The following is a 72,089-nucleotide window of genomic DNA, read 5'->3' on the forward strand; positions in this document are numbered from 1 at the left end:
AAAGGACCTTCAAGTACAATACTATTTCTTTCACAGGGTTTAATTTATCTATTTTAGTGTGTCCTTGACATCTAACTCTAACAAGCCTCTGCAAGAATAAGACCTGACTGTTGACCCTGAAGCCCTGTGAGCTGTTGGCAGACTCTGGAAAAGCAGCAGCGTGCTGGAGGGAAGAGTGGAGATCCTGCAGTCTGTGGAGGATATGGGAGAACTTCCACCTTCCAACCCCAAGTGCCTCAGTCCTTGGCCTGCATGTGGCCAGGTGCCCCCCTACAGCTCCTGGGGCTGCTCTCTCCATGGTGACTTCCCCAGCAGGCCTGGGCAGCTCAGGAACCTGGCATAAGGTAACAGCTGCTTTTACAGAGGACATATTAAATGTCAGAACACCTGGATAATGAGATAGTGAGATCCTTTCAGTGAGGAGGAGGCAAGTCTAGCAGCTGTGGAGCTGAAAAGACAGATCAGCATCATGGCAGGGATCTGTGAGGGGTTTTGTTCCAACAGCCCCAGCCCTTTGGACATGGTACATGGTATGTGGTACTTGTGAGCTCTGCAGTGCCATACTCTTGCAATTAATAAACTGCTTTTCAGAAAGTGTTGATTCTGAGACTCATGATAAGACCAACTTATGAAGAGAATGGGTTGCTACAGCCTGTAGCTTGCTTAGATACATATCCCTTGTCTTGTGCCCCAGCATCTGGGCCCCAGCTGACAGAAAAGTCCCCTGTGCATTTTCTCCAAGAGCCAGAGAGTGCTCAATAATTTCCTTGAAGATCAGGTTTTATTTTCCCAACTTCTGATTCAGCTGCTTTTTGATGTTGATTCTGTCCCAGTTCTGGTTTTCTGCATCCTGTAAGCCTAAAAAGTGATTCCAGCCACATCAGAGTTAACTGAAAGAAATAAGGAATAAGGATATCTAAGGAGAAGGGGATTATGATTGCTTTACTTGATATTTACACAACTTCCCTCATCATATTGACTCACAGAAGCTAGTACAAATAAGGTAAAGGCTCCCTAGGTAAAGCCTAACCTGGTTCAATGTCAGTACCTCCATGTACTTTTTTCACCCACAAAAGTTCTTGGTCATGCCAAGAAGACTGAGATGAGGGAAGGATGGAGCTGAAGAAAGGACTTTTTAAGAAATAAAAGGAGGACAAGGGCAAAGAGAGAGGTTATATTATATGTGATTCAAGGGTGTGCAATAAACTGATGAGGGAAAGGAAAAGGGAAAGAACAAATGGAAAGCAAAGGAGACTGAGGTCTGAGAGGGATTCTGTGGGCAAATTGAAGTGCTGGGGTGGGAATAAATGGACATTCAGTGAAAGACAGGTCAAATGAGAAGTGAGGATGGTGGGAATTAGTCTGGGAAAGTGCTAGGAAGAGGGGGCTAGAAAATGAGAGAAATGAGAAGGACCTAAACGAGGAAACAGAACGGAATGGAATGGATGGTTTCTATTAAACCACCAAATCTCATTACACTTGAGAAAAAAAGTGTTAAATGCGCTGTTCCTGAAGAAGTTTGAGATGCCTATGAAGATAGACTCATATTACATGGAATTTAATATTTCAGCTGGAAACAAAGCACTCGGTGGATTTGGAGTTGTGCACGCTGTGCTACACAGCCTTCTCATGGATGCCGAGTTGCAGAAAGGTGTTTCTGCTGAAAGGGGTGAATCCTGCCTGTGCCGTGCAGAGCAGCAGCCCGGGAGGAGCTGGATGGGTGGCTCGGGATATCCAGGAGCACAGCACCTGCCTTGCCCCTCTCTCGAGCCCCTGTGGGTCTGGTTGAGCCGCGCCGGCTCCGGGCGCTCCGGCGGCAGGAGGGGGATGCTGCCCGCGCTCACCTGGCAGGCGCCCGTTGCCATCTAGCGGCTATTGCAGGACTCTCTGTGCCTGCAAAACAGCTTTTTTGCAACCGAATTGCAACCCAGCAATTGCTTTTCTAGAGAAGACTTGCACAATTTGTCCCCACGAGCTCCAGAGAAGCTTGCTCAGAAGCACAGGAGTGATGCTTGGAGTGGAGACTGGGCGTCCCTTTCTGTAGCACCCAGAGCTCGGCCTTGCTTTGCAGTAAGACAGGTTATTCACCTCTTCTAGGTGGGCATTTTACGGAAGGAGGAGGCTGGGAAAAGCTCAAAAGCAGCTGAATGAGACCTCAGCCCTGCTGGGCTGGCTCCCTTGCTGACAAACGGGAGCTCAGCAGTGCCAGGATATTCACCTCACTTTTGATGATTCTGGCCAGATTATTGGAATAGGCTGGAAGGTTTTGTCAGTATATTTTACTATTTTCACCCTTGCTAGATCCCAACTGGACCAAGACAAAATACTCTAGATGCTGGGCCAGCACAGAGCAATGTTGAACTGGCTCCAGACCATTCCTCTCCCCTGGTCCCTGAGAATTGAAGACATGGTGCAGATGGACAGTTTAACACTGATGTCCTTGAGTGAAAACCAAAGTAATTTGACTCCTTTTCCTTTTAGAGCTGCCAGTCACTTTCCTTTTTTTTTTTTTTTTCCCTGAAGAAAAGAGATGATAAAAGCTGAGAAAATTGGAGAAAGGTGGGAAAAGAGGGAGAAGAGTGAAGGAATGAGATCTGTGAACCATGCCCTCTATTCACTGCTGTCTTTGAACAATCCTGTTATTTCAAGAGATCAGGTGGAAAAGTTCTTAAGAAAAGAATTAGGAGAACTTGGAAGAGTGGAGTACCTCCCTTGCCCATCATACAACTTCCTTGAAAGGGAGACCACTATGAAGGAAAGGAAGAATTTTCCTTCTCTGTCTCAGAGAGTGCCTCAATACAGCACATCCCCACATCCTTTGCTGTGGTAGCATCTACTTGGCTTTGTGTTCACTTGTGATGGATTATTCAGTTTTGTGTTATTGCCACTGCGTGAATAATCATCACAGCAAATAATAACCAATTTTACTCTGAGTAGTTATGCCTTACACACTGAGCCTATTGCTGTTTTCAGAAGAAAAACTTCCCCAATTGTGGAAACACAACAAAACTGTGTGAACATTCATCATGAGGTGATAGTGGTAACTGGACACTCTTCTGTTCATGCAAGAAAAATGAAGCTCACAATATGTCTGTGGCAGCAAAGCTTTGTGTGTGTGTTACACAGCACAGCTGCCTTTCTTCTTTCTTGGATGCACTTGAAGAGAATCCTTGAGTCTGCTAGCTCCAGGCTAAGGCAAACCAAGGTATTCCTGCAAAGCATGACTGCAGGGCAGAAATCTGAAGCTGTTGTATGAAACCCCCCCACCATAGATACTATATAATGAAAAAAACTCCCAACCTTTTATTTATTTTTTTAATGCAGAACTCTGTCCTTTTTATATATTTATTTCAAAACAGATGAAACCTTTGCTCTATGCTTCTGCCTAAATTGAGATTCTCATGCTGTTCTGCTTTTTTTTTTCACTAGAAAAGTGGGAAGGAAAATATATGAGCCACTAAAAGCTGAGAACAAATACAGCTTTGATTTTTGAAAACAGAAAAGTAACAAAACTAGATCAAGCAAAAAGCAGGTTTTAAGGGGGCGGGACCTCACTGTAAAGAAATATGGTCATACAGGGAATAAAAGGCAAAAATTACACCAAAGAATTTCAGGCTAGAAAAAAATTCTTTAAATCTAAAATTCTTAAATCATCAGCAGGGGTTGGGTGACATGGGGGTGGTGTGTGTTCTGCCATCACTGGGTATCTGTGGGGTCTGGTTAGACATCACATACTTGGAACAAGCTGGAACAACCTGCCCAGTGCACCAGCCAGCGTTTTCCTCCCCCATGAGAGGGGCTGTCCTGTGCCTGACTGCCAGAGGTGTTGGTGCCAAACCTTCCTAAAGAAATGCACCAACTTGTCAGAGCCTCCAGCCCCTCTCGGGGGCTCTGGTTCCACCCAGCACTGTCGGCAGCAGGGTTGGAAAGGGCACAACCTCCAGGGCTCCCTGGGCTCTGTGGCCCTTCATGCTCATATCTGGGGGCTCCTCTTCTCCACTTTCATGCCAGTCTCTGTCCCCAGGCCCTCCTCTGATCCAGAAAAGTAGGTGGCATCTTGCTGGCAATGGATGACTACCATTTTACTTTGATTAGGGCTTCCCCAAGAGGATATTTCCTGTCATTGAGGGCCACATAGAGTTCTAAGTTCAAAATTAGTTGAAAGAACTTTTATCATAAGTTTTATTTTTCTTTTTAAAGTGGCCTTATATTGCCTATTTACTTAGCATGAAAAATCCTGAATAAATAGAGTTAAATAAGCACTATATTACTGAGCAATTCTTAGCTCTTGTTTATATAAAAAGAGCAGAGTGAACCTATCATTGTCTGAAAGGAAAGCCACATTCCAAATCTCTGCTTGCTTTGGGCACTAAAGCGGGAATGACTATTTAATTTTAACATTTTCAAGTTTATATACTGGAACTGATGCTGGAGTATCATGAATGTGATCACAGAGCATTTTTCTTTCATGTATTCCTCTTTATTAATTCATTTTAATGTATGTTGACTCATATAAATCATCTCACAGCATGTGTGACATGTTACAATGAAATCTAGAAAGGAAAAAGACATCATTGGAGGGCTGAGTTCTCCAGTTGACAGTAGGACTGATAACTTTGATACTGCTCTGTTATTGATTCTCAGTTACATCCTCAGTACACGTACAGAGGTACAGCCAGTGCCTGTGCTGTCCAGCTGTGTGATCAGCAAAGGACCTGTGTTTAAAAATGTGGCTCAATTTTGGTCTGTTCATGTGGTTTGTGAGGGTCCAAATTATTCTGAAATATGTTATAGAGATTTTTCTACTGTAGCTAGTTAAGCTGGATAAGGGCTGCACTTTGTGTATGGCTCAGCTGGAGCCACATGTAAGCATTGTCCTTCCACAAGGAAAAGCCCCAGGTGCAGCTCACCAGGACTGCAGCAGGTACTTATCTCCAGACTGAACTGACAGAAAGGTTTATGTTTCCCCAGTGGAAAGCATGGATATTTTCAGTGTATTTGGTGCCACCAGGGGCCAGGGCTCTGTGACAGCTTTCCTACATTTCAGGGGACCTGAGCTTGCTGATATGTGATATTGATGGTGGGGGTAGAGATACATACCTTTCAATTGTCTGTATAATTTGTTGTCAACCCTAAACAAATACACAAAATAAAAAAAAATCTCATCCTTGGTGATGCATAATCTATCCTTCTTGTAAGAAGCCTCTTTGTTTTGTCACTAGAAAGGATGAAGCCCACAAATTACCTTGCTGTTCATTTATACACCTGTTCTGTTGACAGAGTGGTACCATAAATGCCATAAATGGGATGTAAGGGCACTCAGATCCACGGTACAATGGGAAGGGGATTTCACAGCCCCTCTGTGGCACACGGACATCTTTGTGCAGGCAGCAGTATCTGCCCAGTTTCATCAGCAGCTGGTTTAATAAAACAATCATATTAAAAACTAATCTGCAGTTTTGTTTTGTTTTGTAGAGGTAATTTCAAATCCAGCAGTCTGTACAACTCAGCACTGGCATGGAGAAAGGCACTGGCAAAGGGGCAGAAAAGGGAAGGTGAAAAGTGTCTTGCAGTCACAGCCTGACCATGCAACCCCACCCCTCTGACAGTCAGTGCCAAAAATCTATTCGTGCCCTACTAAGTTACGGCCATTTCAAATCATATTTTCATTCCCCAGTTGTTTGGCAAGAGTGTTATGTTCCTAGCTTTAAATACAGCTATCCAGGGACTCCCAGCAAGACATTTATTTTTATTATGTTTTTCTTTTGGACTTTATTCACAAAGCCTGCAAGGATAACTAAAGAGCTGAGATTTGAAAGAGGAAGCGGGTTTAAATGAGAAATACCCTTTCAAGGAATTTTGGTGAAACATCTTGAAACAGAGATTAGAATGGAGATAGAATTTCCTTGGTGTTTAAACTTTCATGTAGAGAAAAACCCACCCTGTTTGAAACAGGCCCCAGATTTTTGAGGAGCTGATGGAAGTAATGGAGTGTGATGTACATAGCTGGGACAAGGAATATACTGGAAGAAGTGAGCACAGTATCTTTAAGAAGTTGCCAAGACCTGAAGAAGGCTGACATGGGCAATTTCCTCCAAACTGAAGCTACAAGCAAATGAAATAGATGGAAGATTGTTGAAATTGAAGGTATGAGTCTTCTGAGCTCTATACAAAATGAAAGAGCAGGCAATGATGAGGATACCCGAGTTATCAAGAGTTGGTGTATGCTGTATGAATGTGCAGTCACCTTTGTCAGGATGGTCCCATTAAACCTTAAAACTGACAATTTTACTGGGAAGAGAATAAAAGTGTACCAGTTACTTTCACTCCTTACAATATGAACGGGGACAGCTTCAAGGAAATCAAATGCTGCTTTGGCAGGGTCTGTAAAGGCACTCAGTGCATCCCAGATTCAGAGCAGCATCTCTCTCTCCTCAGAGCAGTGACACTCGGTGTTGCAGAGGCACCATCACCTCTTTCAAAAGCAAGGGAGTACCAAAAGTCTGTGGTGGCAAATGATCTTTTCTTAATGCAGAACCTGATACAGGTATCAGGCCACTTTTAGGTGTAGACACCCAAACTGATGTTGGACTCCACAGTGGACATCTACTGATTGTCACTATGACCAGGAGCACCTGCCGCTCTTGGTGGCCAAGGGTTACGGGACAATTTTTTTTTACTGAGTTTCTGGAGAGATTAAAGCAGCTCAGGACCTTATGCAGCCTCTGAGGGATTGGGGCCAGAGATTGTTCTGTGTAGGATAGTCTTGGAACATTGGTTGGGAGAGAAGAAACAGTAGATGTGTATTTGGGATGGATGTCACAGGTTAACCCCGCCTCCCTCAAGAGAGAAGTAGATGTGTTACTAGAGAAGCTGTTGGAATATAAAACTAAGGCACTCAGAGATCTGCCAACATCAGCAAAAACCTTGCCCCAATTTCTGAGCGCACCTACTGACTTTGGATCAGGCTCTAGAGGGAAATTTCACCAGTTGCAAGACTTAAAAGCTTGCCAGACCCCACCTAAAAATGAAAACTGCAAACTTGTAACTGGTGACCCTCTAGCAGATTTGAAAAACAAAAGCTAAAAATTCATTAGTGTGATTTAAAATCTATATAGTACATAAAACCACAGTATTTCAAGTTGAAGAGAGTTAAGAGGTGTAAATAGCCTTTAAGTAGAATGCATCAGAAATATGAAGAGATCCTGAGAACAAGCCAACAGCCAGCTGGTAACACAGGCAGCTGTGGTATGGCAAGCAGGACTCACGGTCCTGTTCTGTAAAACTCTGGGAGCAGTTAAACTCAGTCTTCCACCAGAACATCTCTGCACACTCAGTATTTTAATATTCAGAGAAATGAAGTTGCCCCAAGAGAAGGAACTGGAAGAACAAACAGCCACTAAAACATAAAAACCAGCCAAGTGGTTTAGAAATTGACTGGGATTGAAGCCGAGCCATGTTATTGCACCAAACGGCCCTGAGCAAATCTCCCCACAAAACACTTTCAGGACATTCTGTTTCATCACAGTGCAGGACAATATTTTTCTCCTGACCTCTCTAAATTTGCATGGGCTAGGAAAGTGTCACTGCTTTATACATATGCCAAGATTCAAGCTGGAGTAGAAACCTCACTTCTGAATAAGACTGATGTGTGTGACTGTGATGGCAAAAGATAGTCTTCCTCCCTTCCTCCCTCTCCCACTTTGCAACTGCCTTTGATAAGCAGTATGATTTGTCCCAAGATGAAAACCAGGTGAGAATTGCAGGAGGAACTGTCACATAACAAGATAAACTCTTAAAGTAGCTCCAGAGGGGCTTGTATTATAATAGTGGATTCTGTGAAGCCAGAGTGTAAACACTTCTAGCTCTTCCTGCTCATCTACAAACTCTTTAGACCTGCTTGTCGTACATTGGCAATATTTAGATCCTGTATCAGCAATAAATCCAGTCATAATCATCCACATAACCAGTGTCAGACTCCTTGTGCCTGACTCTTCTCTCTACTACCTGGCCTTAACGTGACTCCTGCTGCATACACCCAAGGAAAAGAGATTCTTCTTCCCCTCCCTGTCTCGTGCTCACAAGCGCTCTGGGACAGAAGGTATGAAAGAATTGGAAGTTGAGAACATTCAATCATAGAATCACAAAGGTTGGAAAAGGTCTCCAAGATCACTGAGCCCAACCCTTGATCAAATGCTGCCACATGAACTCAACCACAGCACGGTGCCATGTCCAGTCACTCCTGAACAGTTCCAGGGACAGTGACTCCAGCACCTCCCTGGGCAGCTTCTTCCAAGGCTTAACTACCCTTTCAGATGCAGAGCAACCCTTTCAGTGAAGAAACCCTTCCTTATGGCCAACCTGAACCTCTCAAGTTTTTCTTAACTACAGCAGACCAGTACTGTTCCTGTAAAGGGCAATAGTAATTTAGATGACACTTTGAAACTACTAAGCAAAAAAATATTGGGAAAAAAGTTCCCAATAGGGATTGACAGTGATATAGCCTAGCATAAATGTCTATTTTGTTGACAAGAAAGAAGGTGGCAAGTGAAATATGCATAAGCTGAAAGTCTGTGGAATTGGCAGTTTTTACTCTCTCTTTAAGTAAAAGAGGTTGTCCTGCAGAAAAATAATTCCTTTAATGCTTTCATATTACAGAATAACTTAATGATCAAAGATACGTTCCATACATGAGATTTTCCCAGATGTTATTCCTAAATGCTATCCATCACTAGGGGAAAGGACAGTAGGCCACCTCTTAGGAGCTTAGCTTTGAGAGACTGACACTGATCTTCAGAACTGTTTATCTACTGAGATATCAGACAAGAGCCAGTCAAAAGGATCTGACACAAGTCAGAGCTTTGTCAATCATTCTAATCCCCCAGAAGAGCTCTGCCTGTGAAAGAGGCAAATATGAACTGTCCTGGAGCAGCAGGACAGGTACTACCAGCAGAGAGAATAAATGATGATAATGCACAGTGCAGTGGCAAGGCTTCCTTAGGAACCCCCTGAGCAACCTCATTACTGAATTCAGGTGTAAGGAAAGAAATGGAACAGGTTCAGGGAAGGACTCCGAATTCCGCCTAAAGACTGCAAAGCACCCATGGAAAAACAAGCAGTTCAGACTGTTTAGCCTTACAGAACAAAGGCTGAGACAAAATATACAACTTTGGTCCATGCATAATGCAGGGGGCAAAGGAAAAAAAATGGAAAAAAGGAAAGATTCAACTTATGCTACAACTCTGCATAAACATCAGTATTACTAACATACAGAAATATATCATCAGTATGCTAGCAAGGCATGTATTAATACGGCAGCAGAGTTAAGGTAGAAAGTAAAAGGAATTAATTTTCAGAGCTAAGATATTTCCTTCTTTCAGACTAATTTACTTAAAAAAGTATTATGTGAACACTTTTACAGTGTCCTAAGACAGACAGACTTTCCCTGCTGTTTATATATCTAAAATATAAGTACCTGTGAACATTTTTTAAAGACACTATCCAGGTAAAGTTTATAGACATGACTCCAACCAGACACATTTTTAAAGACAAGTTCCCCAGTAAAACAGTTAAAGGAAAATAAAATATGGCAACTCATATTTTTGGCAAACATTTTATATTTTTTATACAAAAATCTCAGTAAGAAACCTAGCAGAATATCTGACCGAAACATCTGCCTTACAATAAGTTCAAAAAAAAAAAACCTCACAAAAAAAAAGAGAAATAAAGGAAAAAAAAAGTAAAATTCCAACCCCCAAAATATTTTTTAATTATAAACCAGAATATCAACAAAACACTTAAAATAATCTCAGATTGTTTGGCAATTCATCACATCATAACAAGAGACACATTTGATCATAAGAAAAGTTTAACTTTATATACAACTTCACTTGAACATTTGCTCTTACCAGAGTTAATATACATTAAAAAAAGATTCTGGCAATAATACCAGCTTCTATTTTTAATACCTGTGTATAAAATGTAACATAAAATGCTGAAGCTCTATAGTCAGGAGAAGTGACATTTGATTTCAATGGGTCCCTCTTTGTTGAAAAAGATAAATACTGAAAGAACACGTGTTTAGTTGCAAAATAAAACTTCCATTTTAGGGTGGTATTGGTGTGAATAAATCTAACCTAGTACTATTTATTTCTTGAAGTTGGTAGTAAATTTCCACGTGAAAATATAATCTAGTAAGATTACATTTTAAATACTGTACTTTGCCACAAATGTGAACAGAAAGGAGCCAAGTCCCTTTCACTATGCTAAACTACTTTAATGCATGCGAGAAAAATATTTTACCAACTGTCTGAGCATATTTTAGAGAACTTCAGATTTTAGACAGCCCTGGGGGAGCAGAAGGGAAGTTTCCTACTGACATCTGCATAGAATGTAAAATATATAATTAAAAAACCCTAAGATATATACTAAAGTTTACAGACCAATGCTTTCCATATAATAAATAAAATGTCCATCATTGATCAGATTCATACACAGAGTAAAATACAACCTATTTTTACAAGTTTATGTACAAAGTATTAGTAGGCACATGGGTGCCTTATGGGCTGGAAGCATCTGCATTAGCATGTCACATTGGGAAACTCCAACTTTCCAAGTCAGTGATAAAATATATAACTACTTTGTTTTTCATTCAGATACAAAGTAAACTTATTTTTCATCTGAAATAAATGTACATAATATTCTGTATAAACAATAGTTTATAAAGCTGTTTAAAATGTAACTTAAAAGTACTGCATTGTTTAACTTAGAGCTCTGAAACAAGCACGTGCAAATCCCTTTGCTTTAAAAAAAATAGAAGCACAGATGTTTGTTTTCCTTTTGACTCTTCCAAGAACAGTACTGGCTGGTAAAGATTATCGTTTTGCTTTCTTCAGTGGCGTCTCCTCTGCTTTCTGCTGGCCTTTCCTCCGTACCACTGTTGGGCTGTCCTCCCTTTTACGCTTGGCAGACTGCACCTTTAACCTGAAAAGCACATTAATAATTATTTTCACAATGAAGAGTGGTTAGGCACAATTCTATTCAGAGGGCTGAACTAAACTGTCTATCTCTGATATATTATATAAACCCACTTCTTAAGATATGGGGTACTAATTCTATATGTTGGAGAGTGCTCCACATGTACAATTCGGGGCTAGGATTCTACTTCTTCCTTCTCTTTCTTTGGAAAGATTTGTGCATTTAGAACAGAACATAACTGACTTCATTACCCTGTCCCCTGTCTCACAAAGAATAGCAGCAACAGTGTCTCAAGCCCAGCATACACAGGAGGGAGTAAAGGGCAGACATCACCTACCCTTACCCTATGCATTCACACACCCATCCACATGCTCACCATACTTCAGCTGCAACTGTAAATGGGCTTAAACTCTTGGCCATTCATAACCACACAAAATAACGGAGCTGAGGTGTTCTGTGACAGTCAGCAGTGCACAATGCACATGCTCTCCAGGCTCAGCCTGAAGACACTGACACATTTCAGAGAGGATGACAGCTACACTTGTTTGGCATACAACACATTTTGCAGGTAAACCACAAGATGCAGAGCAACTGTGCATCACGTTTGTTACTTATTCCCTTGGGATTCTGCACTATGATCTCAGCTTTACAAATTAAAAAGTACAACAGGAAAGGAGGGAAAGGGAAGTATATTCAAAATTTGGTATAAGGGCTCTCAGAGTTTCTCTTCTTTTTATCAGCTGATCTTAGATCTTTAACGCATTAGAATCATGTCATCATATTTAGCTTGAACCTGAACTACCGATGCTCTTACCCCCCCACCCAGGAAAGAATCACAGCTGAAGTTAAAATACTACATAAACAGCATTTTCAGATTCTCCCAAGAGGTTTCCAAGGATGTAAGAAAAAAATCTAGTCTTCCAAATGTCAAATAAAGGAAGAAAAAGAAAAAATGTAAACAGAAGAAAATCCTTTAAAAGCTTTTATAATTCACATGAGAACAGAACAAAACTAGTCTGCTGTTCAGATTTTGAAGCAGTATGTTACATATAAGGAAAGGATGACTGTAGTGGCTTCCAGAACAAATCCTCAAAGTAGATTCAACTTTAATACTTACTGTGTCAATGGAGGAGATTTATTAATTTTTGTATCACTTGGAGACCTTTTTTTAGCTGCTAGTTTCTGTCGTTTTCTAGGAGAAGCTGAACTTGGACTGCTGCCTTTAGAAGTTGCACGTGTGGTTGGCTTGCTGGGCTTTTTTCTGTAATACAAAAGAATGATGAATTTATATATAACAAAATATTTTTACCAAGTCAATTTCTTCTTGCATTCCAAGTGCAGATAATCAAGACTGCACAGTATTTGCAACAAGTAAATCAAAGTTGCCAAAAAAAAAAAAACCAGTGAAAAAACCATATTTGTCTGCTTCAGGACCCACTGCAAAGCCAAGCCGGGTATTTTTGTATCAAATGTAGAATCAAATGACTGCGTTACTGACAATAATTAGTATTTATAAAGAAAACCAAAACCAAACTAATCCGTTCCAAATCTTGCAATAATTTTTGTACATAAGTGTCTATATTTAAAAGAACATCCTATAGTCTGAATTCACTCATGTATGCTTTGGTATTCACAAGTTCAGAAACCTGAAAAGCTGGTTATTGGTGATTAATTTCATAGTTTAGGAAACAGGTGACTTAAGTCAGAGAAATCCAGCAATACTGAATATGAAGAAGCATCCTCTTCCACAGACTTATTCCCAGATGCTATTTATAAAATGCAGACTGTATGCAGCACCTTAAGGTAGAAATGCTTTATAGCAACCAGAGCCAGAAAGGTAGCATTGGAAATCTGAGACAACCCCAAACTTACAAAAAAGTAGATGTTTCCACAAGCAAGCAGAATAAAGCCACAAATACCTAAGCCTTTATTACAACTTTAGAGTTAACAATTATGTGAGACTAAAGGAAGTCCCTGTGGCTTTACCAAAACTATTGTTTACTAAGTAGTAGTGGTAAACCTTCACAGTTTTTATGTAAATGAAGAGTCATGCAACTACTTTCAGATTGAGTTCTGAAATTATCAGTTCAAGAGCACTGTGGAACTGTGCTTCAAGTACTGCCCAAAGGCTAACGTATAATATATACAATATAACATAATATCCTTAAGAGGGAAGTAGATATGGTCAATTGAAAGTAATCCCACCACCAACATTAAAAAAATGCCTGCACTTCAATTCTCTTCTGAAAGACAGAAGACAGACAACATAGATCAAAACTTCCCAAAGCTGCTACGTTTCATTGTTTCCACAATAAGATCAAGAGGATGAGCTCTGCTAGAATTCAGTACGCCTGCAAAAAGGCAGACCAGTGCTAAGGCAGATGAAGAATGGCTTCCTGAAAACAGAACTCTTGCTACCCACACTTGTCTTTCACAGCAAGATTGCTTTCCAAGCTTGCAGATCACCGTACTCGAAATAAAATCCTCCAGTACTGCAGATTCATGTACTTAAAGAAATAGACAAGGGTAATTATATTGTCACCTTGTTCTAACACCAAATACCAAATGGTGAATTGTACAATCAACTCCAATGGCCCATTTTACCCATCAGAACCCAATGTCCTTAAATTCTGAGGTATCACTAGGACGAAGAGTGGTAATAGGATCAATTCTTACCTTGTTACATATTCAAGTATGCCTTTTGGGACCCTAACAATTTCCCTTAACCTCACCTTTTGTCTCTTCATTCCTTGAAGAGTGGTACTAGAATTAGAATCAATATTATTTGGGAAGCTCTTATCAATTTAAAACAAACAGAAAAAGGCAAAAAGAGGAAGTCACAAGCTCTTCCCTGCAACAAACCCCACAACAACGAAAAACAAGGCAGAAAAAAGCTTGTTATTGGAGTTACCTTTGAGCCTCTAATCTTGTGGCTGATCTAGTTGTGGCCCCAGAATGTGCGTCATCATCTTCCTCACCATCCTCTTCCTCGCCTTCCTCTTGCTCTTTTAGCTCATCTTCAGAAGATGTCAATTTCCGACGTTTCTTCTCTGGCTCCAGTGTTTCTGTCCATTTAAAATTTTACACATATGCTATAATTTTGCAAAAGGCCTCCAAAAGGATATGAACACTTAATTTAGAAAAGGTATTCTAGTCACAAGTCCCATTGTCAGTAAGTAATTTTCCATTTCCTTCATATTTCAACATTTTTAATTCACACTTGTTTGACTTAATCTTGCTAACACATTCACCACAGTTTACTTACACAGCTCATAGCCAGAATTCATAGAAAATTCATGAGGCTTTATAGAAGCATCTGGGATGTAGCAATTCTGACATGAGATTACAGCAATTTACACATATTTACATAATATTTACACTAGCTGTAATTCAATGATTTTTCCTCAAGAAAGGAAAATTGAATAAAGCTTATTTTGTTGCTATTAGTAAACAGAAAGGCACAGCAGTATTTTCTTATTCTGTTAGGAGCAGCACAGCCTCTCATGCTTTTACCCGTTTCCTCTGATGGAACCAGAGAACGCCTGGGCTTTCTTCCCCTTTTACGCACAACCATTTCTGCTTTCTCAGCTTCATCTTCCTGAAAAAACAAAATGGAACCATGTAAGTCAAGAACTATTTACTTTACAAAGAAGACAGACATTTTTCATTACATACCGCTTGTAAATTTACAAATCACACTTACATTTGTTGTTTCTCTTTTATTAGATATGTCTGTACCTAAAAAGAAAGGAAAGAACAAAACTTGATCCTGAAGTTCAAATCTTTTACCAATCAATTCAAAAGGGAGTTCTTTCATACTCTGTCAACTTTGTGTAAACATCACAGTTGCACACATTTCAAGTCTCTTTCTAATTTAGAAAACAGCTTTCTTGTACTTTGTTACACACACAGACTGGGACAAAGATTAAATTTTTAAGTACTAAGGCTTTATATGACTGACCATATTTATTGCCTTGTGGCATATGCTGTTTGGTTTTAATGGAAAAGCAGAAGATACTTACCCCCTTTAACTACTGTCAACCAATCACAGAAAAATTTGGACTAGGTGACCTCTACAGGCCCCTTCTAAGCCAATCTCCTGTTCAAAGCATGGCTAAATTAATTGATCTAATCTTGCACAAGATCTTGTTCAGTCCAGTTTTGAAAGTCTCCAAGAACATGGTTCCTTCAGGTGATCTGTTCTAGTACTTAACTGTGCTCATACCAAGATGACTAAGATGAAGCTCAAAAAGACACTATTTAAAAATTTTCTAGTATGTGAATTACATCACTTCCTGTGCTTAAACACTTCTTACTTCCAACTCAGTAATTTTTACAGGCTAGCCTATACATGCTAAAACAGATTTTTAACTCTACATCCCATGTTTCAACTTGGCTTCTCTCCAGGTTACTACTTCTACCCTAACTCTGTGATGAGAGATTATTTTACAAAGCTTTTGAACTCTGTCAAATGGAATTATCTCCAACACCGCAAGGATAAAAATCCTTAGCAACAGAAAAGAGAAACCTAAATAAAAGCAAGCTTTTATATATTTTTCCCCCTGCCATAAAATTGCTGTCTAATTTCTGAAAGCTAAATAACAGAGGACACAAACTCTAAACCCCTCACCAATTAGACTGAGAAAATGAAAGAATAACATTGCAAAGGATCTAAAATAGATCTTAAAGAGCAGAAACATATTCTAAAACTCACAAGCTTTTTGGCACTCATTTGTAAAGTCACGGGGAAAAACTTTTATACAAATGCAAATGAAGTAAAACAGAAATATAGTTAAGTGTTCAAAAAATAAGTGAAATAAAACATTGGACTGTCCACTGTACTAAGCTCTACACACAACATAAGCACATACATAATACAATCAGCATGTAATTAGTTCAATTGTGTTCAAAAGAGATACTTCATAATTCTGGTTCACTTTGGTAAATCTGTAGCAAAAGGGTTTTTGACTGAGGAATAATCCCATCTAGGTCCATAACATGCCTTTAACAGATAACCCTCTGTAAGACAGCAAAATGAAGCATTTTGCCTAAAGATAAGTATAAAAATAGTAAGACATAGTTTCTAAAAATTGTACTAATTTTAGAGCAGCAACTGTTGATTAGTGCTAAGTAATTAGTTACAAGTTCAGTGTTAATGTTATGGGAGGATGATACCTTCAGAAAACATGTGTCTCTTAATTGCATGTGCTGTAGAGACCAAAAATAAAACTCTGCATCCCACTCCACATGTGGGTATGTCCCTACTGCAAATCTTTATGCAGGACAACAGAAAGTACCAGAGTAAGTGAACTGCACAGAGGGATTCAACTTGGCTTCCTTTTCATCACCAGGGGTTCTCAATCCCTTAATGCCCATGAATGCTAATACAGGATGAAAAATTTAACAGTACATTCCCCCTTATATACTCTAAACATTGCTGTGATATCAACAGCCTTTTACCCAGAAAACAGAAATGTTACATAACACACTCAAACTTTAAGTACACAGTCAGGTGTCTGCTTTTGAATAAAAAGCAAAGCAGAATGCCTTTTATTTCACTCTCACATTCTTGCCTGTTCTCTTGGCAGTTCACAGAAGTCAAGTACCACACAATGAGCTAACCCTCCAGAGACAATTCTGAAGCATATGGATTAAAGCTGACATTGTAACAAATGTGGAGAAAATAGGAAACAGCCCATATGTTCAGTGCAGCCAGATTAGTGTAACTGTAGAAACCTAAGCTTTTGGAAACTCCAGAAGATTTGTTTTGAAGATTTGGTTTCTCAGATTTTCTGCATGTTTGTTTACATTTGTTTACAAACCATTTTAACCTACTTTTCAGTTCACCTGCTTCCTAAAATGTCTTTTTAAAGTTTTTTTTATGAATGGCCATAATTAAAAAGACATGTTTAAACAAGCAGTGCAGTTCGGACTCTATACACAAGAAAAATTAGAAAAGAGAAATAGAAAGGTATTTCACTTAATTGTATTTTAGTTTGAAGGACTTAACATACATTTTTGAGTCTAGCTAAGCAACCATGTTCCAAAGATCTTATAGCAGTTGTGAAAAGGGAAAGAAATATCCCCTCAAGATACCCCTAAGATCTTTAGATACATATCCAAAGATACAATTAACTGAATAAAATTTGAAAGATAATGTAGTAAGTGTGATGGATAGTCACTGTATGAAAGAAAACATGCAGAAATGGAAAACAATCACTAAGAGCCAGTCTGATGGAGCACCTACCTTCCTCTGAAGCTCTGCCATGTACTTAGGCTATTCACTCATTTGGTATATTCTGCAATGTATTATTCAGCACTAAGCAGTGCTGCTGCATCTTTGAACTAAGTTCTTATCAAGCTGCTCTTTTTTGGAACTAATAACTTGGTAGCAGTTAGTGACAAGTCTTCACTTCATCTTTTTCTTCAGCAGCTTTCATTCATGAATAACACTGACTGCCAGAGATGATGTCAGGAGGAAGAAGGACCCACGATTTTTGTGAAAACCCTCTTCCATTTCTTCCATCTTTCATTTTATATGTTGAGGCAGGTATAATTTGCTTACCTGTTTGAGGTGTTTTCCCTCTACTTGCAAAGGCAGGAGACTGCAGCTGAAATTAAAAAAAAGTGGGTTTTTTAATTAAAAAAAAAAATCAGAAAAATTCAGCATTGCATTACATTATCATAGAAAGTTGCTCACATTCAATGTAGAATGAATCTGTAAATCTAGAAAACATGAACACTAATGAGAACACAAAGTTTGTACTGTAGTTTAAGAGTAGGATGCATTTTTCCATTTTGAGAAATAACTGAAACAAATCAGCCCATAAACAAATCACAGCACTTTCAGTAACCTGACACTAAAGTCATTGCAATAAAAGACACAAAAGATAAAAGCAGTTTCAGTCAAACACATTTCCAAGTATTTAATTATCAACAAAGAAGTTAGTATAGTCACTTTAGAACTACAAGTCACCAGAAATTGTTTATTTACTCACTATGCAGAAAAAGCTATATATAATTACTGTCCAAAAACTTCAGTGCTTTCACCACTGAATGACCACACCAGGATGCCTATGGCTCCTCTAAAGCAGCAATGTGTTCCCAAAGCAGCCCTGGGGAAATTGTCATGCCCTCCTGTCTCAGGTGGAGGGCAGGTATCACTCCTCCCTGAGCCAGCCTGCAGCTCACACCAACCCCTCACTCGTCACTAGGAAGTACAGGACCTTTAAACATTTGAACCAGAACAAGATGATTCTGTTCCAGTACTGAGGGTGCCAAGGTACACCTATTTCTGAGGGTGATTTAAAAATTAATTTTAATCTTTAATTGGACAAAAAAACATCCCCAAAAAACAACAAAACAAAAACCAACCCACAACACCAAAACAGAAAAACCAAATACCAAAGTCCACACCAGTTCAAATTACGTTCCACTAAATTAACATTGAAAAAAAAAAAATTCAATCAGGAAAGACTAGGAATTCTGAAACAGAATTCCAGACAACCTGTAAGAAGGGACAAGACTCAAAGGGCTGCCTGAAACATGAGGACAGATCAAGCAGAGACAGTAATCCCTTTTATCCATAAACTAGGTAAATCCCCAAGATTTCCAACAGCCATGCCAGCTGGAAATCTTGGGAAACCAGGCAAGCAGGAAGAAAACCTATGTTTCAACACAACTTCATTTTTAGAATCCACCCTTTGCTATGCAACAATGTTGACTCTGAAATAGAGGCATTTCCTAGACAGAAGCCTTTAACCAGAATAAATCCAACTGGCTGTACTCCACAAACATGCCTGACCCATCACTGCCCTGTGCTGTAATCCAACTGGATTGCAGAAAAAATACCAACAGACCACCTTCTAAGTTGTGAATATCTTTCACAGGGCTTAGGAAATAAAACTACCACTGAGCTTTAGAAGACAGACATGTTTCATGAGCTCCTAGGTTACTCACCAGTATGTCTCTATCTCTCGCATGAGGTGTAATACAACTGCTTTACATAATATTTTATTTTACAGCTATGAAAAGATTCTATGTGCTATTATTATGATATATTCAGTAGAGGGAAAAAATCCTCATTTTTGAAATAAAGTTACCCTTGCTCTTCAGGCCAAAATTACTCTCAGCACAAACTAAAAGTCACATATGCACACCACCAAAAATTCACTCTGCACACAGGTATATATTGCTAGCTAGAATAACACTTGTATTAAGTGAACTAAGTGTGAAGCTGATAAGTAATTTGCTACATTCTGAATTAACACTATATTTTGCTTAAAAAGTTCAGCTATATTAAGAGATACTATTAATAAATTTTGTTTGCTTAGACTGAACTCAAATATCAAGTTTTCCATAAGACGTTTCTGAAATGCTGTTAACTGTTAAACAGATACACGGCTCTTGAAATACTGCGTTTAAATGCACCCAAACAAAATAAAGGCACTTACATTCCCAGTGCTCATATCAGCTTTTGACTCCCCACCTGAGGGAAGAAATATGAGTTCAGAACTTGAATGTCACTATTATCCTTGTTTTCCCACACAGGTATTATGAACTACTTACCACCAGGCTGTACTGCTTCAAGAGGGTATTTACGAGGCCTTCCCCTTTTGCGTTTCACTACTACAGGCTGATTTTCCTATTAAAAATAAAGGACAAAAATATTTTACTTACTGTAACTGACTTTTGGCATTTGAGCAATACAATACAAAGACTGCTAACTGAATTCATAATGTGACAGTGGCACAAGTAATACTTTTCAGTTAAAAAACAGTTGAGGCAAGTTTAATAGCAAGAGACACTGCCTGTTACGAAATCAACTAGTATAGGTGAAAAGAAACAAGACAACTCCCAGTTATACAAAATTCTCAGTAGTTTGACTCAGGCACAAAGCATGTCTGAGAATGCAGAGCCTTCTGCTACCCCAGCCCCAAAATCTCTACCACTTGGTGTTACAAATGCTGCTGGCTTACCCCATACAATCCCATGAGACCCTTTTCCTAGTGCCATATAGCACAGACTAAATCCTGTATGTTGAGCAAGTGCTTCAAACAGTTAATATTCTAATTACCCCAATGCACAGCTTACTGACATTCTTTATACAAACCTTGAGCAAAAAAAGGGCCCCTTCATTTGAAGTTTTAAGCTTTGAAAGAGTACTTTTAAGTAACAAAGTCAGATGCTCTGATTGCAAAATCCCCAATAAGACGTTCTCTTATATACAAGGAAAGCTTAAATGCTTCATTCAGCATTTTCTGAAGTTTAGTAGTATCTCCCCCAGAATGGTTCTTAGAGACTCAAGCCTTGAGTGAATAAATATAAAAACATATTCTTTAAACTTTCTTCTACTTCTGAATTTGAGGCAAAAATCCCCAAATGATGAAATCCAACACTCTTCTGAGATCAGTGTCTACTTCTAGAGGCCAGCATCAATTTTAATCTCAAGGGATTAGACATTTGTTTATAACCCATACTGTAGAATATCTCAAGTATGTGCCTAGGAGATAACACAAAGACTTTAAAAACTGTTGACAGTATTTTTTAAAGGTAAGTTGTATTTGTTAATGGCTAAACGGTCCGCATCAATCACAAAGTTTTCAGAAAACATTATTTCTATACAACATCCATGTAATTGCTTACTAGACATTTTGTAAGCACTATTAAGCCTAGGAAGGGAGTTAGTCCTACTTCCATGAGACATTGATGTCTTACTGTCTTTGAGTTTGTACTTTGTGACAGAGCTATGTTAAGTCCTTGGTACTTTTTGAAGACAATTTTAATATGGCTGTCAGTAAAATACAAAGTAGTTATGCAGCACAAAGACAGAGTACTGTGAACCTGCACTATCTCAGTGAGTTAACATGAATAAGACCACTCACCTCTGGAGAATTTTCATTTGATTCTGGACTGCGCTTTTTCTTTTCAGACATTTCCGGTTCAAAGTTGAATTCATCTTCACACATAAGAAAAAAAAGAAAGAAATTGTATACCTTTGTTTTATTAGGCAAAAGAACTAATAAAAGCCACAGCCTTCACACTGAAAATGTTATTTCATTCTTTAGCCCAAAATTCCCTAAAAACATCCATCAGAAATCAACACTGCTTGCCTTGCAGCAACAGTATATTGGTCTGCCAAAATGCTTCCCACTAACGCCAGATGAGTTAGGGAGGTCTTCTGTTTTAAGGTAAGAACAAAAGCTCACACTTGTGACACACTATAAAATGGCAGGACAAATACAAGCCCCTATTCCATTTTCTCACATGTTCCATGAAACAGGAAGCTGAGGATACAAGCACACTGCAGAACAGATTCACACTTGTCAACTTGCTCGCATGAGAAAGAAAACTATTAATAGGTCAAACTAACATCAGGGAACATTCTCAGACTGCTCCCACAAAAACAGACTGAAGTAACAAAGCCACAATAATTATGTGGACACACCATCTTTTATTATTTATTTTAGTGCAACTTGCACTCTCTTCTGGTTGTTTACAGAAACAAACAATACTGATTTGATTGTTATGTCATGGATTTTTACATAGGACAGCTCTTGCTTGTAGTGAGAGGTAGGAGATGTTCTTATCACATAATGCTTTATTTTCCCCACCTACCTGTTTATTTCCCATTAGCTTTCCTGCCCAAGATACATACTGAAGCAATAATGGAGCCAGTGGGTGGTAACAGCAAAAACATCAAAACTTTTCTCACCATTAAAGAAACTCATGCATTATTTGCTAGCAGTAATAGAGCAGAAATCAACTAGAGAATATATGCAAGTATATTTGCTGTGATCAAGTTCCCACCTTCTCTCAAAAATCATTCACATAAAAAGAAATGAACATTCAATATGGGTTCAGAAAATCTGCCATAATGGGTGGTTTAATTACCTTTTTCTTCTGCAGTACTTCTAGGAGGTGTTTGTGTTACATCAATTTCTTTGGACGCTTCTGCTGCATCACCTGAAATAACTTCCTACATTATTTTGAAACAAGAGAGGAAAGATGCTTTACTACACATGAAAAATCATGGCCAGTTACACTAAAAAACACCCCACCCTGATAAATGAGTAATTTTACTCATCAAGGTTTTGTACTGTCTCTTAAAAACTTTGATGCTGAGAAGCTTCATCACAAATCAGTGGGTGAGACAGTCCCAAATATACTGCATATACTCCTAAAAAGAACACCTATATTGTCCTAATTCCTGTTTTGATTTAGCAGGAATCAGTACAAAGTCAGAACTCAGATAAAGTGCAATATACCCTCTTGAAGAGCTCAGATCACTACACCCATGCAGAAACTGAACTGACTGGAGAGCTGGCATCCAACAATGCTCCACAAGATCCCAAGCTCCCAACTGCTCTGCAACTCAGTCCTCTCAGTCTTTCACACCTCAAAGAGTCAAAACAGACCCCTGCCTTTTTTTTTTAAATTGTCTCCCCCACTGAAAAGTATCATCTGCTAGTCAGTTCTTTTGTGCTCAAGACAATGCAAAAGAGGCTTAATTATGGAAACACCTCCTAAAATAAACTGCTGAAGAAATTATGATTAAGATTTTAATCTTATTTACAATTGCAGAACATAAGAGTTCTTGAAAATACCTTGATGTTACCAGGTTTCATTTTGGAACAGTGACTTTGTTCATCATCTTTTAGCACATCCTGAGTAATCTGCTGGTTGCCTACAAAAGCAAGTGACAAATGAAGTGTTAAAAAAGTGTCTTCTGTATTTGTCATATTTTCGTGTCACTTTTATACCAGCTCACTATTACTGAGATTCAAAAGTCTGAAAAGCAGCCTCTTACTACCAAAAATATGAACATAAAGTTATTCTAACCACTCTTTGAAAAGGGAAGACAACACAATAACAGAAGAGAATTACATGTTTCTTGTATGTTACAGGTGTGGTTTGTTTTGTTTGCTTGTTTGTTTTTAAAGATAAGCTCCGAACTGAAATTTGGTAAGTAACACATCAAGAAATAGAACACCAACCTCAACTTCAACTCACCCACTGACAGGGAAAGCAGTTAATGCTACGTAGGACACTAATGAATACATGTCTTTAAATCACTCACTTTATCAGATCACAATTCTTAGAAAAGAAAAAAAAGCTCTTATGAAAAAATGCTATTATTAATGATACTAACTTTTTTCTAAATAGTTCTGATGCTGAAAAGACATAAGAAGTTGAATCCAGAGCTTGAAGAAATATTACATTGTCAGTCTTCTAATTACTATATCAACAAAATGGCCAACTTATTTTGATGCTAACTGCATGTAAATTTAATTTAGAAATGTTTATGCCATTCAATGGACTATATTCCTTCTCACTTTTTGCTTCCAGACAAATAAAAGGCTACACTAAAATTTATTTCTTTCCACCTAAGAAAAGGAGCATCCATCCCCACAAAGTTTAGCTTTTCCTGATGATTGGCTACGTTATCTTTTATTTTAAAAGGATAAAATTAGTAATTATTTTACAGACTAAAAAAATTTTTCTTCACCTATGATTGAAAAAATGACTACAATGCTCTTCTGTGCAGTAATTAAATTTGTTGCAATATTTTAATCAAATATATTAACCGAAATATTAGAAATTGTTTTGGGAATATAAATTGCTTTGGAGTTTGGAATTTTCCCTATTCTATTATTTTCTCAAAAACACCATTTTATGGCCTAAACACAGCAGACCATGGTTTTGCCACAGAAAAGCTTTGTACAACTTCCTGTACTTCTGTATCACTTACATTTCTTTTCATCCATTGTTTCTGGAGATTTACATTGAATTCCTCTAGATCTATGTTCTTCACTTATCTGGGTAGCTGAGTTTTCCACCTACACACAAAACACAAAGAAAGATAACTTCTTTTCCATGAAGTTTATAAACACAGAAAGGAGAAACTTTTCCCTACTTATTACTTCCAAGCACAGCATACATCAAAATGGAAAGCAGCCATTACAATGGAATTTATTCCTAGAATAAACTCAAGTAACATTCCTACCATAGAACAGCACAATCAAAAAACTTCAAACCTGTTAATTATTTTCAAAAATTTTGACTGATATTTTTATTGAAAAATCCTAGCATTAAGCACCCTACTACATGTTTTAAAAGTACTTCATCACAGTAAATCACAAAGAATACTTCTAGATTTAAAGAACATTCTCCTACACACAGGAACAATAGAACTATCTCATTAGCACCTGAAATGCGGCCAACCAGCATTTCAATATAGTAACAAATATATTTACTATGCAAGTTTAATTAACCACAAACACAATTTCAGCCTGCTACCTGTACTAAATGCCTTATTTTTACTCCAAAAGATACACTTTACATTTGCAAGTTTACATTTGCAAGGCAAGAGTTATGCCTCTTATAAAATCTTGAGAAAGACAGCAGACTGCATTAAAATACATTTCTAATTGTGATCAAAACCTCCAAGAATAATCCCTCTTTTTTTTCTCTAGTCTCATGGAGATCAGTCAAGCTTCTCTTTTCTGCCAGTTAACAGTCTTGAAATAGTCATAGACTATAGAATAACAATGCAAGATTTATTTAGTGGCAGATTTAAAAGAATAATTAGACATCAACCCACACAGCTGCAGAGTTTCAAGAAACATAGTCTCTGCATACACAAAAATAGTATTTTTCTTTAGAGAATATTTAATGTAAATAGAAGTAAATTCAAGTATGAGAAAAACAGCACAGATTTATAGAATAAATTTAAAATACAAGTACTCACATGAGAAGTTTCTCTTTCTAAAGGAATATTCCTCTGCAGCATATCTATTAAAAATAATTTTAACGCAATTAGAAAAACTAATAAAATGCAAAGTATCACAGCAGCCTCTACTTCACCTCCCTGAAAGGATTCCAGAAAACCTGAAACTACATAAAACTTATTTTCAATCTCAGAAGTAAGAGACATCCAATCTTCTCTTGACCAATATACCCACAAAACAAAACAAGAATATTAATTCCTCAGAACAGCATAACTGAGAATCACTTTATGGTTGAAATTTAGGCAATGAAGGGGCTGTCATCTTTCAAATTTATGGTGACTTTGAAAATTCAAATATAGTTCTACCGTCTGAATCAGAATTTTATCCATGACAATCTCAGATTCTGGATCATGGGATGAAGTAGAACATGATTAGGCTACGTTATAATTCCAGAGAACTAAAGTTTGCTTGATTGTACTACTAAAACCTGTAGCTGATAGAATGCACATAAGGAAATTGTCCAGTTGCTAAACTCCACTATACTCTGATGAAGTAAAGCCTCAGCCTTCCACATCACAAAAATAGGGAAAATAATTATGAGACTTGATTAGTGGTCTGGAGTTTTGAGAGAATTCCATAACTTTCAATACACAAAGAGAATTATAAAGAAGCTGCTCTATTAAATGTTCTTAAAATCTGATTCATAAAAGCACCAAATTAATACCTTGATTAAAAAAAAGCTGCGGAAACATTCCAAGCAACTTTCTCTTAAAAACATAAACCTAAAATCAAATAAAACCACATTTTTAAAATACAGAGTTTTATGTATTTTGTAGCTTGTTTCTTATATCTCCATGTTTTAGCAACGATTCTTCCACAGCTATACTGCTGAGCTGCACATCTTTCAATTTTTAAAGCAGTGTCAAATTAAGAGCTAGTTCCTACCCACTCAAACAGCAATGATTTGTTTACATTCCAAAGAATCTTGGACTACTAAACTACCGTGTCTGCTGTTCATACTCATGACAGGACACACATTTGTCTTTTAAACAACTTCCTTTTACGTATGTTGAGCTGTATGTATATATGCATGCATATATACATAAGAGAGATTATTGTGGGGGAGAAAAAAACCTCTCTACCAAGATCTACAAAGCATTAGTCTTCAGTATGTCACATCCAACATGATTTACACAACAAATGGACTTTTGTTAAACATTTTACAAGAAACAAGATTATCTCAGCTAGTTCAATCTGCACATTTAAAATTTTAAGTACTGTCTGTCTGGGTGACTGAGTGATGGGAAGTGGCAGAGTTTTAAAGGCACTTCAAAGACGCCTCACAGTACAGAAAAACCTGTTCAAATTTTAGATCTGCCATTCTGAAGTCTACATTCTTCTAACCAATTCTGAGGGTTTACATTTGCTTTTTATGTGAGCAGAGCATGTCTCTTATCACTCAGCTGCATATACACCACCCTATAACCAGGTATATGCATCTGACCTACCCTGAGAATAAAAAAAGAATTCCAAAGTTTTATACCAATGCTCATATCTCACCTTACTGCTGTTTTTGTTTTCCATGTCTAAAAACTTAGAAGTAAGCTTAACAGTGTGTCCCTTCATAGCATGTAGGCCTTCAGCTGCAACTTTATGTTAGAGGAACTGCATCTTTAACCTCCCTGGACAATATGAGCAGCAGTAACACTGGTACCTCTTGGGATTCATTTTAGTTCTGCTGGCTATTCAATAACTGAGGATTAGCTCTCATCTGGTAGTGCTGTAAACATCTTTGTAACACATCTGGAGCACAAAATCCATCAAGATGGGCACAAAGCAGGCGTTTGTTTCTGCTTTAACATGAAAGCCAAACAACTGCAATGCATAATTTGGGTTTGGGAAGAATGGATTCTTTTCCAGTTCTGGTCCTACTGAAGATTAGTTTAAGTACATGGGAAAGGAATCACTGAGCACAGATCCAAGTTGACTAATTGAGGTTTCTAACTAGATGATTACCTACTTTTAACTGCTCTTCAAATTTGAGTGAATGGCCAGTTTTAATCTTTTGGAGAATAAGAAGAAAAAAAACCAAATTTTTTTTGTAAAGTCTCTGTAACTTGTCCTATAGTACTTACCATTTTCATATTCTCACAAGGTCTGTCACGGCACCCTAAAACCAGAATGTTCTAAACCTATAAGGAAGAAAGCTATTCCTGGGGGAAATTTCTCTATCTTTCCTGGACAAATGTTTTTCTTTATTTATTGATTTTAAGTAGAATATTAGCAGTTGACTTTTTTTAAAATCTCAAATTGTAAAATACTTTCCTACTTTCAGCATATCATATTGGAAGAAAAGTCTGACCCTCCTTTCCCACAAACCAAATTCAAGGCCCCCTGAACTCCTAGACAGAGTTAAAGATTTATGAAGGCTTTCTTCAATTCCTTTAACTGCCATATACAACAAATTTGCAACCCTCCCATCCCAACTATTAGTCCCTTCAGCATGAAACTAAGTTGCTATCAAGCATAAAAATCACCTTTTTGCAATTCTTTAGTCTGAAGATCCACACATCCTTCTTCACTTCTTGCACTTTCAGGCTGTTGTGACTAAACACAAAATCAAAATAAACAAATACTGCAGATATTCAGAACAAGTTTGTCTCACTCTGCTCCTGCGTGTCACAATGAACATTGTCTTACCATGAATTATGAAAGCCTTCAAAAGCTTTCTTTTTAAGACATCAGTACATATATTAAGAAGGAACAGTAAGAGCCAAGTTCAACAGTACAGTATTTAGATTTGACCTTAGAGTTAACATTAGTATCAGAGATTAGCTTAAAAAAAGCAGATTTCAGGAATTCAAAGCGAAACACCTACTCCAAGTTCCAAATAAAAGCAATAGCCTAGAAATGTTCATCTGTACATGGAAAAAAGGGATCTGCTATGTATAACAAAGTAGAATGATCTCCCTTCAACTTGTGCTTCGGGCAGATTTTTTTATTATGGCTATACTGACTCCAGAACCATGTTATGCTGGTAAACAGAGCAGCTGTTTGCAGGTGGAATTATCAGTAACTCCCACCAGACTGAAGCTGACTTCCACCCCTTCATAGATGCTTGAACCTCTGAACCATGTTCTCCCTCAAAAACTTATTCTCCAAGCTTGGCAAGATACATGAAAGCAGTCCTGCATCGGAATGAAGAATCAAACCATGTGGAATCCTGCCTACTAGGGAACACAGCCCAGACACACAGACCCAGCTCTGGTCTTACACAAGCTATAGGTGACCATGAGCCCAAACACCCTGGATTATCCAGGGTGCCCCACCCTTCTGTGACAGCAGATAAGGGGCTGTGTTATCAGAACACAGCAGCAGCAAGTGCTGCTCACACACACTTCACAGAAGTGAAGACTGGCCAGGAAGTGCGGCAACACAATGAACAGCAGTGCAGGTTGGTTTACTGGCTTAAAAGAACAAACCAACATTTGCCAGCTCTAAGACCTGGGGGGTGTGGATGACTATATTGCAGGCACTATCAAGAAACATGCACATAGTACAACCAATTTTTAAAAAAACAAGCTTCAATATCTCAATCACAAAAGGAGTATGGGTGAAGGAGGGAATTATTCCTAACACAGAATAACATGGACAGCTCACAATTTAAAAGCCAGCTGCTTAGAAAACTACAGCTGAATAATCTGAAAAATTACTCTAAATTCTCCAGTTTAAATTTTTAAATCTCCATTTTTGCTGCACAAAAACCAAAAGATACAGGAAGAAACCCCAGCAAGATGTATGAATAAGCAAGAAACAGTGCAGTAAAAATTTTCAAAATAACATAAATACCTTGTCAGTTCTCAAAGTACTTTCTAGTTCTTCTGTCAACTTTGGTAAGGCTGCATTATTGCCTAATGAAATACAAATACGTTAAAATTATCAGAATACATTATGCATTTATTTCATGCTACAGTAGAATGATATTTCTGAGTATTACCTCATGAATATGGCACATAAATTTAAACCCTTCCAGTGGACAACAGAAACAATAGCCAGTCTGTTTACAGCAAACCAGCTCAATAAAACCCAAACCTGGCATCTGCAAGAACACAAGTACTGCTATGTTCTCCTTAAATACAAAAGGCTTGGAAAATACGGGGAATCAGGATTTACCACAGCTTACTTATGAATTCTGACTTTGGCATTTTTCTTGCTTATTTATGAATTCTAATTTGGTTTTTACTTCTTGCTTTTCCTTGAAAAAGAAACAATCAACAGATTTTTTTCCCCTTCCCATTTCATTCCCCAGGGGAACAACTGTATGCTTCTAACATCTTAAAAACAGGCCATGGCAACAGCATAATCACATGAGTTTTACAACATTTTTGGAAACCTATTTCAGAACCCTCTTTAGACAGCTTTTCCTAAACAAAAAGAAATATTTACAACATGATAATTCACCAATGATGCATGCAAAGTGATTAAATTATGGTTGCAGTGCACAGAGTAAGTACCATTACCATTTATAAAAGCCTCATCAATGGACAACAAGGACTGAGGCAAGCACCGAAACAGAAATACTTTACTGTGTAATATTTTACACTTTCATGGCTCATTTGCCTCTTGTATAAACAGCAAATGACATTTTTCAAGCTTACTAAACCAGCATCTTTCCTAGAAAAATTCCTAAAATCCCAAAATCTGCAGAGACAGCTCTCTTAACCCAAAACTCAATAAAACTGGAGAATAAAGCCAGCCATTAATAAACTGGACCTAAATCCACATTATATATTTTTTTAAAATTATAGCAAAGAGAGACATGGGAAGGAAAATATTTAAAAAAATAGTACTTGACCAGCATCATTCCACTTCCTGTGGCATAATCAGATTTTTCTACAGTTTATTTATAACAAAGTCACAACCCTGACTTCATTACAGCACCTACACAATTCATTAATGTTCAAAAAGAATTGGTGCTTCAGCTACTTCAGAGGGTTAAAAAGATGAAAGGTCAACAATAGTAGGATGTTCATTACACTGTATTTTAGAAACCAGCAACCATGCAGATTCACTTCAAATGTTAGTGTAGAAAAATAGATCTGGATATAGAGTATAACATCCTTAATGCCATATACTATCATTTTCTATTTAAAATAAACATCTATTGCTCACTTAAAATACTTATTTAGGATAACTGGCTGATTCCTTTGCAACACAAAGCAGAATCATTTCAAGTGTATTCATAAGACAAAATTAAGTGTAATATAGTGAATCTGAACATGACCACTAAATAATAACCCAGAGAAAATCTGCAGTTATGATTAAGGATGTCCAATCTCAACCTTCAAAATTATTATGAAGTTACCTTTCTAAAATGATGAACATATGTCAAAATGAAATGCATCCTCTTTCCTAAAAAACTTCTTGAATTTTGTAACACATTAATAACAAAACCCATGTGTACCTCCACAATAATTACCCCTTGCAAATAACTTTATATATTGGCTGACAACTTTAAGTCAATGTATTTTAGTAAGTTCTTGCACTCTAATATTTGTTATCCAACACAGCTCAGGTAATTGTACTCAGTTGGTCTTGTTTGCCCAGAATCACATACTTATTTATTTGTCACCAATTCTTAAGTGTATTAACAGCCATTTTTGCAACTAATGAAGAAGTGAGGTATATTTAAACAGTACAAGTTATTCCTAACTATAACGGTAAAATGCATCTGTTTATGACAACTTATGAACTGAAGAATTTAAAAAAAAAAATCCTCACCTGAATTAAAGGCTGCATTACTTTTCTGAAAAGTAACTTCAACGCCAGTATCACCTGTTTTGACCAAGCTGGTTTTGTCATCACTGTCATATAGCTTTTCTACATGCAACGAAGTGAGGTCCCTTTTCTTCCCTAGTTCTGCTTCTATTGTTACTTCACCATGGTTGGTGTTTACAGTCACTTCATTTGCAGAAACTAAGGAAAGAGCCTGTGTCTTAGGCAGGGAAGTCCTTATTTCAGGTAAGTCACTTTCTAGAAGTACGTTCGAATTTAATTTATAGTTTATATTCTTTACAGCTTCACTCTCTTTCGCTGCTTCGGAAATCGTACTAGAGAGTTCCGATGGAACGTCCTCATGCAAAACATCTTCTGCTTGCTCATCATCCTCACCTGCCTCTGGGGAAGGACTCTCAGCAGTCTCTGTACTAATCTCCACGCAAACAGCCTCATCTACACTCATGAGGTTCACTGCATTTTCATCTGTTTCTGTGATTTCACTGTCTATTGTGGCCTGTGATGCTGCTGATTCTGTCCTCACCCCACTCTCACGTGTCTCGTTCTCTCTCCCAATAACAAGCAAGGAATTCCCACTTTTTTCTGGGCCTGTAGTTGAAAGGATGCATTCAATCTGGTTAGCAGTATTAAAAATTTCTTCACTTTTGTCTTTCACTTCTGTGCTCTCAGCAGGAAGTTGACTTTCTTCTATGACTGTGAAGGTGAAGAGACTATCACATTCTTCCATTGTGCTTAGAGTGATCATTGCCCCCTCCTCCTTATCTTCTACATTTGAAGCAGTGTGTTGATCTTCACTGTCAGTTGCAACTCTTAGCACAGGAGCCCCACATTCTCCCACAAAAATCACAGAACCTTTGTTTTTCCCATCTGCATTGAAAGCAGTTAGTCCAAACTGTTCATCTACAGTTGCAGTGGTCTCCACCACCCTACATTCCTCTGATGCATTTGGAGAGAGAATGGCACCTTCATCTCCTGCTACAATGAGCTCACTTTCAGCTTGTGGTGCTGCACTGATCAAGACTATCTCACATTCTTCTGTCATGCTTGTAGTGATCATAGCAGCTTCGTATCTTCCTTCTGTTTCTGAAGCAGTGAGTTTGTTTTCATCTTGCACAGCTACACTAGACATAGGAGCTTCAAAACACTCTGCTGAACTTGTAGAGATCATTAGTGTTTCATTCTTTGACTCTGTGTCTGGGATATGTTGAATCACCTCTTCTGTGACTTCACTTGACATTAGGATTACTTGTTCTTCCACAACACTTGTGGAGATCATAGCACACTCATCCTTTTCTTCCTTCCCACTAGCAGTTGGGTGACTTCCATCATCACCATTATCCTCTCCTCCTGTGCTGGATTCACTAGGCATGGGAACCTCGTATACCTCCATATCTACAGAAACCACAGTATTCTCATTTATTTCTTCTGTTTTCACAGAGGGGAGCTGACCATCATCTTCAATAGCTGCACTTGACATAGGAGCCTCAAATTCTTCCACAATACTGGTGGAAATCATGGCGCACTCATCTTTCTCCTGCTTACAGCTGGAAGTATTCACACACTCTTTAAACTCTGTAGCTGTGCTGGGCATAGGCACTGTGTCTTCAGAGTCTATTAAGATCACAGAGTTTTCCCCACCTTCATTTACTCTTGCAACAGCAAGTGGACCTTCTTCAGCATCTGTGGCTGAATGTAAAGGAGCATCTTCCACTGTGCTGGTAGAGATGACATCACCTTTTACCTTTACTTCTCTGTCAGCAGGAGTAAGAGAAGTCTCCTCCTTTGGAACTCCACTACTTATAGAGGCATCAAGTCCTCTGCTGTCAAAGAAAGTCATGGCAGTCTCCTGTTTATCTTCAGCACCAAACTGTGTCTTATCTTGCATGGCCATAGCACTAGTCATGGGACCCTCACATTCCCCAGCATCTGAGGGAAGCAAGGTACCTTCACGCTTTCCTGTCTGTGCAGCTAAGGCACCCTCATCTGCAGCACTTGCACTGGTCACACTGCTTTCAACAACGCCTTTATCATTTCTGCAGTCTGTGCCACAATTAGCTTCTTTCTCTGCACTCGTCATGCTGTCGACAGTAAGCTTATTTATATCTGTGCCAGCCACACCTGACTCAGCTTCCATTTGTTCAGCAACTATGCAGATAATGGAACTTTCACTTTCTTCGGCACCTATACAAATTAGTGCACTTTCACTTTCCACTCCTGTGCAAGTAGAAGCATGCTCATTTTCTTCATTTCCTCTTCCTGTACTGCTCACTATGTCCTCACCTTCTTCATCCTCTTCTTTTGAGCCTGTACTAGTCACAAAACCTTCATCATCACACAGACCTACACTGACTGTAGTGATACTGGCTTCTTCCTTTGCCCTTGTACTGTCCATTAGACTTTCACATTTTTCAGTTTCTAAACAAACTACAAATCCCTCGTTGCTGTCTTCTAGCCCTGTGCAGACTGCTGAAATTTCAGCATCATCTTCTGGGGTTATGCCTGTGCTGGTCACCGCACTTTCACCATTTACAGTATCCTCAGATTTGTCACCACTAGTTCCAGCTGTGGCAGTGTTGTCTGTGACCACTGCAACACAAGCACCAGTTACAGTGTTTTCTCCTTGGGTATCTGTACCAGTCACAGAGCAGATGATGAAGTTATGACCTCTTTCTTCTGCACCTGTGCAAGTCACAGTACCTTCATGTTCTTTTACTTGGCCAGCTGTAACATTGCTCCGAAATTCACCTGAATTATCACCACTGGTTGACCCTTCACCTGTTTCTGTCCCTGCACTAGTTACAGCTCCATCGCTCTCCATTTCACCTAAGCAGGACACAGAACTTTCAAATTTGCCTGTATCTACACAAGTTGAGGTCTTTGGCTTTTCTTCGGAGCCTGCACTAGTCACAGCATCATCTTTTTCTTCTGTCCCAGCACTATTTACACTGTCTTCAATTTCTACTCCACTTGGGTTCACTAAATCCTTACTACCTTCTTCTGCATCAACCATGGTACAGTCACCATTTTCTTCTCCTTCTGTACTTGTTAGGAAGCTTTCACTTTCTGCTAATCCTTCAGTGACAACACTGCCACCACCTTCTTCTGCTGCTGCAACAGTACAGTCACCAATATCTGCTCCTGTGACAAAACTGCAGCCCTCACTACGTTTTACCCATATGCCTGTTGTGAAACCTTCATCAGCTTCTATGCTTGTGCAGATTACTGTCACCTCACTTTCTTCTGAGCAAGTGGTTGTAGCAACACTGTCCTTTCCAGAATGTGATGTACCCTCAGCTCCTTCTCCTCCTGTACTAGTTGCCATTGCAGTGCTCTCAGTGATCTTTTCTGTGCTAGTTCCTATCACACTGGCAGTAGTTTTTTGTAGGCTGCTATACAACAAACTAAGTTTGCTACTTCCTGCACTGGTACCTACAGCATTGCTTTCATTTTTGTCCATGCCAACAACATTAGTCCCTTCTTGCCCATTAGCTATAACAGAGCCTTTGAAACTTTCCTCAGGAGCTCCTTCAGGCACTAAAACAGAGGAAGACTGGATCATATCATCAGTGTTATGCACCTTATTCTTTTCCACACTATCCATTATTGTGCTTCTTTCTCCCTTTGTGGAAGGATCTATTTTCAAGCACTCTCTTCCTTTTCTTCTTGGGATAAGTTCTTTTGTTGTTACATCTCCATGATCTTCAGTTATGCCAGACATCAAGTTTCCCTCTTTTCTTTTTAACTTCCTATTTTGAGAGCCTTCTGACTTTGCTGCTTCATTGTAATCTTCTCGCCTACACAACCCAGCTGTACTATGTTCCATTGCCTGTTCATCAGGCTGGGACACCTCATTCACTTTTTCCATACTGTTTGCCACGATGGTGTTGTCACCATCATCTTTCATGACCGAACTCGGCACTGCACGATCTTGCTCCATGTAGACAACCTGTGCTGTATCATTCTTCAAAGGGAAAGCATCTTCCAATAAGGAAGTCCCATCTGAATTGTGGCATTCTTTAGACATGGTACCTAAAGAATCGGTAGAATCTGACATATCCATATCCATGGACTTGGCATCAGCAGCATCTTCTCTGGAAGAATTAATTGCTAAAGGAACATCATCTGAATTAGAATTTATCACAGTTTTTAAATTCTTTGGTCTTCTGCTATCTTTTGAAGCCTGATCCTTACTGGATGCATTCTTTAAAGTTCTACCACTTGTTTCATACACAATACTTGTTTTATAAGCCCCTTGTTTACTGGGACCTTGAGCCATGGAAGCTTTTTTGGACAAAGAGTCTAAGGCACCAACTTGTTTATTAGAAGTATCTTCTTGTTCAACAGTTTTTTCCACTCCAGGGAGAAACTGTGATTCACAAGCTGCAGGATCTGTCAAGCTGTGTTTTAACTCCTTATTTGAAATAGAACGAGATCCTTTTTGTTTTACTGCACACTTGGCATCTGTGGCTTGGAGAGAGTTTTGAATGTTTTTTCCATCAATGTTAGATGATTCCTGTGCTTTTGTTTTTTTCAAATCAAGTTCAATCAGCTCTTTCTCATGACCAGCATGCAAGTCATCATTATTCATAGTTACCTTTTGAGGGGCTGGAACCTGGCTGCTTTCAGTTGTGCTAGCTGATTGCTTTTCCTCCTTAAGTAAATCTTGGTTTGATATACTGCCTTTCCTATTTTCACAGGATACCTTCTTGCTTTGTTTTTTATCCACTGCCATTGTAACATTAGATAATTTTTCATGCCCACTATCCATTTCTTTAGTATCTTTATCTTCCAATTTGATGCTCTCTTCCTTCTTCTTGATTTCCTTGTTGCTGTGTTTTAAGTTTCTGCTTTTATGACCTTCACCAGAGAACCTTCTTTCTAGTTTGGAATTACTTAAGTCTTTATCACCTCTGTATTTCTCTTTTACAGCCCCTTTTTCTCCAGAATGTAACTTAACTCTGTGACTAAAGTCTTTTTGTGATCCCTGAGTTGACTGTGGGCCACTTGCAAGCTGAAACTCAGCACTACACTCCTCCAAACCTTTATCTTCATTCCTGGATTTGTGCTGTTTATCTGAATCATTGTCTTCCATGCTCTTATCTTTGTCTAGCTTCTGTCCAGTGTCTTGTTTTGTTAAATCCTGTAATTCTGTTTCAGATGCTTTGAACTGTTTACTATGACTCTTTGACTTGGACTTTAACAAAAACTTGTCTTCTGCAAGGCTCTTAGATCTTCGTCTATCTTTATGAACCCCATCTTCAAGTTTTACATTACTATCAGAGTTAGTTGATTCTATTTCATGTTTATCTTCTGAGTAGCTTTCACTCCTTCTGTGTGATGCTGAACCAGGTTGCTTTGAGGCACTTAGGGAATCCTTCTGTGGCCTAGAATCACTCAAGGACCTTTTGGTCTTGCATTCCGCTCTTGGTTTGTCTGTTGAGAGATGTTTGTCTTTTTTGTTTTCCTTCCGCAGCAATTCTTCAGCTTTTAAGGTTGATTCAGAAGGGTTTTTTCCATCTTTCCCTGTTACTGACACTTTCCGTTCGCTTCGGTGTTTACTTTTTCTTTCACATTTGTCGTCTGAGGAAACCTTTATTTGTTGATTATGTTTCTGGCCACCATCCTCTCCTTTCAAACTTCGCTCAAATGAATGAAGTTCAACATCTTCACCTGACTTGTGAATACCATCTCCTTTATATTTGTGCTTTAAAGGAAGTTTATCTTCTAAAGCAGTTCTTTCCTTTTCATTTTTATCTCTGTAAGACTTGGCTTCTTTTTTGGCAGAATTTCTCGTATGTTGAATTTCTGCATCAGTATCTTTTTTGGTGTGTTTTTCATTCTTAGATATGGATTTCTGCTTCTGTGGTTCTTCAGTATTGAGTTCTGCTTTATCCAGTTGCTTTTTTAGATCCCTTGTTTCGCTGTCCTGCTGAGCTACTTCAGTCTGAAGAGAAGTGGAAGTTTTTCTTTTATGTTCTTTTTCTGCTTTAGAATCACTTTTGCTTTCCTCAGCTGAATGCCCCCATTCCGAAAGTCTTCTAAGTTGTTTACAGATTTCATTTTTTCCATGATTGTGCTTCAATTCTTTGGAAGAATTTTTTTCACAGGTCTACAAAAGAGATTTTTTTAATATATATAAGTACACATTACACAGTTCCCTCACTTATGTGCCTGAATGGAACTGGCAAGCAGAAATTCTTGAAAAAAACCTTAATAGGTTTTACACTTAATATTGTAATAAAAATTCATTTTAGCCAGGAAATGAAAATTGCCATTTTCCTTTCAGCTATCTGCTATAGTGGAAAAATTGAAAGCAGAAGTTATCCTTAAGCTGTCTGAACTTTATTATTTTTTCTTCATAAGGTAATTTTTCTAAAATGACTTTAAAAGGTTTTGGAATAGACAGTCAAAATTTCAAGTACTCTGTAAGCTACCTTAAATAGCTATTATGCTGTCTGGTAAAACAAAACTGTAATTAAAAATCTGAAACTAAACAACACACCAAAACTTAAAAAAGGTACATCTAGACTGCTACTTGAACTTCTACTCCCACCTTTTTTAGTTTAAACAATTTTATTAATAAAATTCTCACCATAAAAATTTTCTTTTCTTTTGTGGTGGAGCACAGTGAGTTTAACTTTCCAGCGAGAAGTTAAAACAGATCAAGCTCAAGTCTTTACATATAAAAGACCCTGCTTTTTAAAAACCCAGCATGCTTCACAGATTAGGGCTCAAACTGCATCTCTCAGGTTCTACTACAATGTGCATCAGCACTGAATACACAGACCACATTTCAGTGACTATTTGAATTCAGAAAACATTAGTACAGTGATGTCAGATCACTAATATAACTGAAGGAACAGGCAGGGAAAAACTTATGAGTGAGAACAAATGCAATTATATGCAATTTGGTGTGGACATATGAAAGAGCGCCATCAGAATTAAAAGAAAGATTGTAACATTTATACTTAAGAGACACCTACCTCATTTGTCTTTTGCATTTCTTTAGAATCTTCTTCAGATGGCTCATTTTTCTTTCTGCAGCTATCTTCAGCATGCCTGAAACAGGTATTTGGACAATTTAACAAAGAACAATCGGTACCAGCCTAGTGCTACTTTGCAAACTTTCTGCTTTCAAAATTGAATGCAAGAGAGAAATGCCCACTAAAAATACAGAAACAGAGCATGACCACCAAACTTCTGACTAACCACAGCACCCAGGCTTTCTTCTCTTGTAAAATTATATATATCAGCTTCAAAAATACCCTGAATACCAGTGCTTTTAAGCAGTATGAGGATGACATTAGTACTGCTGTTGTCCCTGTAAAATGGGTAACAGTTCTCCTTGCCCCCTATTTACCTATATGTAGACACTTATGTGCAAAGGTACATATCTACCTGAAACATATATCTAAAGATGAAGCCAACTTGACTTGCCTATTAGATGCACAAACATGTAAAAGCTCTCCATTCTCATGCCTTTATTACCATTCTGTGAAAAACCACAAAGACTGCTACTGCAGTCTGAGCTGCAACATATTTAATCAGCTGCAATTTTTCTTCCAGAACTTCATGCTTATTAGTAACAATATTATGCAAATATTTTAAGAAAAAAACTGTTTAAATGGATAAGGCTAAGTACAAAGTTGAATCTGCAAAAATGAATATTCAAAACATTAATAAGTCCTTTTCAGCAAATACATAAATACCTCGAATCTCTTTTTCTTTTCCTGCTCAGGGCCACTTTTTTTTCCAAAAATTTCTGTTCTTTAAGCACATCCTTAATGCTGGTACCAGTTGTTTTCGAGTCTAGACTTTTTGATGAAGGTTCTTCTAATTGCAAGCCAATTTTTCCTAAAATAATACACAAATGGTGAAATACATACACATCATTATGTTAATGTTTCAGCTATAAACATGACAGAAAGTAGTACAGAGAGTACTAAGACATAGCAGAGAATAGCAGTTAGGTGTTAATTTTAAGCTTAAATAGTGTAATGGATATATGAAAAAGTGAAGAAGAAATTCTGTATTAATTCTTTGCATTACATTTTTTTTCTGTTATATCTCTGTTGAGATGTTGGGTTATTAAAGGAAGGACATGACTATAGCCCTATATGACCATTATTCAAAGCTGAATGTTTTATTCTATGGAGGGTAAGTGAGAGCAGGGCGGTGTGGGCTACTCAAAGCTTTTCTTCTCATACCTTTAGCATTCTGATTTCCAGTTTTTAGGGATTTTGTCTTTTCTGCAGCCTTTTGTTTACGTTTTTCTTCAAGTCTCTCTCTGTTAATTCGTCTTCTGAGGAGTCTCTCTTCTTTTTCTTTGGCCTAGAGATACAAAACCAAGGAGAACAATTTATCATGAGGTCAAAGAGCATTCTCTGACTAAAAACATAAGTCTAAACCCCATAGAAAATAGAACACTGTAGCTTACAGAAAACTAAAACATAGTTTTCACCTTTGAAATCAGATAAAAGTTAATGGAATCCTCTAGTATTTTTTGAAGTTAAATTAGCTGAGTTTCAGAATTTCCTTGCTGCTCAACACTGCAGACTGAAGCTATGCAACCTTCTCAAAGAACGTATGTTTTATCTGTATGTACATACAATATATACATATTTATTTTAAGTATAAATATATGGATCTGGCCAACAGAGAAAATCTAAAAGAACTGCTGCTCCCCCTTCTCTGCGCTGGCCCTTCTGCCACAGAACAGAGTGCACGTGCTTAAATCCCAGTTTCCATTCTCAGTGACTGCAGACTTGCTACAAACTACTGATTTCATGGTCAGGAAGGACTACATTTGTAAAGAGCTGGGTAATGAAGAAGCCTGCAGTACTCTACACAAGCCTGATCTACCAAAAAACCCCACTGAAGGCAGGCTACAGGTAGATATGGGCTACTTTTTTCATCCAAATTGTCACAGTATTTTGGGGCAGGGGGAAGGAGATAGAAAACTCTGTCATTACTTTCATTACCAGAAGTCTTCAAACTATAACCAGCAAAGTGCTGTGCTGGAAATCAGATCATGCCATATTGATGGAAACCTGAAGAAAGGGCAGCTGTAGTATAAGGGGCGGGGGGGGAACCCAAAGGGAGAAGAAACTGAAGATTCCCCCTCGCACCAAACCAGAAGTGGAGTTTCTGCTCTAAAAAGTTTTGGGGCCAGAAAGTGAGCAGTAGCAAACCCGCCCTCACAATGGACTGCCGGCGCTGTTCTACGGTTCGCTCGTCGTCAGAATCGCTGAAGTACTTGGAGTACAGGAAAGGCTTCCGGACATAAGCATGGCGGACGGGCTTGGCTCTCCCATCGCTCAGCTCGTTCGCATGGGGCTTCGTCTTACTTTGACTGCTTTTCTCCTCTTCATCTGAAAAGAAGTTGAGTGAAGGGATATATTGGTAAATTAGGGCACTGCTTTCAACATAAGTTCTGAGAAGGCAAAGCTACACAAAACACAACCATTATTTACTCTAAAACCGTAAACAGTTAAATTAAATCCTTTTAGTATCAAAATATCACTAGATAATGAAAAAAATCAAAAGTGCATTGATGTGTTTGTGTACATCATTCAGCCAAAAAATTGCACGATACAAGCCCAGTAATAAACCAAGACACAACAAAAACTGGGCTTACCCCTCTTGCCTCTAATCCCACTACTTCTTTACACATAGTATTTAGTAGCTAGCTATGCATGAGAAGTCAATATAATTTCTGCTATGTATTAAGTTCTAGTCCTCCCCGCACCAAAAATATCAGTACAGTATTTGAGCACATAAAAACTAGTTGGCTTATTGAAATACATACACAAAACACACCGTTGGTTATACACATCTAAGTATTAATCAAGTAAACATAAATAAATCTATTCCAGTTTTATCATTATTACTAGGTATAGTGCAATACTGTACAAATTATTTGCATTCATCAAGCATATTTAGGTTTGTCTTCATTTCATAAATATTTAGTCATAACTGAACGCAATCTGTCATGTTTCCAAGTAAGACCAAAGCCAGAGAATACACAAGAGATTCAGTGCTTCTAAATTACATTTTTAGAATATAATTTAGAAGCAGAAAAGGTAAGCTGTGAGCATACTAGAGAGAACTCATTCAGGTACTAAGGCATTCTGCATTAAAAAGTGGAAAGTTTTATTAACTACTAACTCCTTAAATTAAAAAGAAGTCCATCTGAAGTCTGTACTACACAGGGAAAAAACAAAAAGGCAACACAGTCAGTGAAACAACTTGGTGTTTCTGAACTTTTAAAGCTAGATCCATTCCTGTTCTTTCTACTGTGGCCAAGCCCCTGAATCCTAAAGCTCTAAACCCAATCTGATCTACAAAGTCAGCTACCACCACTATCATGGGATCACAAAGCACTCCAGTGTTATTCCAAATTCACGGCAGATGGGAGGGGAAGAAAGTGACATTCACCATTAAGTGCTTTTGTTATCTATGTAATACTGTAGCATAAAAAAGATTTACAATGTTTAGAATATAGTATATTATATGAATAAAAATATTCAAAAAGTTAACCCACTAATCTTTTGCAACTGCACGAATATTAACCAGTTCACATTCAAAGCCTCTCTCATAGGTAGGTACAATATTGCAGACCCTCAAATTTACAACATGTTACACTCAACAAAAGCCTTACATACTCCTTATTGCCAGTTAACAATGTAATTATTTTACCACCTGATGTGATCTCCCCCTCTTCAGTACTGTCAGAAATTACAGGCTCCTCTTCACTCTCCTCTTCAAAGGAAGAAAGGTCGCTGGTATGGACAGAGCTGACCGTGATGTCACTGAGTACATCCATATCTGAATCTATTAACATATTTTCTTGCAAAGGAAAAAGTAGAAAAAAAGAGCTGTAAGGCAGCACACTGAGTCTGTTAAACTTCTACCAAAACACCAATTTTGTCATTGAAGACAAAACTATGTTAAGAATTAGAAATAAGAAAACAATATTATAACATTGTAATGAAATAACCCAGATAACGCTGGTTTATTCAAAACAAAAATTACTCTGAGGTGATTCAACTATAAACTTGAAATGAGGACTGAAATTGTTGAGAGAATCTGCCAGATTAAGATGACCAATCACATACCTGAGAAATCAAAGGTCATCTGACTCCTAATTCAGCTACATCAGTTAAGAGAGATAGATCAAATCCAATTGCCATTAGCAGACCAGTTTGCCAGAACTAGCAGAAAACTTACATTCCAAATATACTGATTCAACTCCTGAATTAACCTAAAAACCTCACTCCTTATCCATATTTTGAGGAAGACCATTGCCCACACCATACCTTCTTTAGTGCTTTCAGTTGTTTTATGTTTATTGCTATTTTTTTCTGGAACTAAGTGTTTCACTGGTTCCGACTCTTTCACTTGCTTTTCTTCTTTTGACTTTGTAGTATCATCGCTTTTCTTTGAATGATCAGATTTCTTGTCAAGCTTTTCCCTCTTTTCTTTTCTTCTTTCACTTTTTTCACTGCTCTCTGATTTCTTGTCAGATTTATCCAATAATTTACTCTTCATATCTTCACTTTCCTGTGGAATATCTTTACTTGTAAACATATTAGTATCCTTTGCTGAATTTTTTATTTCTTCACTTTGGCAGGGAAGCTCATTTAAATCTTCACACTTTGCAAGTGTTTCAGCCCCTTCTCCAGAAAGGTCACAAATTGCTTTCTCTTTGTCTGGCAAGTCCTCTGCATTTCTCTCTTTATCAGTGCTACCATCCACACTCTGCTGAGATGAGAGTTTTTTTGCAACTTTGTCATTGTTCTTGGGATTGGAGGTCTCTGTTGAAGCCCTGGCAGCACTCGCTTCTTGATTAAGAGAAGTTATTGTTTCCAAAATGGACATTGCATCACTAGCTACATTAGCACTTGGAGTTGTAGCAGAGACACCTTGAATAGTAAGAAAGAACAGAGTTTTACAGAGTTTTACTTCACCCTAGTTTCCGTAATTCTGTTCTGATAGAAGGTTAAAGATGTGAAAAACAAAATAAGCACTTTCTACAAAATACGTATACCTAACTAAAATATTTGACTAATTTTGCCTTGAGAGATTTTGGCTAAAAAAAAAAAAAACAAAGAACTGAACAAAAATCTCCAAGACATTGCATTCCTGCAGCAAGCATTGTATGATTATTGGAGATCCATTTGCTCTGTGACACACCACTGTTCCTGAGCCCTGCCTAGAGAAAGTGAGGATTGTCAATGGAAGGGACATCTGAACATAACCCTTGGTCAACTTCACCAACATCCTAAGTAGGATGATGACTGTGGCTAAAACACTACGTATATAATATATATTCTATGTATATATAGAATATATATTATATATTCTATATGTATATAGACTGCAAGAGAAAGTCGGTAGCTCACACCTCTAATATCTCCATAAATGTCAAGGCAAATTGACTCAGCATATTGACTATACAACAACAGAACTATCAGAAATACCTAGGCACTTTTCTATCATTTTAGAACCAGCTCTGAAGATGGACAACTAAGCATTAACTAGACTAGCACTGAGAACTGCAGCTGGCTTGTTAACCTGTCTTAAAGGAAGTGAGCCTCATCGGAAAAAGGCAGGGATTTAAATAAAAGTTACAAATAGATGGATTGCTGTGGAGCCTCTTAGAGAGGAAAGAACAGACAGTTACCTGCAGGAGTGTTTAGAAATTAATACAGGTAAGGACCTTAGCCATCCAAATTTTATGACACACAGCAACTGCAAAGGTAACTGTCTCTTAAAGAATTCTTTCATCTCTACTGACAGACAAAAAAGTTGCATCATTCTTCTCTTACAGTCTATATCTTATCTGATCATCTGAGACCAACTTCTCTCCCCACAATAAACTGATCCCTCATAATCTCAAGCAGAAGTGAAGGAGTAACATGGTCATAACAGCGTGACATCCCTTGTGCTTTCTACCTTTACACATAGAGTAAGAGACAAGTGTTCTGGCATGCTGCCTGGAGCTCAGCTTGCTAATACTGATACTAACAATGTTATGGTAGCAGAAAACCTAGTCAATGATTCTGCTCTCTTAATCCCCATTCTTTTGTTAATAGACTGCTCAGAGAAATAGCAGAATACCTTGTACTGTAACAGAAGCATCTGCTTTCTCCTCACTTGGAGTTGTACTGGGGCCTGCCTCCTCTTTGTGATTCAACGTGGCTAAAAATTCATGGACAGCTTTTTCCACCTGAGGTCTGAATGTGTGGTTGATCTTTGGGTCCACAACCTGAGAAATAATTCTGTCAATTCCCGATTCCAACATTCCAGACCTGGAACAAAGTTACATAAATTAGTATGAAAAATTAGTTTTTAAGAACATATTAATGAAATATGATGATTTAGATGCGCTCCAATGAAGCACTAATGTTTTCTGAGCATTCCCACAGCTAGGCATTTAGCCTGTGCCTTACCCATAAGAAAAAATTTGCTAGAGAAACAAAACAATCCAAGCACACAGAATTAATACAACAAGCACCCTGTTGTTACATCATTAGTAGTTACACTTAAAAGTGTTATCTAACTGCAAAAAACATTATTTTGGAAAAAAATTTAGAAGAAACCTTGTATTACCAATTACCATAGCAAAAAAGAGATGAATTATAGATGGCATGAGGCATAAATAACTACTAAACCACTTGTCACTACCCTAAGTTACTTTCTGCCCAGTATTAGGTGGCAAGTTCTGCAGCTTTATAGAACACATTTAATCTTCAGTAAAATAAAACAGAAAAGAAAACACACAGCTATAGAAAAGAAAACACACAGCTCTTTAGACCCCTGTAGTCCTCTGTGGGACATATGCTACCTCTCGTCATCTTTGCTTCTTCAACAAGAAAGATTGCTCCCCTCCCTACAAACCAAACAGGCCTCAGTACAAGTCACCGATGGTACCACCACAGCACAAGTGATTAAGTTTGTTCCCAAATCTGTGGTTTGACCCAATTTAATGGCCAAACTCATGGTACTCTGAAGAAATTTCCTAATGTTTCTTGTGAGTCCAAAATTTGAGAAGAAAGATTGGAGGAACCTTCAGCAAATAACGTAATACAGGTTAAAGTGTCTGACAAAATTTTAACATAAAACCAGTTCTTAAAACCTCTTCTCTGTCCAGCTAGATTTAAATCTATTTTTCTATTTTGTGACTTTAGCTTTATAGTTTGCAGAGTTTAGTATGTGGAATGTTTCTCCTTACCTCTAAAAATGATAATTGCAATTTTATTAACACCTCCCTTAAAAGAAAAGTAAAGGCAGCCTTTAGTTAGGGGGTTACATCTCAAGTCAAAATCGAGGTTTCCCCCCCTGCATAAGCTTGGATCAGATCAAAGAACATCTGTAGTCTAATTCTGACTAATACTGATGGCAAGTTACTACCTCCAGCAGTTTTATATTTTAAACACTGTGAGGGGAAAACAACCCAACTTCTTCAGAGGTTTCTCTGAAGAAAGAAACCGACTTTACATTGATCCAGACCCTCTATCACCTATCACAGTACACGGGCATGTTCAGAGAAATCCCAGAGCTGTCACTTACTTGAGAACCTGCTGTCTAATGTTATTTCTCAGCTGGTTCTTGTTGAGATGAGGACTCCAGGTATGAGTTGCCAAATGGTTAGAAACAAAGTTGTCAACGCGCTGTCTCAAATTCTGGTAGGCAGGCTAGAAAGCAACGGCAGAGATGTTGGACTGGAAGGATCATGAAAGCGGCTGGTTATTCTCCGGGAGGCCAGGCTGGTACAGCAGGGAGCCCCGTCGGACCCCCCGGTGCTGTGCAGGCGCAGCCGCTGCCCTGCGGCGATGGCAGCGCGTTAAACGCTGCCCCGCCGGACCCTGCGCGAACCGGGTGTGTATGACCGTGCGTGCAGGGCCGGCCAGCCCGCGCTCCCCGCCGAAAACGGGGCTCCGGCTTCGCCCCCCGACCACGAGCGGAGCCGAAGCCCCACGCGGGCCCAGCGGCCGCTCCGCACCGCCGAGCGCGCTGCCCCGGGCCGGGCCGGGCCCGGCCCCGACCTGCCAGAGCCCGTGGCGCTGGGACCCCCCCGAGCCTCCGGTCCCGCCCGCCCGCACCTTGGTGTCCACGTCGGCCAAGCAGTCGCGGCGGAACTGGTCGAAGAGCCCCTGGCTCTTGAGGTGGTTAACGATCATGGAGACCAGCTCAGGCTCGGCCGCGCCGCCCCCCGCGCCGGCCCCGGCCCCCGGCAGCGGCGGCGGCTGCTGAGGGGGCGGCGGCGGGGGCGGCGGGGGCTGGGGATTGGTGGCCATGGGGGCGGCGGGGCGGCGGCTGCTGCCGGCGGTGCCGGCCGGGCCCCGGGACGGGGCTGCTCAGCGAGCAGCGGCGGCACTGACCCCGGAAGCGGAAGGGGACGGCGGGAGGAAGCGGCGCGGGGGGAGGCGGAGGCGCCGCCGCCGAGAGCGGCGCCATGGGCGCGGGACGAGCACTGGCGGGGCCGCGCGCAGCCGCCGCGGGCCCTGCACAGGGGAGGAGGGGGCGGAGCCGCTCGCGGCCCCCGGGCCGGTGCGACCCCGATCAGCCGGGCTGAGGGGGGAGGGGAGAGGAGCGGCCGCGGCGCCGTTCGGCCTCCGCCCGCCGCGCCCACGGCCCCCCGCGTGTCGCGGCCGCTGCTGGGCGCTGCGGGCACCGCGGGCCCACCCCTCTCCCCAGCCGCCCCGCGCCGCTGCTGCACTCCCGGCGGCGACCCGCCGCCCCGCCCTGCGGCCCGCCCCTTCCTGCGCCCGCCGCCATCACGGTGCGGGCGGCGCCGCGCGCTTCCTCCCTCAGGGGCGGGGCGGGGCCGCGCGGGGCGGGGCCTCGCGGGGTCACCGGCGGCGCATCGGGATCGGGATCGGGATCGGGATCGGGATCGGGATCGGGATCGGGATCGGGATCGGGATCGGGATCGGGATCGGGCCGCTTTGGATGCCTGGAGGCTGTAACGAGCAGTGCCTCCCCTCCCGCCCCGTCCCGCCTCAGGGGCCGCTGTCGCCGCACCCCTGGAGAAGGCGGCCGGAAGATGATACTTAAAATACATGAATTTAAGCTTGCCACCTTCACATATCAGTGTATTCTCATGTGCTCTTGTAAAAGAAATGTTTTCAACCCATTTCTTGTTTCCTGGTTATCTTCTTAGCAGTTGTTTTTCATGTGTCAATGTTATGGTCACAACTGTCCAATGTGCTGAGGCAGGGATGATTCAGATTAGATATATATTCCAATATATTTCTAATATTAGGTGTTAGAAAACACGTTTTTCACTGTTTGGGTGGTCAGGCATTGCAATGGGTTGCCCAGCAAAGTAGTGGAGCCACTATCCTTGGAATTGTTTGAGGCCTGGTGCTGTGCGATATAATTTAACCTGTAGCCCCTGCTATATGTGTTTACCAACTGGTTATGACTTAAATTGCTTTTGCATTCTCTTCTAGGACGGTCTAACTTTTAAATATTTTGGACATGTGTTTAATACAAAAAGTCTCAGTAAGTTTCCTAATGTCTTCTAAATAAAGTAGACAGCAGATGTAGTTCCAGATGCAGTTCCTAAACTTCAAGCAATATTTAAATTGCTGAGGAAATGCTAAGAAAACAGAAATGAGATCTATATGATATTGTGGGAACAAATTGCTGCATGACTGCAGGCTGGAAAAGTACATGGACAAGTCACAAAATTCAGGGAAGCTGCTTGTGGCTCAGAATGCCTGCTCTGTAGGGGACTGGGGAGGTATTTTTTTCTCTTTCTAGCTCTAGTCTTGCTTTTTGTCCCTGAATATGAGAATGACTCTAGGGCTGGGCAGACCCATTTCAGCCATTGCTGTCATGGCAGCAAGCCATGCAACTTGTGATTTCAGAGTAACGTATTTTTGTCTCATGTTTTGTCTCATTTTTGTCTAACTGGGGGCACAAATGGCATGATTTTCACCTGAAGCAGAAATAGGAATAAAATACTATGATGAATTTGAAAATACTGTTACTTGTAGTAGCAGAAATAAAAGTAAGGCACTGGCAATAGCTCACTCTTTCTTTTTTAGACCATGTTGCAGAAATGTTATTCTATGGATGCCTACCACTAGCATCAAATTCAGAGTGGCCAACATGCCCAACAGATTCTATGAGTGTTCACAGACTTAAACTCTCTTGAGGTCGGTTCATACCATAATTGATAAAAGTGGTAACTGAACTTGACAGGTTAGTTGATGTTTTCTGGTTTCTGTTTTTCAGTGAGACACTTTGTGTAGTTTTTTTCCTCAAAAACTTTGTTCATGCTGTCTATGCTGATAATGAATCTAAATTTATGAAGTATCTGAAATCCAGGTGACAGCTGGATTAACAAAGTAAAAAAAGAAGGTAAAAGTCCTTCACTTTGCATGGGAGTCAAGGATTAATCTGAACAAATTTGGTAGTGATAGGAGATGCCCTTCCTCTGTGATGAACTCTGTTGCAAAATTCTGTGCTGTCAGTACTGAGCGTACAAAGGTGATGTTCCTCTTTAACCACTGCAGTCTTTTACAGACAGGGGCTCACAGAAAGGGGAGCTCTTTAGTAACATTTTGAGTTTTGTAGTAAAAGACTTTTCAACAGGAATAACTGAAATGCCTGAGCAGATTCTTGGATAGTAAAAGCTCTAAAGCTGCCCAACACCAACAAGAGATCTGTCCTGGATGAATTGCTCACTTCTTCCTCTACATATGTGGTAACATGTCTGTGCCTAGCACCATCTGTGTTACCATCCATCTCTGAGGTTTATTATCTTTTAGTGTGTAGTTTATTGGTATGTTGTTTATTATGGCATGATAAACCCCAGAACTGTGGATGCTGAATGGATTTGTTGTATGAATGTGCATTGCCTGATACATATTTCATTTTTGTTTCTCCCTGTGCATAAACAGTATACTTTTATGATTGTCTCTAGTTAGAGAAAGTCTTAGATTTTCTGGTGCTTATTGTTACAGGATTTTTCTAAAAAAAGGCAAAATTATGCCTAGGAGCAGCACTAGTAATCACAATTTAGTCCACTGTGTTTTGGAGCAGCAGAGAAATGGTGCCAGCATTGGTGAGGTTTTATGCTTCATCAATAACAGTATATGTGGCTTCAGCTAAGCTGCAGCGTGAAATGCTGTAGTTGCAAGACTGAAATGTAGCCAAGGCACAGACTGTACCTTCAGCTGTGGTGTGACTGGAGTGATGTCTGTATCCTTACATGGGAATAGCTGCAGTAGATAAAATGTTATTGGACTGACATAAATGGAGGATGTGATTCTGTCATCCTTTTTTTTGGTATGTACATAAGAGCATTTAGATAAACTGTTGTTTAATAGTACATGCTTGAAGTGCTCTTTCTGGCTCTGTAACTATGTTTCCTTCCAGGTGTCAGTCATGTTTTTATTTGTTCAAACAGGTATATATATCTTTTATTTGGCTGGCAAGTAGGCCCTGTGTAAAATGTGAAGCTTGTGGCTTAAGTGAATTATCTGTAGAGCAGTGAATGTATTTTGCTTCAATGGCAGACTGCCTGTCCTAAGTGTTTTTCACAGTAAGCCTTCAGCAAGTGCAGAAATGAAAACAGTGACTAGACAACAAGTTTTAAAGTGATGAAAGGAAATCTTTTATTTGAAATAGGCTGTCATGACCTTACAGTGACACCACTAAAACTTTTTGGTCACTTCTAAAGAGATTCCGTGAGCAAAACGGAAACTACCATGAGACCCTGGTTCTTCCAGCAGGGAGAGCAGGATAATTGTTGTCAGTAGTGCTTAAGTTCAGCAGAGATGGACATTTGGTGGCTCCTCAAATTGGGAAGTTATGTAGATACACTGAAGTGCTTTGTAAAAATACTAAAGTTTCATGTTCAGTAGCTAATATAACTGGTTGTATTTGCTGGGAAGATTGTCTGATTAAAGTTTGAGAAAAAGTTGAAAAGTCTTCTAAGTCACATTTCATCAACCTGCATTTTTTAATACTTTTTATTGAAATACAGAGACATTAACTCATTTTATTTTATGCACCTTAACATGGTAGAAGCATTTAAAGTTACAGATCTGTGTATAACTTTATCTCAAAAGTTAGGGTAATTTTTTCCAATTTCAGAACTTCAGTGTGACACCAAACTCGCACATAATGCTTTTTAAAGTATATTATTTTGGAAGTACAGCTATGCCTCTTCTCCATTTTTCTTATTTTATGTCTCTGTCAATGCCAAGAAATTGAGTTTCTGGATGCCCAAGTTTTGTGAGATGAATAGAGCCTGTTTAGAAGGTGACATTTGAGAGCAAAAAAATATTACTGTTCCAAATAACTTTAATACACAGTGATTTTTTGTGGGTGTTGTTGTTGTTGTTGTTGTAACCAAGAAAGGAATCTTCAGGGGCAGATGGAGCCTTGACCTGCCTGTGAGAGGGAAAGCCCATCTGTGTGGCCATGGCTGTGACTGGTGATACAAGGTTTGTGCTGTTCACTTTCATGGCAATGAGAGAAGGGACAGGCACACTACAGCTTTCTTACCTCTTCACAAGCAAACAATGACTAATGGATGTAATATTGTTTGGATTGTTACTGGCATCTAGGGAGTTGGACATCTAATTCCTGTTAATGTGATTGATAATCTCAGCATATCTTTTTTTTTTCCCTTGCCTTTTTTTTTTCTTCTTTTTTGAAATGTAGGTTCCAGTATACTGGAGAAATACCACTTTATTTCTCCATTTTGGTGAAAAATGTTAGATGGAGTTACTGTGCTCCTTTTAATAGAGTTTTAACTTTGGTGTTTGTTTTTGGCTGGAAAATCCATGTTTTTGCTATTTGTGTACAGGGAGACAGAGAAAATTTAATGGAAGCTTGTTCTCCAGAGAGAGCACAAGAAATTATACGTTCTTTCTACACTCTTTCACTTTTGCCTAAATGTAATTTTAATGGTAAGGTAAAATGGTACAGCTTGAACATGAAAGCAGAGTGAGTGGATACACAAAGGCATGACACATTTTATATCAGCATTCTTTGCTTACTACAGCAAGGTGAAATCAAGGTGGAGGCATTGCTTAAATGGAATGTGTGAAGCTTAAAGTAGAGCTGATGGACTGAATTTTGCTTTAATTTATACCTGGTGTAGTTCCATTGAAGTCAGCAGGGAGATGGATCAAAGCAGGACTTTGCTACTAAATAATAGGGTGCTCAAAATTGCTCATGCCATCATTTCTGTAACCTTGGTTGTAATCCTCAAGTAAAAATGAGAGTTATTTTATCTAGTGCAAAAATAGTATTTTCTGTGGAAAAATTTTAAAGTGGAAAATAACAAAGATATTATATAGGAAAATAACAAAAATAAAAAATAATTTGGGCTTTTGTCTTGTTTTCTTGTGTTGGGGGTGCCGGAGGAATAGGAATGGTGAGTCACATTTCAAGAGCGTTCTTTCAGGAGAGGTGGGGTGGAGGCAGGGAAGGAGGTGGGTCATTTTGTTGCTGTTGGCTACCTCCCATGCTTGGCTCCTGGTACTGCTGAGCATGAAGAGAATGCTGTCTGAAGTCCCTGGAAGGGTGGGGTGTGTAGAAGGGGCTGATGTGAAGGTGCCATAGGTGAAACCCCACCTTGCTGGGTCTTGCTGCAAATTGAGGCAGTGGCTCAGGTGCAGTCAGGATGCACCCATTGCCAGTCTGCTGCAGATCCCACTGGATACACGCCTGGCATCCTTGCTTGTCTCTGTCATGGGGGCAGAGAGAAAGGAGTGTGTTGCACACCTGAGGCTGACAGCACTGTAAATCCAGATGGAGTGTCTGAATGGGAGTTGAGATTTACTGCCTACCCAGAGGAGTGCCCCCAAGCTATTGCACTTCAAGGACAGCCCTTGGGACTTGTTCTGAAGAATGTGGAAAACGTGAGGGAAAAAATCTTCTGTGAAACAGCAGAAATAATAATAATGCTTGCTCAAAATCGTTCCTTCTCACCTATTGATTTGCACAAAGATGATGTGAATTTAATGTCTTTAAGATTTGTGCTTTTTTGCCAGGTTTCATTAAAATTGGCCAACCGTTTCAAAAGTTATGGGGCAGGGGTTGGAGAAAGACTGACAAATACTGAAATAATTGTTTCCTGGGGAAAAAAAATAATTGAAGCCTGGATCGACTGTGATATATTGTGTGTGGAGATAACCAGCTCTGAATCTATTCAGAGACCAGCTGCTTTCTGAATAGGAACTGATATAGGAGTCAGACAAGGGGAAACAATCCCAGACTCACGCTGGGGAGTGTGAGAAATGCAAGGTTTCCTATTTAATTTGTTTAACCAGAGGAGAATGGGAAGTCAAGAAAAAGTATTAACAGTATTACCAATGCTAAGCCCCAACATTCACGCATCCCAGTTTTGATTGTACAGTAGGAAGAGAGCATTTAAAAAATTTATTCTCCTGAATGTCTTGGGATTTTAGCTTTTATTTGCTCTTAGCAAGGTTTTAAACCTTCCTGAAATGGAGACGTGTCATGTTCGCTTCAGCAATGGGATTAGTAAAAATACAGTTTTGCTCAGTAAAAAGCAGCTAGTGAGGCTGTAAAGGAAGAAGACAACTTTGCAAGAGCCTTTTTTTCCTGTTTTATGGATATGCTGTCTGGAAGGGAGATGGGTGGCTGAAACAGCTCTGCTGTCACAGAGCTGCTGGATCCAGCTGGCTTGGCTGTAGCCCCTTCTGTGAGGAGAGGGCAGGACTGCTCTGTGTGCAGCCTTTTCTGTGCCTTGGCTATCACAAACAGGTCCTTTATAGATTTTGTCCTGTCATCTTTATTGCTGTGTGTTAGTGATCATCACCTGACTGGCTTTGTTAATGTCATAGAACTTGTTTAGTAAAAGGAATTCTTAAGAGAGCAGCGTTGCACTTCAGTAGATTTATTTTGGAGTTAGAAATGTAGGTGCTTTGGTAGAGGGAAGGGAATGCTTCTGCATGCTGCAGGGGGACAAGGTGGTTTTTGGCTTGCTGAAAACATGTGTGTCAGCTTCAGAGGCTGGTAGCTGAGAGGTCTAACCTGAGAAATATGGACATCACTCCCTGGACCTAAGACTGCTTTGCTACCCTCAGGTGATACACACAGTGGGATGTTTTGCAGTGTTTATCACTGATAACAAAATATTCTAGTCCTGCCAGGGCAGCTGGCATCAAAGGAAATTATTTAAAGTGGTGAACAGCTTTCTCATTCTGGGTGTTGAGAATAGATGAAAATTTGTTTCTTTGACTCTCCATAAGTCTGAATTCCTTTTCCAGGACTGTTTGATTTCTCTTGTGAGAAAACAGTCTGAAATTTTCCAGAGTTTTGATTGTATTTACTTCTGACCATTAATGAAAAAAGCACTAGCTTCCAATTCTTCCTCCATGGGGACAGAATGAGCAATTGCCCACATTAGACAAGAATACTTTAGTCTTCCTTTCTTGATTTCTAAAGTAAAAAGGAGCAAGAACATGAAGCTGTGTAGCCATCAAGAAAGCTAAAGAGGAAAGGAGCTTCTTAGGACTGCTGCCTCCAAATCAGTCTGTTAGATTGTCCCAAAATTTGCCCATTCATATGAATAGAACAACTCTCTGTATCCTGGATTTGTGCCTCTCCTGGTATGAGCTTGGAAAGAATTTTTTTCAACTTTGATTACTGAGAGATTGTTAATATCAGTTTTATTTAAGAACTGATATGAAGATCTCCTTGGCAAAATTTGGATTTTATTTTATTTTATTTTATTTTATTTTATTTTATTTTATTTTATTTTATTTTATTTTATTTTATTTTATTTTATTTTATTTTATTTTATTTTATTTTATTTTATTTTATTTTATTTTATTTTATTTTATTTTATTCCTTCTGTACATTCTTGTTTTAGCCAAAATTGTGATTTACCTCTTATTGAAGAGTCTGAAGAGACAAGATTATAAAAATATGATCACTTCCCATAAACTAAAATCCTATGCACCATAACAGAACTTTCTTTACAAGCCTGAAATAAAGTATCTCAAAAGAAAAAGGGAGTCAGGAGAAAGATACATGAACTTTCAGAACTCAATAAAAGCTGGTAATAGTGAAAGTTTGTGAAATCTACCATTCCTGAAAAGCATCTGTAGCACTAGATTATGCCTTGACTTTTCCTGACACGATTTCATTCGTTGTGGTTGTAGATTACTGCATGCAAATCAGAGTGGGATTTTACCTCTATGTAGCAGAGGAGGGAAGGACAGATTTGCCATATGCCAAATTTCTCACTTTGCCTGAGGGAAGGATTAAAATAATTTAGTAGACAAGTAATCAAAAACTCTGGGAGAGGTGAAAGTTTTTCTAGATTCTCCTAGGATTGTATATTATAGATTACTCCACTGCTATTAAACCAGGCAAAGTGAATAGGGAAGGGAGGGCCTTCAATATCTGTTTCCTCTATAAAGCTAATATCAAGATTCTCATCCTGTCACAAAAAATAGAAAAGAGAGCCTGCTGTCTAAGAATTTCATTTAACCAACCTTCCTTCCTTCCTTCCTTCCTTCCTTCCTTCCTTCCTTCCTTCCTTCCTTCCTTCCTTCCTTCCTTCCTTCCTTCCTTCCTTCCTTCCTTCCTTCCTTCCTTCCTTCCTTCCTTCCTTCCTTCCTTCCTTCCTTCCTTCCTTCCTTCCTTCCTTCCTTCCTTCCTTCCTTCCTTCCTTCCTTCCTTCCTTCCTTCCTTCCTTCCTTCCTTCCTTCCTTCCTTCCTTCCTTCCTTCCTTCCTTCCTTCCTTCCTTCCTTCCTTCCTTCCTTCCTTCCTTCCTTCCTTCCTTCCTTCCTTCCTTCCTTCCTTCCTTCCTTCCTTCCTTCCTTCCTTCCTTCCTTCCTTCCTTCCTTCCTTCCTTCCTTCCTTCCTCCCTCCCTCCCTCCCTCCCTCCCTCCCTCCCTCCCTTCCTCCCTTCCTCCCTTCCTCCCTTCCTCCCTCCCTCCCCCCCTCCCTTCCTTCCTTCTTTCCTCCCTCCCTCCCTCCCGCCCTCCTCTCTTTTTTCTCTCTCTCTCCCCACACCCTATGTTTCTATATTTTTAAACTCCTGTTAAACTGCAGCTAGAATTTGCTTCTCACAATTACATTCTGTTGAGATACTGCTCTGTGTATACTTGCAGTGCTATTTAAGATGTCTATTTGCACTAGCATATGAGCAAGCTAGGAAAATGCAAATAGTGTATTAAATGAACAGGGATTTTGCTAATTTAAAAATATTAATTTTATGCATTTTTGGGTCCTTTTGCTCCTGGGCAGACAAAGGAAACTTAAGTTATGGATACCAAAATTATTCCATTTATTCATCTAGGCTTATTCTATTCTTCATATGAGCTCCCCAAAGACACATTTGTATAAACAGAAGCATCCTAATTAAAATTGCTAGGGAGTCGTGATCTATTTAAAGTCTCAAAGCACAATTTTACTTTTAGCCTTCATATTGTGATAGTGTAAAAGAGCAAAGTTTCTCTTGGAGGTTTAAACATAATGAGGTGAAAATTTTCTTTAAGTATTTGCTATTTGGCTGCATGCTGCTCTTATCTCCGCTAACATGCACCTGATTTCCTTTTCTATCTTGCCTTTGTTCATTTGTAAATCTCCAGCGGTCTTTCATGTTTTTTAAAGGACTGCAAAACTCATTAAAACTTTTCAATTGTTTATTTCCTTCTGCTTTCTCGTTTAACCCTCTTTTCACAGTTCTGCAGTTTGACTTCAAGTAACAAACTTTAGACAGTTCAGGCATACTACTGTCTCTACAAAAGTATTTGCAGGTCTATTTATTGCCAGTATTTATTTCTTCTGCTGATGTACAGGCTTAGTTCTGTTGATTTTTTTTTTCAACCTAGTGTCATTATTTCCCAAACAAGAACCATATAACCACATTCCATTTCTTCCAGTCTGTAGGAATGATCTCCGCATGTTTTTTTGCAGGATGACAGTTCTCTTAGTTTTTTCTCCTCATGTCTTTTCCAAGATGCTTTGTCAAAGTCTTCCATTGAGGACACCTGTGTAACTCAATAGATACATATATTTGAACCTTGTCTTCAGTGAAAGAAGCTCTCCAACATTTATACAAAGGGGCACATTCCCTCCAATATCCAGAAAACTTAGATTTGTTGTTGAGGAAAGTGTTCCCATGTTGTCTGTAAGAAGAGAGAGGCAGTAATCCACTGAGCTCCTCCAACCTTCCTCAGCCCTAAATTCACATTTACAACAAATCACTTTGTGCACTGGTGTGTGACTTACACACTTTGGCAAGAGTCTGAAGCAGGCAGAATTCTTGTGCCCTCATCAACAACACATAGCCAGTTTGGGATTTGTGTGCCACTTGCTGCAAAATGGCAGCTCTGAGACAAACTTCAACAGCCTCTTTAGTAGGTAATAATCTGTTGGCTAGGAAGGAGGGCAGGAGGGTGCAAGAGAGAGTTGACTGAATGGCCAATACATACCTGTATGAAATAAGGTACTTACAAAGTAAGTAACTTGCTTAGAAGTCATGAATACAAGTTAACAGTGAGACACCAGCAGGTTCAGTATATATGCTTGTGCCTGCAGCGCAGAAAAGCTTTTTTCACTTTGAGCATTATTGCAGCAACGTTTTTTTTTCACAATAATAAATTATTTTCTGACAATTTGGGAGCTCCTGGTTTTGCTTAACATACAATTTTGAATAAAATATACTAGACTAGAATACTGCAGTTGGAAGGGGCCAACAAAAAACCTCTTCTCCAACTGTCTTACCAGTTCAGGGCTGAACAAAAGTTTTAAAATATGTTGTTTAGGGCACTGTCCAAAGGCCGTTTATTCTCTGACAGGCTTTTGGCATTTACCACCACTCTGGGAAGCCTGTTCCAGTGTTTGGTCACCTTCTTGGTAAAGAAATGTTGGCTAATGTCCAGTCTGAACCTCCCCTGGCCCAACTTTGAGCCATTCCCACATGTCCTGTCACTGCATACCAGGGAGAAGAGACTGGCATCTCCTTCCCCATCTCCCCTCCTCAGGAAGCTGCAGAGAGAAATTAGGTCACCCTTCAGCCTCCTTTTCTCCCAACTAGACAAGCCCTGAGTCCTCAGTCATTCCTCACAGGACGTTCCTTCCAACCCTTTCACCAGCTTTGTTACCCTCCTCTGGATGCATTCAGAGACCTGAACATCCCTATTGAATTGTGGGCCCCAGCACAGCACACACACTCCAGGTGAGGCCACCCCAGGGCTGAGCACAGCAGGACAGGGACCTGTTTTACCCACCAGGACCTGTTTTACCCACCAGGACAGGGACATGTTTTACCCACCAGGACAGGACCTGTTTTGCCCACCAGGACCTGTTTTACCCAGCAGGACAGGACCTGTTTTACCCACCAGGACAGGACCTGTTTTACCCAGCAGGACAGTGACTGTTTTACCCAGGAGGACAGTGACCTGTTTTACCCAGCAGGACAGTGACTGTTTTACCCACCAGGACAGGACCTGTTTTACCCAGCAGGACAGGACCTGTTTTACCCAGCAGGACAGGGACCTGTTTTACCCAGCAGGACAGGACCTGTTTTACCCACCAGGACCTGTTTTACCCACCAGGACAGGGACCTGTTTTACCCAGCAGGACAGGACCTGTTTGGCCTGGCTGGCTGTGCTGTGTTTGATGCACCCCAGGGTGGGGTTTGCCCTCGAGGCTACCAGGGCCACTGCTGGTCACACTGAGATGCTGTTGGCCAGCAGCACCCCAGACCCTTCCTGCAGGGCAGCTCTGCAGCTGCTCCTGAGTTGTGGGAGAAAGGGAGGGACTCCTCAGGACAGCTGGAGTTCAGCATGGCTCCTGCTCTGGGGTTTAATGCAGAGCTTGGGTGCTGATGACAGGGTGCTAGTCCACACAAGGTCTTTTGGGTAATATGAAAGTAATCTCTCTCCAGATGTGCTTTAACTTTCTTTGTGTGGTTTGGCTCTGTTCTCAGAGGTCCAGTGTCCAGTGGCCTCTTGCAGTTGCCCCTGAGCACATCAGGCTGCGTTTTTGCAGGTTGGAAAAATGTGACATTTTGCTTTCAATTCAACCCTGAATGAAAAAATCAAAAATTGGGGTGGGGGAGAAAAGAAAACTAAAAAAAGAAAAGAGAATACCAAAATTTATATTTTAGGGTTTATATTTTACATATTTCTAGTAGTGTGTACAATGAATGTCTTGTTGGAATAGGCTGTTTTGTTTCAGCAAGAAAAAACAAAGGAAGTATTTCCTTGAGTATTTGTTCTCTCTTGACAGTATGGAAAGGAATTAGCACAACGTAATGCTGCCTGGTTCATGTATGAGACACTGCTCTGATGTGGCTTGATTTCCTCCGGATTATCCATCAGTGATCATCTTTGGTATTTAAGAGCTCTGGTTTGAAGCTTGCCTCTGTGGTTGAAGCCTTTATAAGGCCCCCATACACAATTTCGGCCCAGCCCGGATGTCTCCGCGAGTCCCAGCGCTGCCCTGGGTTCGGCCAGGAGGTGGCAATCTCTACTTTCCGTGCGAACTTCGGGAAGCTGTGCCCCCAGCTCTGCTCAAAGAGCTGCCTCTGCTCTGCCTGGCGGCGGGGCGAGATCTCCTTCCAAATCTCTCTTAACATTTGAACGCTTACTTAGTCATCAAAGTATTTCTAAAAGCAGAACTTAGAAAGCCTGTTGCTTTATAAGTCATAGTTGCTCCTTTCCCATTCCCAGCTCTCAATTGAAACTCCCACAATTCAAAATTCAGCCATATAAATCGAGTTGTGTGTATCATATCTTTTACTGTGAAGCACAGACATTAATTGATATGTCAGTACTCAGACCTCATAAACTTCATGTTCAAACATCCAGACTTAATGTTACTTATTAATATTTTAAATTAATCTCGTAAACAGGTAATGGAATGAGAAAAATAAAGCAGGTATTTTCCATGCCTGTTGTTAAGTGTTTGCCTGGCTTACTAGGTCCAAGCAATGTAATGCCCTTTCCTTGAAGAACAATTGGCCAGTAACTGTACCCAAGGTCAGCAAGTCCTTGAGCTCTCTGCTGTGTAAGTGCAGTGTAGCAAGGCAGCTCTGAGGTTCTTTCAGTACTGGTATTCCCTCTCCCTGCCCCATTCTGAGACCTCTTTTGCATACCAAAATGTTACAGCCATCATAATTTTATATGAAAATGATTGAATACTGATTTTTTTTTGCTTTAACTTTGTAGAATATTTGAATTTCTCTTTGAAATTGGGAGAGACATATGTGTAAGTCTTTTCACAACAGGTATTTTGATCTTAGCCTTTCTGTCTGAGATACATAAGCAAACTAAAATACTGTGATTGCTTGTCTATTGGCAATGTCAAGAAAAAAATCGGTTTTTCATTGTTAAACTGCCATTTGCTCTGGACTATTAATACCTAGAATTTGCTATTTAAATACAGTCTGTATTCTGGCAGCTTGAGGAAATTTGATGAGGATTATTAGGAAATTATGTTACAGTTAAGTTAAATAACCATGCTTAAGGCATGCAGTCCACCTGAACAAATGAACCTGCACAGATTTGTTCTGTCTGGTGGTCAAAAGCAGAGTATGAAACATTATTTTTGTTCAGTTAAAAGACTGAGGTGAGAGCTTTATGCAGTTTGCAGTTACAGCAGCAGATAAGAAAAAAGTGCAGTTTGTGACATTTTCTAGTGTAACTTCTCAGAGAGATTTGCTTTTTTTAAGCCTCACCTGCTTTGTTTATGACCCGTCTCATTGCTCCACCTACAGTTGTGCTGCTGGTGATGAGTAATGAGCATCTGCTGGCAGCCTGGGAAGCACTGCTGGCTTTCACCACAGGCAGGCAGCTGGAGGTTTCTTGCAGGAGCAGGGTCACCCATATTTAGGGAGAAATAAGAGCATCCTGCTAGCCCTTGGCAGCCTTCAAATGCACTGGGTGTTGTGTTGTCCTTGAGTTCTCACAGCTGTGCTGGGAGCTGCCTTGCCATTTTGGTATTGTTCCTTAGGTAGTTGTTTCAGGTGCTTGTGTGCCATGGTGACAACTCCTGTCAAGACAGATAAGTGGGAAGGGTTGGTGACTTAAAACCAGTGGCATAGTCAGTCCTGGCATAACTGTTGTTCTGAGGCACTACTCGAACAACATGTACTTTAAATGCACATTTTGGCTAGAGTGGTTCTACAGTCTCTGTCCTCGGAGGTTTTCAAGACCCAACCAGCTAAATCCCAGGTCTGATCTCACAGCTGACCCAGCTTTGATAAGGAGGTTGGTCTGGAGCCTGCTGGAGGTCCCTTCCAGCCTGGGTTGTTGTTATCATGCACATGGACCTCTGCAAGTGCCTCAAGCCTTGAACCTGGCCAAGCCCTGTTGTGCCTCTGTGAGTCCTGGCCCTAAGACGTCTGCAAGTGCCAATCATTTCCAAGTTGAGCTGCAGATAACACTTAACCTTTGGTTGTTCTGTGAGCTGTTATCCCATGTTACTGTTGGGAAAACCATGAAATAAGTGACCCTGGCTAAAGCCCCAGGGAGACCTCCATGAGGGCTGGGACTGGGATTTGGTAATGCAACTGGAGAAGGAACCATTTTTCCACTCTAAATTAATTTCTTGTTTTGTACTAGGCTGAAATCTGGACATTTCAAAGACAAGATAGAGAAAGGATTTTTTTTTTTTTCTTTTATTCAGATCCAAGAATAACCAATAACTGAGAGGTGCTCTGGTAAGACATATGATAGACAAGGTTACCATTTCTGGGTCAATGAGAAACACCATGGATTTTTTGCCCTATAGATATTCTGGATTTGCCTAGTCTTTTTCTAGTCATTATCAGAAGCTTTTATAGTTTCTAGAAACTTACTCAGCTGTCTCCATCCTCCCCCCTTAAAAAAACTATCTATCTATCTATCTATCTATCTATCTATCTATCTATCTATCTATCTATCTATCTATCTATCTATCATCTATCTGTCCCTATTACATTTTTCCCTTGCTGTTAATCTGGCTTTTTATTATAACATACCTTTTTTTCAATTCCATAACCTCATCTAGCTGGGAAACACCAACTCCTAATTGTGAGCTGAAAGCATTAGACAATATTTAGAAACGTAGTTTCATTTGCAAATGACATTGTTTGAACTGAGTGGCCAATGCAGGTGGAAATCACAGTTCACTTGAACTAGAAACTCTGGACATCAGTGAATGAAATTCAGACTCCAGAGAGTCTAGCAGAATCTGCATTCAGTTGAGTTAACAATCCTTAAACTCAAGTCTTGCTCTATTTGTGGTTCCTTACAGACATTTAGTGCTGTAATCATTTCCTCTGAGAGTGAAAGACAAAACATCTTCTTATTGGAGCAATTTGCCTGTAATGCAAAGCAGAACTATTCCAAAACAACTGCCTTTGACTTTTATGTTTATTTTTTTCTTCTTAATTTTGTATTTTCCTTTTAAATGTCATCCTTGGTACAAGAAATTGTCTTCAAAAAATTTAATAATCATCATCCTCATCATCATCATCCTTTCATCATCATCATCTTTTTTTCCCAGCAATTTGTTCAGACATATATTCTGTCTAAGCAGTACATTGGAATAAAAATCTAAGTCACAGCGGTGTTTTACTTTTGAGACAGTGTCAGGCTCCACAAAGAAGTTTCAGAGTGTTGTGGGCTCCAACTAAACATGCAGTAAATGACCAAAGGTTTTTCTCTGTTGTTGGGACCTCATAAAGGCAAGTGAGGTATAATATAAGAGGCTCACAAAGAACAGACTGTGCTGCACTTCTCTCATGTCACCCCTTGATAAAAGCAAACTTTTGGTATGGCCTTGACGTGAGAGCTACTGGAGTAGAGGCCAGCTGAAGGAGCTGGAAGGCAGAGACCATGGCAACAGTCATCAGTACTGGAGAAAGAAGTACCAGAGAGATAATCAAATATTGTTCATGGGGCCATTCCTGTTTCTTCCCTTCATTAATTAAACATAGGGAACCATGCTTGTTGGCTGGAGCTGGGCTACAAAGATCTAGGCACACTACCTGGATGGATCATGAATCCAGTTTTCTAATATGACTAATCTGTAAAAAACCCCACATTTTTGTATGCTTCCAGGTAGGGCAGAGAATCCTGCAGAAGAATTAAATCCTGAAAAGAGTATGATTGTTCTGTGTAGTACATGGTCATAATGGCTCTGTGACTGGTTCAAAACACTGCTGTAGATTCCCTGTAGAAGTAATGCCATTGAGAACTCAAGCCCCATGTTTTTGCAGAAAGCTTAATGGAGCCTGTGAAAAGGAGACAGACTTGCTCCATGACTTACTAACTATTCTTTTTTTAGAGCATATTCAGGAAACTTTGCAAGATGAGCCTTGCAGAGTTTCATGAAAATTTCTGTCCCACTGGAGAAGAGCAGCTTGGATAAGCATGAGGTTCATTAACTTTTGGGTGACCTTTTCACAGTAGATACATGGCTGTTGCAGAAGCAGGTAATGAAATGCTGATAATTTTGCAGAAAACATTCCATAAATGTGGCTAGAGGCAGCAATATGAAATCTGAAGAAATAGGTTTCCTGCTTCTAAATTGGAGTTAAAAATGAAGCTGAATTCAAAGACAAATCAAATTGTGCAAGATTATTAATGTGATTTAAAGAGAACCAGTGTTGTTGGAGGTTTTGTTTTGTTCTTAGCATGGAGACATGGTATTTTCATTAAATGGATGAATAATAAACGGATTAACCTGTCAGGGAGGAAAATGGCATACTATGCTTAAATTCTGCAGCTATTTTGGGGAGGTTGAAAAATGTGTGAGTGGAGATTAGGCTGCTTTTCTTTTAACTCTTTCTTTTCTCTCCAGAAAACGCATGTACCTGCAAGTAGAAAAGATGAGGCAGGTGCCTGCAGAAGGGTACATTAATTGTGGATATATGTATTTTCTTTTAGTGGGAGCATTTGCTTTTAAATAGGAGGTTGTGTATTGAGTAACCAGGGATTCCAGGACCACAGGAACAGAGCATTCTGTGCTATGGCACATCTGATTGCGTCCTCCTTGGGAAAATGTGCTCAGGTCTGATCTTTTGGGGCTTACCTAAAAGATTATCAGTGCACCCCAAGGATTAGTTTTGTCAAGACCTTAAAAATCTAAAGGAATATCTCTTAGTTGATGTGATCAGAAAATGAGCGCAAACAAACCAGAAATTAAAATACACCAAATCTGCTGCAAACTGTATTTTTTAAATGAGAGGGGCTATTGCAAGTTATTACAAGGGGTTATTACGAGAAGAAGTGAGACCTCTGGCCCACTTTTTGTTTGTGGAGGGACTGGGAGAGGGCTGAGAAATTCGTTTGACTCATGAACATTTTTGTACACAGCTTCTCAGGAGTTCAAGCAAAGAATACTTTTGTTATCTTCTGGTCCTACAACAAGAAGTTTTGAAGAGCTATCTTCCATCAGTGAAATTCCATTAAAGGCATCATAAGTACTTGTGAAGACTTAGTGGGTTTCAAGTTTTAGAATTCAGAGGCTTGCTCTAACATTTGGTGAAGAGATTCACAGGTTCTTGGGGAATAGATCTTTCTCTCTAAATTCCACAGAATTATCATAATGAAAGCTTAGTACTTCCACTGCTGTAAAATGGAATACCTACAGCCTGACTATATTCAAATTGCTGTAATCAAAATATTGATATTTCTGCTTTTTAAAGTTAGTCTATTATATATAGCAGATATCTCAGTTCTAAAATACAGACAATAATGAGATGTGGGACTGAGCCCACCCTGACCTCTGGAGAGAATTGGGTTGAAGCTCTGTGGATCAGCCTCCTCAGCAGATGTTTTCAAGCATGAAAACAATGCTTTTAAGATGGGAAGGAGAGGAAAGGGGATTATGGAAATCCCAGTGAGCTATCCTAGCTTTCACATTAGTTATTTGCTTTACTTTTCTAAAGTGTTTCTGAGGAGAAAATGTCTAAGAAGCATTGCAGATGTCATCTTTTGTGACCAGAACAATATCTGTAACTTGAATTAATTTAAGAATGTGTTATATAATGGTAATTGGCATTTTATAACATTTTATCTGACTTGCTACTCTCCTAGGAACATTTTGGGTTGAATTGGTTGCAAAGAGTTAGTAGACTTACAGGAGGGAAGCTTGAAGCTTCCACTATCTCCTTCACAAGCATTTTTCTTCTTATATTGAAGACTCATAAATTTTATAACCTCCTAATTCAGAGTTCTAAACTGCCATCTCAGAATATTGGAAACAAACTGAACTACATCCAGTGCCTGTGTAAATGGGCTCAGCCACAATTTAGGTTATTAGAATTTTCTTTGTGAGGTACAGCAAGGGCAAGTCTATATAGAAGAATTCAACAAGCCTGAGCCTCTGCCCTCACAGGTGACAGGGTTAGTACCTTGTCCATGGGTTGCAGTGCTTTAAGCCTTGTCAGGCTGCTCTGAAGATCAGAGATACTTCATGTTCACACAATTCACAGCTTTGTGAGTGCATTTTGGGGACTGGAAGGTAAACAGGGGCCAAGCATTTGCTTTGGGCTGTGTTTGTACTGTGTGTTGAACCTCGGTTTGGGCTCTGGACGTTGGTCTAGCAGCACTATTGGAGCACTGGCATTACATCCTTAGCTGGGAAGGTACACATAACACATACGATGCAGATGTAGCTTCTAATATGGTAGAAAACTAGCTCTATACTGATTGTTGGTGCATATTTGTAGATCTGAAATTTGTTGTTTGCCTTTTGTTTCTTTTTCCTTCTTTATGACAAAAAAAAAAATATAGCCAAGGAGAGTATTTAATGAAACTAAACTGAATTCTGACTGTATTGAGTTATTCGCCAGATTAGATCTCAGGGCAAGGATTTTGTCTCTAGTGCAACAATAGGTACATGTTTACCTTTTTCTTATTGCCTTGATTGTTTTATAAAATAATTCCTAGTTACTACCAGACTGAAATTCTTTAGGAATACCCATTGTTAATCATCTTCATTAAAAGTTAGGAAAAAGGTGCATAGGAGATGTTAATATGATGAGTGCTATAAGCATATTGTATAAATGCTTTGTGTGACATATCAAATGTCATTTGTGCATGGTGGCAGATACTTCTTTATTTTTAGGATATACCTGGATTTGGTTACAGACCCCTTAATATGCCAGAGCAGGGAAATAGAATTGAACTGGAAGTATAGGTGAGTAAATAGAGAGCAGAAACTGATCTAATACTGTGATGTCCTAATGGACAGTACATGACTAAAGCAGTAGGTGACTGTAAAAAATACAAATCCTATTTAGAAAAGGATTGTGGACTTCTGCCATGTGTAAAGGGGTATATGTGTGTTTTACAGTATTTAATTTAGCAAAGAATGGAGGAAATTTTCTTTTTGCTATCCATTACTCATTTTAGGAACTGAGAGAATAAAGTTCCTTTTCCTTTTGGAAGTTGCTTCTTCTCAGCTGAAAATCCACCCTATGGCTCTCTCTTTGTTTCTGTTGCCCTCTGATTCTTATGCTCCAGATTGCAGTCTAGTTGCCTGGCTGAAAGTAGAATTAGTCTTCTAACCACAAATAATGTCAGAGAGAATGAGGTTTCACAGTGTAGTAAACTTACACAGGCAGTGCCAGATGGCTTTTACAGTCCAGTTTGGCCCATGAGCGTTTGCTCGTGTGAGTGCATGTGTGCATTAAAAAAAAACAAAACCAAAATCTAGTAGCTGCTGGTAACTGGACCATCTGGTAGCTGTTCCATCCAGTATAATGTAATTTACTTTTTTGCTTTTCAGGCAGGTCTGTTTTTAAATGGCTTATTTTAATCACCAGAAAGCACATATGTGCCAGTCACTCGTCTAGTAGTTCCCAGCACTCTTCCCTCTATGCAGCCTCCTTCTGTCAGCTGGGGTTTTCCCCAAGATGCCACTCACACTGATATCAACTTTGTCTTTTCCCCTAGGCATCTTCCAGCTTTGCATATGCAGTACATTTTTTTTTTCCAGCAGAAAGCAGTTTCTGTCTCTATCATTTCCTCTTTATAGGGACAAAGTCTATTCTTCCTAATTACTCATATCTTGCTCAGTCTTACCATTGTTCACTCTAGTTCTCTCTTAGGATGAGGTCTGATCTCACCTGACCCCAATGAATGCTTAAAAAATTTAAGCTATGAAACCCAAGTTTCTTATAGCCTTTCCCCCCTGTAGCTGAACTGGTTACAGAGCTGTGCAAGTCCCCAAAGCAGGTGCAAGGAAAATCATGCTTAACTGCCTTTATCAGTGGGGAGAAACATTTCAGTAAGTGGATCAGGAGGGAGGCGTAAATGGCCATTGGCTAGATGGCCTGTTCTGGGTCACCCTGGAGCAAGCTGAGCACCTTCAGAAGGTGCTATTATTTAGCTATTTATGCCCTTATTTAATGGATTGAATGGGATCATCCAGGCTGAGGAAAACAGCTGCTAAACTCAGTGTGCTTTCCTACTTGAACTGTTTTCTCTAGCTTCTTCACATGTCCTATGTGCATTTAGTGTGCATGAGAAAGTGTTATTGCACACTTAGTTGTGGTGGGAAAAGCTTCCGAAATGGGGATTCTGCTATAAATAATTATGTTAATTTCTCCCAAATATATTTAGGGTGAAGGACTGAAATTAGCTACCTGCTGTACGTGTGCAGATGCTTAGCCCTTTCTCATCTTTTAAAAGCATGACAGATTTCAGATTTTGCTTACCCTTTAAAAAAACCCCACGTCTGTAGGAAATTTTGTTCATGTGGCACAGGGTAATCTTTTCCTTACTGTCTCACTGTAATTTGTATTAGTGAAGTGCAGTGAAGGGCAGTGTATTTGTATCAGTGACGTGCAGTGAAGGGCTCTTAAAGAGGGCTGTACCTTTGGTGCACCCTCACCCTGCAGCATCCCCGCAGTCTCGGCGCTGGGCTGTGTGATGCAGAGGTTGTAATGCGCAGTGTTGCTCCTAAGATTTAACAACTCTGCATTACAGCTCACCCATAGGCTTGTGTGAGCTACATCTGCCACCCCAGTATATCTTCCTTAAACTAAATGTGATTTCTAGCCGTGAGTGGGGGGAATGGTGAGTTGAAGTAGAAAAACAAGAATGTATAATCCTTCGTTTTTAGGCTATCTCTGTAGGACAGCAGGTAATAATCTGAATTTGCTACTCTGCCAATGTTTTCTCTGTTGTAATTTATGTAGTTTCATTATAATATATTAAATTAATTCTTTAGCTTAGTCAAGTGGTGAAACTGTGTGCCATTTTGACATTTTTTCACATGAAATGCGTTTCATAATATGCATTTTTAATTTGTGCTTCCTCTGAAAAGCTAGCATAACTGTGTATTCTGGCATGGCAAGCAAAAGTAAAATACATGGTTGCAGTTCCATATTTTATTTAAAACTGTATAATATTATATCATTTTGTGTGAAGACAAAGTTCTTTTTGAATGAATTCATGATTAGATAATCCTGACTTGAAAAACATATCCTAAGATAGAGGTGTATGAAGTCAGTGTTATAAAGATGATTCTCAGCAACAATCCTCACTGTCATTGAAGAACCATGGCATTACTATGAAATAGGAATGCTTTGTTTTCTTACTCCTCACAGCATTGTCCAAGACAGTCAGCTGTGATCAAGAAATTGGATTGGCAAGGTATTTTATCTATCACATTGTACCGCTGTTGAGGCTGAAAATTATAGCTGATTGATTTACAGACAGGCTTCGTAGATATTTTCATTTGTGAAAAATAGTATATCAGTAACTCCAAGAGAAATACACACGGACTAGTGCATTTACTGGCATCTGGAAGAAATCTATGGACACAGGTCCATTGCTTTGTACAGGTGTGAGCTCTTGTCTAGCAACTGCATAAGTGCCTCCCTTTCATCAGAAGTTTGTTCCAGCGCTGGAAGAGAATTCCAGTGACTGAGAAGCCACCAGCTTAAAATGTGCTTCTACTGGTTCTGTGGTATTCATGAGCAAACTACCAATGGTGTGTGGCCTTAATGTATTGTCATTAACAAGACATAAAATCAAATTTTCAACATCCATTTTAATAGGGAGAACTGAAAGGGAAAAAATGAAGTTTTGACTGCCTCTTTCAGCAAAACATGCAGAAAAAAAGGAGTCCACTACTGATATTAAATACATTCTTACACAGACTTCCAGCTCTCAAATGAACTAAAAGGTCTTAAAATAATAATCACATCTGTATTTGTTAATCAAATATTAAAATTTTCCAGAACTTGAAGAAGAAAACAGTATTTGGCAGATATATCTATCTGTGCTTCCTTGCTGCTGTTTGTTTCATTGCATACAGGAACCCCAGAACAAAAGAAGCACTGTGTAGCAGGATGTTATCTCTGATAAATATATAGGAAGCGTGGAGAGGGTTGGCACTCTGACCATTCCAGCACACTGCAGAAAACAACATGAACCCACACAACGTAATATCTTTTCTCTTCCCCAAACCAACCTGCACAAGTCCAAATAAAATTCAAAGCTTCTGACCTCTGATGGCTGGGGTTCAGTTTACACACAGCTAACAAAAGCTTTGTGATAAGGACTATGCACAAGGTTTCTATGTCACCAGCAAAACAGAACTTCTACAGATAAAGGTGATGTTTTCTGTGTTGAGAATAGAGGTTTCTTGGCAGCCTGTCTAAGATTAGACCAAGCACTCACTGCAGATGAGGATAATCCCAAACCTTCTGTCTTCCTCCACAAGTGCAAGTCTTTGTGCTTGTCTAAGAGGCATGATCAAATGTACAGATGATGTATAAACTCCTACCAAAACCAAACACTGAACATTTCAGGGTATTTCAGGGAGTGTGTGACTACTGTCTGTCATGTCACCCAGGACCTCAGCTAGAACAGTTGGACAACACTGGCCCAGCCCAGCTGGAAATAAGATTAGAGGGGCATGGCAAAGAACACTGTCAGTAATAAACAACATAAGAAAAATTGCTAAGGGTAGGAGACTGTAAAGAACTGGCTGTACTTAAAAAAAGAAAATGAGAGAGTGATACAGTCTAGGAAAGAATACAGAGCAAACAAGGCAGAAAACTCAGCTCCATTTCTCAGCAAGTTGTTTCTTTTCCCACAACAGAGCAAACAATACTTTTGAAGAATACGTATTGATTATAATAAGGATGGGCCCAACAGAATGCTCAGAAATACTGATATGACTGGGGTATAAAAAGAAATAAGTGTGGGTAGGGTAATAAAGACTGAACAGTGTGAGACATAGTGGATGTGACACCCAAATCTGCCTCTTTCAGTAATGACACTCACTGGGTAAATTTTGTTTAATTTTGCATAGTGAAATGTTGCTGGTGGCAGTATCCCTGCTTTCTCCTGCATGCCTAGCAGATTCCTTTTCTTTCTTCTCAAACCTCCTACATTCTCAGATACTTGATGCAGAATCCTGTTTTCCCACTGAGCTCCCATGTTTGCTCCAGGTGTCCAGACTTGGCTTTCCTCCCTCAAGACTGCACACCCATGCCTCTCTGCTCTTATGTTTCTTCCAGCCTGGCCCCCACTCTGCAATCCCAGTGCTTCTGCTTCCCCTCACCCATGCTCTGCAATACCCCTTTCCTCCCCATTCCCTCCAAGCTGGGATCTCCCTGCTTTCCCTGAGCCTTCTCCTTGGGGTGTGAACCCCTGCAGATCCTGCAGAAACCCAGGGCACTGCTTGTGTCAGCAGATACATGGGAAAACCAATAAACTGCTGAAAAAGGAGGTAGAAAGTAGCACATATTACCTGGTCTCCAGAGCTGCCCCCATGCTGGCTCTTGGCACCCCCGTGGGATAGTAGTGATTTGAAATTATTTTGTATTTCCAGAGGAACTTCTATCATAACACAGATGATTAACCTGTTGTTAGCCATCTCAAAGAAGAGCTTTCATATTCAGATGATAAAAATACTGGAAAAATTTATGACATTTCTGTAATGAGGTATCATTCTCTTTCATGTCCTGAGGCAGTTTGAAAGAGGCAGACTATCAGTTATCTTCTGGGAAAATCCGACAGATAGTAGTTCAGGAATTTGTGTAACCATTTTACATAGTCTTCTGAGATATTTTTCTGCTGAATCCCTCTTTGCAGCTGCATGAGGACCATGCTTTGCCTAGTTTTCTCCTGTCGTTTTTTTAATCAACAGAAAGAAATTTAAGAAAAAGCCTCGTCCAAAAGAAATGTAAAAGGTATATTCCTTTATCCGTTTTTGTGTAAACAATATCACACTTTAGTCATTTCTTAGTTAGAATTATGCAAGAAAGGGTTGATCTACTGCAGCAGACACATCCCTATTTCATCCATTCTGTGTATGGTTAGAACAAGAGGAGCTGAAATCAAGCATTTCTTCCAGTGAATTACGAAGAATGTCAGTTCTGAGCCAGCAAGCTATAAAAATGAGCAAAATGATATAAGAACCTATTAGAGGTAGCAAGAGATAATGATGATAATGTCCATAATGTACTGTTTCTGCCACTTCATTCTGCATTAGAGACTATTGTTGAGAATGATCTGCCTCACCAGGTTCCTGTCTGTCCTGCTCCTTGCCTGGCTGCAGAGCCTTGCCCGGCTCAGTGTACTGTTCACTGGCCAGACACAGTAAATCAGAGCCACTCCACTGAACCCACAGCAGCATGTGCTGCAGGTAGATGGTACAAAACGATATTTTTTCATGCAGCATCTGCCCGACAAAAGTTCCAAGAGATGAACTGATACTGGGGCCAGTCCAGGTACCAGCCTGTAGGATTGTTTCTTGGTTGCATCCCTAGAAGAGAAAATGTTACCTTAAAACTGCAATGGCAGCAGATAAACCTATTTTGTTTATTTTCTGAAGCCCTAGAACCAGTTGTATTCCTATCTGATTGTTTCAAAGTCAGTATTTTCTAAGGGGCTGACTTCCATAGCAGCTGGGCTTCTCTATTTCTCCTGGGCAAGGATGTGTGTGTATGTGCCATGTAGCATGCATGTGATGGTCATTGCTAACAAGAGAGGTTTTACACCTGTGTGTAGAGCACAGTAACACTGTGATCCAGGTATGTGTGCAGAATGTTCAGCAAAGACACTGGGTATAAGCAACAAAGCCAAAAACTGTTGAGCTCTCTGTGCAGACACTGTAGAGTCAATCCATGCAGCAGAAATTTGCATTTATCCAGGATTTCCACTTAGCTACAACTACCCTTCTGGCTGAATTTCTTAGATACTTTGTCAAAATGATTATTTTCCTTTTCTTTTTTTTTTTTTTTTTCCCCAAGGTGAGTGGCACTTCTATTCATTAATGGCTAGGCACCTCTGTACAGCTCCCCCAAGATGTCACCAGCCCCCCCAGATAATCAAGAAAAGGGCAGAAATAAGGGAGAAAATCTCCCACTGCTGCTCCCACTTCCTCAAAAGGAAAACATTAGTAGCAACTGAAAACCTCATTCTGTATGATCTGTGGAATCCTATAGGTATGAAATTCCTATAGGTTCTGTTAGGTAAGAGTTTGCTAGGAAAGTGTTTTGGTTGACACTCATATGGAGGTTATTTGAGATCAAGAACTCACTGTACCTATGAAATTAGCTGGATTACAGACTTCCACAAATACTTCAGCTCTCTAAGATGCCATGAAAGTCCTAACTTGTTTTACTGAGGTAAATTTGGATGACAGAAGACAGTTCCAGGAGAAGTTTTTTTAATTTGCTTGCAATAGACTGTTTTTCAGCCTATATTTTAATGTTTCTTTTATGTCAGACATCCATTAATTTTATCTTACATGCTTATAAAGCAAAGCAGGTTATTAAATACCTGTTTTGCAGCAATATAGCTATTCCAGTAGCATTTTTTTAGCAAGAATTTCTTAGTGAAAATAATGTATTTTGATGGGGCATGTCTCCTCTCTCATCTACTCCGTGTTAAGCAGGTAGCTCCGTGCCTAAGCTCATAAATGCTACAGAAACTTGAGACTATTCAAAAGAGACCTGTGACAACCAGAGAATAAGTGCACTTGGTTAGTATCCTAGTCTTCCTCTAGTCCACCTATATGCTCAGAAAAATTATAATTTGCAAAATTCTATTCCTTTTGTGCAGGCTCCCCAAAGCATCAGGGGATCCCAGTGCTGAAGACTTAATCATGGCAAACCAAGTGCTGCTGAGAGGTATCTCAACACTGTAATGTTAAATGCTGCCATGTTACATCATGGTAGGTAGCTGAAGGCAGCTTGTGCTTACTTCTAGTTTGAGCATAACTTAATCTCATTGTTCTAAAAAATAACCCCTTGTCTTTAGAAGAGAGCAAAACAGAAGGGGAAAAGGTCTTCTTTAAATTGCTGACCTGGCCAATTCTAGTTGAAGAGAAAAGAGAAAAGTTTGACAAAATATGACCTGATTTTTTAAATGCAATTCTCTCATTTCAGTGAAATTTCAATAAATATTTATTTTTGACACAGTTATTTCAAATCCAGCCCCATATGTGTACTGTAATATATTAAATTAAAGAAAAATGTAATCAGCATTAAAATGTGTTTGACATTGGTATCCAGTCTGAAAGATAGTGAGAAGCAACATGTTCACGTTTCATTCTGGTGCTATTTGTTTCATAAGGGCCATTAAAAGTATCATTAAGGTATGTAT

The 72,089-nt window shown here is 39.5% G+C and overlaps 1 protein-coding gene across 2 annotated transcripts; it reads right to left on the bottom strand.

The window, feature by feature from the left end:
- Nucleotides 1-9,443: 9,443 nt before the first annotated feature.
- Nucleotides 9,444-46,284, bottom strand: BOD1L1 (biorientation of chromosomes in cell division 1 like 1). 2 transcript variants are annotated; one of them, XM_084205137.1, is made up of 25 exons: nucleotides 45,611-46,284; nucleotides 45,078-45,202; nucleotides 43,626-43,816; nucleotides 41,822-42,427; nucleotides 41,205-41,351; nucleotides 39,705-39,874; nucleotides 38,711-38,834; nucleotides 38,213-38,357; nucleotides 37,487-37,562; nucleotides 30,489-36,612; nucleotides 28,557-28,618; nucleotides 27,245-27,314; nucleotides 24,728-24,771; nucleotides 23,729-23,816; nucleotides 22,584-22,663; nucleotides 21,871-21,955; nucleotides 20,862-20,935; nucleotides 19,546-19,621; nucleotides 19,431-19,465; nucleotides 17,543-17,588; nucleotides 14,681-14,715; nucleotides 14,491-14,575; nucleotides 13,889-14,042; nucleotides 12,095-12,238; nucleotides 9,444-10,983 (listed from the first exon to the last, which is right to left on the bottom strand). In XM_084205137.1, the coding sequence occupies exons 1-25, from the start codon at nucleotides 45,803-45,805 to the stop codon at nucleotides 10,875-10,877; spliced, it is 9,090 nt and encodes a 3,029-aa protein (XP_084061263.1). In that variant the 5' UTR covers nucleotides 45,806-46,284; the 3' UTR covers nucleotides 9,444-10,874. The 2 variants fall into 2 exon arrangements, with proteins under 2 accessions (XP_084061263.1, XP_084061262.1); XM_084205136.1 differs by having other exon boundaries at nucleotides 41,202-41,351.
- Nucleotides 46,285-72,089: the final 25,805 nt, after the last annotated feature.

Source organism: Fringilla coelebs, assembly GCF_963513975.1.
Source record: "Fringilla coelebs genome assembly, chromosome: 4".
NCBI classification, from domain to species: Eukaryota; Metazoa; Chordata; class Aves; order Passeriformes; family Fringillidae; genus Fringilla; species Fringilla coelebs.

Coding starts and splice junctions, on each gene's coding strand:
- BOD1L1 (XM_084205136.1), bottom strand. CDS start 45,805: ATGGCCACCAATCCCCAGCCCCCGCCGCCCCCGCCGCCGCCCCCTCAG. Junction 37,563..38,212: donor AAAAGAAAAAGAGATTCGAG/GTATTTATGTAT, acceptor TACCTGTTTCAG/GCATGCTGAAGATAGCTGCA. Junction 14,043..14,490: donor GGTTCCATCAGAGGAAACGG/GTAAAAGCATGA, acceptor TTAAATGGACAG/AAACACTGGAGCCAGAGAAG.